Raw genomic sequence first — 53560 nt, forward strand, 5'->3', positions numbered from 1 at the left:
TACTTCCATACCAAAGGAAAGGTGAATCAAAGTTTAGGGGGAGGGGTGGGGGGTGTTAAAACGTGTTATTTTTCATGAAATTTGCATATTTTACCCCCCGCTGTCATGTTAATTAGTGAAGTATTGGGTTTTTTGCTTTGAAACCTATTTAATTGAATTCCTAGACCCCTAAAATGTACACTTTGACACCAATATTATTATTATAGCTCTAACAGAAGCAAAGATATGGCGTCTGGTGTAATACTGGTTTATTGTTGGCGGCCATTTTTAAAATGGCTATAAAAAGAAAATGAAGGGTGATCTAACTTGTCTCTTTGGATAAATTCTTTCCAATGGCCCTAAAAGGGGACCTTTGCATCATGACTTGAAGTAAAATGTGTCTTAGAGCCTCCACTAAAATCCCACCAGACTATAGGGAGTCTTACTGGTGTGTAATAGGTGTAATTGCGACCATTAGGTCGCAGGTTACTTACACTTATACTATCCAAACCTCCACCGGTGTCAGTCCGTCAGTCCGTCCGTCACGTCACATGTCACACTTTTCCCCTACTCATATCTCTGCCACCGTTGCCCCGATTCATGCCAAACTTTGCGCACACACTCCTTGGCTGCCAAAGCACAACCCCTAATTTCTCACGTCTCCCACACTAGCGCCACCATGAGGCCGTTTCTTGCAAGACACATTTTTGGACACTGCTCCAACAGATTTTGCCCTAAAATCACGCAAACCGGTACACAGTAGCTCTACCGTCATGTCATCAAAATGCATCTGTCCCATCTAGCGCCACCATCTGGACGATTTTTGAAAAAAACATTTTTGGACACTGCTCCTACAGATTTTGCCCTAATATCACGCAAACCGGTACACAGTATCTCTACAGTCATGTCATGAAAATGCATCTGTCTCAACTAGCGCCACCATCTGGCCGATTTTTGAAAAACACATTTTTGGACAGTGCTCTTACAGAATTTGCCCTAAAATCACGCAAACCGGTACACAGTATCTCTACAGTCATGTCATGAAAATGCATCTGTCTCATCTAGCGCCACCATCTGGATGATTTTTGAAAAACAATTTTTTGGCCTATTTGTGTATTCAAATAGAAACCGATTAGGGAGTCTTACTGGTGTGTAATAGTGTAATTGCGACTGTCAGGTCTTAGTTACTATCAATATCTCAGTCTGTCACACGTCACACTTTTGCCCTTCTCATATCTCCGCAACCGTTGCCCTGATCCATGTCAACATTTGCGCACACATTCCTTGCCTTCCAAACCACTACCCCCACCCCCGATTTCTCACATGGCCCTCTTCTAGCGCCACCATGAGGCTGATTCTTGCAAAACACATTTTTGGACACTGCTCTTCAGTCCCTTCAATCACGCAAATCGGTACACAGTATGTCTACACTCATGTCATCAACATGGATCTGTCCCATATAGCGCTACCATCAGGCAGATTTTTTCAAACACATTTTTGGACACTGCTCCTACACATTTTGCCCTAAAATCACGCTGCGACCTGACGGTCGCTTATCTCCCGATTAGGGAGTCTTACTGGCATAGGCGATTCTAGCCTCTTCCAGCAGGGGGTGCACGTCCTCTATTACCTCATGCACGCGCGCGCAGCGCGCGTGCATCCGCGAAAAAAATCGCGGATATTAGCGGTTTTGTAATGTTGTTTTAGCGGATTTCTGCAGTTAATTTTGTACCCAACACAATATAAACAAAAAAAAGTGTAAAACAGGTGCTATCTATATATATGTCTATCTATAGGATTTATTTACTTACTGGCTGATATGGACCCAAAGCCAAAAACTGCTTGGCTTTATCCGGGCCATGGCAAGGGTCTCTTTCATGAACAAAGTTGGCTTCATTTGGCTCCTCTGGGTCTGGGCCTGGGGTAACAACAGTTGAGTCTGGAGTGGGGCTTGCTTGCTGTGGAGGAACCGGGGCCTCGGTCTCCGGCAACGGCGAGCCTTCCACAGTGATGTCGGTGGCTGGATCACTGCTGCTGCAAGCTCCGTCCACCTCCTCTGGTTCACGTTCATTAGCATTACTGTCAGTGTCGAGTGAACCCGTGTTCACATTTCCTGATGATGAATTATCGGTTGTGGCACTGGGTTTGCTCTTTTTTATAAAGAATTGGTCAATTGTCTTTGTATTTATAGTTCGTTTCGCCATTATTGCTGCTCTGCTGCTGTATCCATATTGTTTTAGGCGGGCGGAAACAGATAAGGAAATCACGGAATTGTGGGTCATCATATCAGAGAGTCACACAGCCGGCCAGCACAGGTGTCAATCTCACAGCCCACCCACAGTGCCTGCCAAGTCTGCCAACAGCGCCGTCGCCAAGCAAGCTGAAATACTTGCCCCTCCACCTCTCTTTTTGCGCACATTTTACAAATCACGATCACTGTTTTATTTAATAATTATAAAATAAAGTTACATTACAAAAAAATAATAATAATCAAAATGGCCGCCTGGCGGCCAGGGGGTGCACGTGCACCCTAGGACACCCCTTAAAATCGCCTATGCTTACTGGTATCTCATTAAAAATGTAGTGTGATCCGGTTCGGGAGGCGAACCCGGGCTGCAATATAACAAGACGTTACCAGTCAACCAAAGAGCTGAGCTTAATAGCCGAGAGTAACATAGCACCCTGGGAGCCTACAATATGACTGGTTGAAAGGTTTACATTCAAACCAGCAACTCTGTGCCTGATTGGGTGTTTTTGTACTTTTCTTTCTTTCTTTCTTTCTTTCTTTGCTGGGTTTTTCAAATAGTGCTGTCTGTCTGTCTGTCTGTCTGTCTGTCTGTCTGTCTGTCTGTCTGTCTCTCTCTCTCTCTATCTCTCTCTCTCTCTCTCTCTCTCTCTCTCTCTCTCTCTCTCTCTCTCTCTCTCTGTTCATAGCTCCCACATACAAGTTATTCCATATATGTTATTCCCCTCACACACACACACAGACAAACACGCCCACAGTCAAGAAGACGATCACAAGCATTATTTAATTCAGTCAGTCAAAGCCAGCAGGAAGTGATACAGCTCAACAGCAGGGAGACATCCAACATTAATTAAACATCCAACATTAACTAAACATCCAACAGGTAGGAATCCACTGTGAGCCTCTCATCCAACCTTCACCCTGTAATATAGTGTGTGTGTGTGTGTGTGTGTGTGTGTGTGTGTGTGTGTGTGTGTGTGTGTGTGTGTGTGTGTGTGTGTGTGTGTGTGTGTGTGTGTGTGTGTGTGTGAGAGAGAGAGAGAGAGAGAGAGAGAGAGAGAGAGAGAAAGTCCTTATTAAAGTCCATATTATACATTATAGTACCAGGAAGTTATGCGGGAACACCTAATGAGTGGCAGAAAAACTACTTTCTGGCCTTGACAGCTCAAACATCCAAACAGAAAAGTCCTATCTATCTGATTGCATTAAACAACGGTAAACAACCTGGGCCACTCACTTTGCCACTCACTTTGCCACTCACTTTATGCATGCGCATACCTTCTATACAGATTGTTGTCTTTGCAGAGGATGGTGTTATTTGAGGTAGGGTTTTTCGATTAATCGATTTTTAATCGAAATCCGGGTTTTTTCCTTTGGACGATTTAAAATAAATAAATCGTAAAATCGATTTTCACTTTAATTAGGGTAATTCTTACTCATTGGAGCCTTGCACGGGGCACAAAGTACACAGCCCGGTCCTCCTAAAGCAGGACGACAAGGTCTGACACCAAATTAATACCTACTTTCTCTCTGATGTGTCATTTCTTTGATGCGCGTGCAGCGCAAGTCAAACTGGGCAGAGCTCACCACAGCACTGCATGCGCTCACTCGCGCTGGTACATGCAGGCAGCAAACAGAACAAAAAGCTGCTGAGCTGGTACACTTAGGTCTACTTGTTGTTGTAGTTTGAAAGAAGCTTATTAATTCTGTGTTACCCATCCACTGTAGTCTACTCCTACTGTCCCTGTCACTGTGTTAATTTTGTGTCGGGAAGCAAAGCGCTTCGCCTCCGTGCATGAGCAGTGCAGGGGCGGGCCTTAGCTATTTTTTCACCCGTTTCACCAGCCTCCAAGAGCTGGCTTGTTTTGGCTGTTTTGTCACTCACTATTGATAATGAAACACTAAGGAGCTTTGAGAATCAATGTTGGGAAATGTACATTTGGGACAGGAGCACACTGGCGAGCTTGTACATCGTCTATTTTCAAATATCCAACATTTAAATATTTACAGGGATACAAGTCATTGGTCATGGAATTGGTCTTCCAAAAGATGGAGATTAAAAAAATAATTGTAGAAATCGCTTCATAATGACTGAGCTATGATCAGATCAAACTGCGGTGTCTTTCTTGATAGCCGCACATCACGCCACACAGCATCGATTTCTTTTTTCTTCTTTTTTGGGTGGGCACAAAAACTAAATGGGGGGCATAGGCCTACCCAGGCCCACCTGTGGCTATGCCACTGGCTCAAGTACTGCCTTTATTTATATGAGTTAAAGAGAAGGTTGTCAACCGAAATATGCCTTGCCTTACCTGAGTTTCTTTTTAGTTGACCTTGTATCAGTGAACTATACTGTCATGAAACTGTACCTTTTCTTATGCAAAACCTCTAATAAATATTTCAATCAATTAAAAAAAGAGCTTCCACCAATCGAAGAAAATAGAAGGAATTCGATAGTGGAGGGTATGTTCCAGTCAGGTGTCTTGCCCTCAAATAACCTGCCTTTCACTCTATGCTATGGTGGAGACTGTGTCAACACTATTAGGTTAGACGTGAACGTGTTGCTCCACAATAAGCTGGTAGAAACCAAACTCTCAGTTCCACTTCTACTTTCATTAGTTCCCCATGATGCAACACTATTAGGTTAGACATTAAAGATGACAATGATGAAGACGAATAGATCCTGCATGTCTGAAATTACTGTATTGTAGTGAATCTCTTAGGGCATATTGACCATGGGCTCTTTAAGAGGACAGGTGAGGTTCTGGGGAGACAATAACAAAGAGGTGTGTGTTGCGTTGTCAGTGTGAGTGCAGTGCAATAAATGGACACGTTAGTCTGCACACCCAAAGTGAGAAGTTGCAATACCTTCATTATTGCAATCTCTGCAGTAACAGCTGTCAACCATAACTGTCTAACACAAAAATGTTATAAATAATACTGAGAATACTAATAACCATCAAAGTACAATACTTTAGTAAAAAAGAAATAGAGATATGGCGGGCACCCCTGTAGTAACTCTGAGTACCCCTGGTATTTGCTACTATACATTTTTATTTTCAGAGCCCAGCTACAACAACTTATATGCTTCAATTATGATCTAATTTAACATTGTTCTGGAGCAGGAGCAGAGCGATTACTGAGATAGGCTCAGGGGTCTGTCTGGGGGGTCCCAGGTGAGGAAAGACCCCAACCAAAAGTCAGAAAGGTTATTCTGGCTGCTTTAAAAGTGTAATAAATGAACAATGTTAAATCATTTATTAAAAGTGTAATAGATGAATGAATGATGTTTTAAAACCTACAAAACAACTCTAACATTATGAAAATCGGACATTAACTGGCTGGCATACTGTTCTGGGAGGTCCCGAAATAGATAACCCCCAGAAAGGGGGTGGGGGACCGGAATATTTTACACCCATCATTTACTCATTACTTTGCCACTCGCCCTTACTGATTCCTTGACCCAGAAAACATAGGATTGGCATGTTTAATTACGTTTCTAGGTTGTCTAGAAGCCAAGATAGCACAAATTATGTATTTTATGTTGGCCATTTTGAACGGACAAAATGGTGACTTTGCAGGTGTCTGAGCAAATGGCAACAAAGATTTTTGGATTCCCCATGCTCTGAAGATTCCAAAAATGTATAGTTTTACAAATCCCCCAAAAAATCCAACAAAAATACATAGTAAACCTGACTATTAGTTCAAGGCCTATAAACCAGGGGTTTTCAAAGTGGGTGACGGGGCACCCTGGGGTGCCACGACGGAAATCCAGGGGTGCCACGAGATAATTTGATAATATTTGGAATTTATTTATTTGGACACTTATTACACACAAAGTTATTTTCAGTCAGTTCTAACCAAAATGGTTCTCGCAACATACTCGCTAAGATATGTCATGAACATAAGGTGCTGGGAGTGACAATTATGAATATAATGTAAAGGGTGCCTCGGATGAAAACAAATATTTATAGGGGTGCCCTGACCCAAAAAGGTTTGGGAACCACTGCTATAAACGTTCTAGTTTTTCAGGTCATAATTTGTGTCAAACCAGAAACAGGATGGTGCCAAAGGTTGTGTCCAACCAAGACACCCCTGAACTTGTTGTGGAAGTTACCACAATCCTGGAACAATCCTGGAAGGTGGAAGATGCCGTGAGGCAGACAGGGGCGTCACACCAAATTCTGGGCCCTGGGTACAAGGATTCGCTGAGGGCCCCCCATGAATGTTAACTATTGAAAAATAGCAGATCTACAAGCTCACAGCGCGGCACCGAGTGCCGCGCTGCGAGCTTGTAGATCTGCTATTTTTTTTAAATCGTGAAAATGTGTGCCAAGAAACCTATGTTTCCATGTCAGTGATGCTCAAACTTTTTCATGTGAAGAACCCCCCATCTCAAAATATTTAGTTCCAGGGACCCCCCAGAAGCAAAATTTGTGTTACAAATGTTGACTTAAAAAATAAATATATTCAAAGATTTGCGCACATTTTCACGACTTTTCAAAAATAGCTAAAGTTACTAGGGCCCCTCCACCTTGGGCCCTAGTAACTCAGTCCCACTTTCCTACCCCTTGTGACGCCCCTGGAGGCAGAGTCCTGCACGGGTCCAATTTTGACAACCCACCCTGCCCCCAAAATGTTACACATCACTTAAAGGGATATTTCACTTTCAAAAATACTTTTTGTCATTTTATCGTCTAATCAGGCTTTTGGGAACACCCAGGACAGTTTTTGAATTTCTTCATTCAGTATTTAGTTATTTGATATTCATTTCCCCCCATTTTCCCCCTTCCAGGACATTCCTATACAAACCCATTATAACTTCAAGCTCCATTTTAACCATGATAGATTCAATTAAAACGCCTGTCCTTTTTTCTGGTGACTCCTAACACCCTCCGAATACGTGAGCAGGCCGTGATGTTTTTGACAACTTTTTTTCATTCATGTTTTATAATCTTTTATAGTATTTAATAATTTTCATTTCCCCAAAAAATTAATAGAAATCAATGAAAAATGTTATCGTTAAAACACGGCCTGCTCACATATTCAGAGGGTGTCAGGAGTTACCAGAAAAAAGGACAGGTGTTTTCATTTAATCTATCATGGTTAAAATGGAGTTATAATGAAGTTATAATGGGTTTGTATAGGAAGGTCCTGGAAGGGGGGAAATTAATATCAAATATCTAAATACTGAATGAAGAAATTCAAAAACTGTCCTGGGTGTTCCCAAAAGCCTGATTAAACTATAAAATGACAAAAAAGTTTTTTTGAAAGTGAAATATCCCTTTAAGTAATACATCTGACACTTGTTTGCAGTGCGCAGGGGTTCGTACTTGGTCCCCTCCTTTTTCCCTTCTACACTAGATCTCTTTGCCCGAAAATAGCATTCAAGCGCACGTTTCGCAGGTTTGTTTGATTGATTGATTGAGTATTTTATTTGACAAAAATGGAGAACAGTATATAGTCAATACAATAAAAAAACATTTAGTACAGTACAAGTACAGTTAAACACCCTGCCTAAAAGGAGCATCCCAAATAAGTCCTTTTACAGTCTTTTTTAAGACCCAGACCACACTCACTCTTTGAGAACAGAAGACACAGCGTTTGTGGGGATTCATGGGGGATTTCATGGGGATTTTTGCCTTGTATAACTCATACACAGAATGAGTTACAGCCATACTGACACATGGGTCTAGTCACCCTAGTGCATGCGTCTTCAACAGGGGGTCCGGGACCCCTAGGGGGTCCTCAGAGTTACTACAGGGGGTCCTCCAAATCTTTGGGTGATAGAACGTTTTTTTTCTCCTTTTTTTATATAAACCACTTGAACCTATAGCGTCCATATTCTGAGAACTTTAGCCAAAAATAGTCAAAAGTCTAGTATCTGTCCAGGCAGAATTCCCCAAATGATCATGCCGAAACAAAGAAAGAAGGAATTGAAACCGCTGTATGTATGTGTGTACCTCACATAACAAGGAACTTGAAAATAGACCCAGACAACCCACAAATCATCTGACGCGAAAGTTTCCAGAAAAAAAGTGAACTGAGAAAAGTTGGGAAAAAAAGAACTGTGCAACATACGGTATGTGAAACTTGATCAAGTGTTGTCATCAGCATTTGACAAGTTCTGTGAATCATTGTTGCATAATCGTTTGCTGTAAAACACTGTTTTCTTAATATATCTTGCCTTTATTATTGACATTAACAATAATAAAGGCTTGACACTTTTTGTTAGTTTTCTTTTAACTAAATTATCAACCTAATCTATGTTTGCATTGTTTGAATTAGCAGTATTAAACTGTTAAAGTTTAGAATATCATGTGGGTCAACTTACCCCTTGACTTAATGGATCAACTAAACCCTAGTCTCTCAAAAACAGCCAAACTGAGTTCGAGTTATAACTGAACTCAAGTGAAAAGAGCGACTGAACTTTTCCTTGACAATGGCTGGCCAGATTGACTTACCCCTAAAGGGCTGTTTATAGTTACGTATGCTTGATTTTGTGTACGCTTTTGGGTGAGAGAGTACGTACGGTAGATCCGTCGACATGCTTAGTTCCTCTCTAAGTAATTTACGAGCAGACCCACTCTCTGCTCCAATTCTGCTCCCGTTGGGGCCGCGCGCCACATGGAGGTGGTTCTGCACAGCACACATGTGTAAACCGAAGCATTTTAGCCAAAATATGTAGAACCACAGAATGTCTTGACCCGACGACCGACGCAATGTTTGGTAACAGTCTGGACTGGTTCTGCAGCTCCTGTCTGTTGGCAACGTTATCGCGGGAAATGCAACTCCGTGAGGGTACAGATTTAACCACCCGGACTGAGTAATAATAACAAAACACAGTGCACTGCACCCGTCTCACTGTTGGAGGAGAGGCGGTGTGAGTGTGTGTGCGCGCGCGTGTTTGTGTGTATGTTTTCTCATGCCAATAAAGCCGTTTGAGCCTGTGAGGAGTCGGCAATGACGTTCCTTTTTCCCGTTTCTTGCTAAAATATATTTCTTGTTGGGACACATATAGTTTCAGAACTGCTGTCTTATAAGTAATTTTCCTCACTACTGCCACGGTTGACATTGTCCTTCTAATGAATGCCTACAAGTGCTGTGTGTGTGTGTGTGTGTGTGTGTGTGTGTGTGTGTGTGTGTGTGTGTGTGTGTGTGTGTGTGTGTGTGTGTGTGTGTGTGTGTGTGTGTGTGTGTGTGTGTGTGTCACCGTGGAGCATGAACACCTGCAATCAAATTAATATCAAATATCTAAATATTGAATCCTGCACACAAGTTAGAGTGGACATGAAAATTAGTGGTTTAAGTGAAAGCTTAAAGTTGTACTATGTAACTTTTTTTATAAAACAAATCTTAAAATTCTCCTAACTATTAAAACACAAAAGTTTTAGAAGATCCGCGCCGTGAATTTCAGCCTGTAAAGCCTTCTCTATATGTAAACTGAGATCCTTGCCGGGGACCGGATCTCGCGCCAAAATTGCGTCATCACACTACCGGCCAATCACAGCGAGGGTTATACAACTGCCGGCCAATCACATCGCATCTTGAAGTGGGGTCGCCATTTTGTTGTCGCCGGTTTGTACCATCCAGTCTCTAGGTAATTTCGCCTACCAGGCAGGGTGAAGGAGTGTATCTCTGGAATTACTGAACGCACAGGAACAAGGGACCCCTCCAAAGATAGATCTCAGCGAGGTGGAGGCAGACGCGGGGGTCTGAAGGTACGAAAAACGGCCGAAAGACGCGGACGCGACCGCGGTTCGCTATAGGGCTAATGACCACTAGGTGAGCAACTTACACAGTATGGCTTTAAGTCTACTGAGCACCATATTTTGGGGGGACTTTGTCTCCTATAACCCGGCCCAGGAACCACTCACCATCTTGCTTCTCACATCCCCGAGTTCAATAGCACCAGACGCAGGTGTCAGCAGGCCTACCAGTTCTCTGGCTGTAACTCATTCCAGTTCAGTTATCCAATTCAGTTATACAAGGCAGAAATTCCCAAAGTCTATGTATCGAATGTCAATCCATTTACTTCAATATATGTTTGGTCATCAGGAACCAAATTGTGTACTTTTCCCACGATGACCCTAACCCATTTAAGTGGGATCATCTAAATCTGTATTTTAGGTATTTATGGACCACTTTGAGTAGCATACTACACATTTTATGTAACGGTGGCCTCTAATTTGAATATTTGAGAGTAACCTTACCACTAATTGCATTAGAAATCCCTACTGTAACACACATTGTCGATAGGCCTATATATGTAACGGAGGTGATCCGAACCTCCCCACCCGGCTTCGAACCCGAGTCTCCCGCATGAAAGTCCAATATCTTAACCACTAGACCAAAGAGGCATCTTTTTGGTCTGGGGGAGATACTAGACTTTTGAGGCTTCAAGGCTGGGGCTGCGACTCTCTCCGTCACATATACACTTTATTTGTCAGTTTAGATTGCTTTGCAATACAGTTATTGAAGAAATAGTGCAAAATCTGCAGCCATTTTGTTATGCAAATTAGAAGGTTAAAACAAAAAGAAATAGCTTGGGTACCATGTTTTTCAGATTCAGCACCCTTGAATTATGTAAAATGGCCTGGTACCCCACTTTTACCCCCAAATGCCTCTAACCTCCTTATAGAAGACCTTTTTTCTGAAATCCCACCAGACTATAGGGAGTCTTACTGGTGTGTAATAGGTGTAATTGCGACCGTTAGGTCGCAGGTTACTTACACTTATACTATCCAAACCTCCACCGGTGTCAGTCCGTCAGTCCGTCCGTCACGTCACATGTCACACTTTTCCCCTACTCATATCTCTGCCACCGTTGCCCCGATTCATGCCAAACTTTGCGCACACACTCCTTGGCTGCCAAAGCACAACCCCTAATTGCTCACGTCTCCCACACTAGCGCCACCATGAGGCCGTTTCTAGCAAGACACATTTTTGGACACTGCTCCAACAGATTTTGCCCTAAAATCACGCAAACTGGTACACAGTAGCTCTACCGTCATGTCATCAAAATGCATCTGTCCCATCTAGCGCCACCATCTGGACGATTTTTGAAAAAAACATTTTTGGACACTGCTCCTACAGATTTTGCCCTAAAATCACGCAAACCGGTACACAGTACCTCTACAGTCATGTCATGAAAATGCATCTGTCTCATCTAGCGCCACCATCTGGCCGATTTTTGAAAAACACATTTTTGGACAGTGCTCTTACAGAATTTGCCCTAAAATCACGCAAACCGGTACACAGTATCTCTACAGTCATGTCATGAAAATGCATCTGTCTCATCTAGCGCCACCATCTGGACGATTTTTGAAAAACAATTTTTTGGCCTATTTGTGTATTCAAATAGAAACCGATTAGGGAGTCTTACTGGTGTGTAATAGTGTAATTGCGACTGTCAGGTCTTAGTTACTATCAATGTCTGTCACACGTCACACTTTTGCCCTTCTCATATCTCCGCAACCGTTGCCCTGATCCATGTCAACATTTGCGCACACATTCCTTGCCTTCCAAACCACTACCTCCACCCCCGATTTCTCACATGGCCCTCTTCTAGTGCCACCATGAGGCTGATTCTTGCAAAACACATTTTTGGACACTGCTCTTCAGTCCCTTCAATCACGCAAATCGGTACACAGTATGTCTACACTCATGTCATCAACATGGATCTGTCCCATATAGCGCTACCATCAGGCAGATTTTTTCAAACACATTTTTGGACACTGCTCCTACACATTTTGCCCTAAAATCACGCTGCGACCTGTCGGTCGCTTATCTTCCGATTAGGGAGTCTTACTGGTATCTCATTAAAATTGTATCGTGATCCGGTTCGGGAGGCGAACCCGGGCTGCAATATAACAAGACGTTACCAGTCAACCAAAGAGCTGAGCTTAATAGCCGAGAGTAACATAGCACCCTGGGAGCCTACAATATGACTGGTTGAAAGGTTTACATTCAAACCAGCAACTCTGTGCCTGATTGGGTGTTTTTGTACTTTTCTTTCTTTCTTTCTTTCTTTCTTTGCTGGGTTTTTCAAATAGTGCTGTCTGTCTGTCTGTCTGTCTGTCTGTCTGTCTGTCTGTCTGTCTGTCTGTCTCTCTCTCTCTCTATCTCTCTCTCTCTCTCTCTCTCTCTCTCTCTCTCTCTCTCTCTCTCTCTCTCTCTGTTCATAGCTCCCACATACAAGTTATTCCATATATGTTATTCCCCTCACACACACACACAGACAAACACGCCCACAGTCAAGAAGACGATCACAAGCATTATTTAATTCAGTCAGTCAAAGCCAGCAGGAAGTGATACAGCTCAACAGCAGGGAGACATCCAACATTAATTAAACATCCAACATTAACTAAACATCCTACAGGTAGGAATCCACTGTGAGCCTCTCATCCAACCTTCACCCTGTAATATAGTGTGTGTGTGTGTGTGTGTGTGTGTGTGTGTGTGTGTGTGTGTGTGTGTGTGTGTGTGTGTGTGTGTGTGTGTGAGAGAGAGAGAGAGAGAGAGAGAGAGAGAGAGAGAGAAATAGTCCATATTATACATTATAGTACCAGGAAGTTATGCGGGAACACCTAATGAGTGGCAGAAAAACTACTTTCTGGCCTTGACAGCTCAAACATCCAAACAGAAAAGTCCTATCTATCTGATTGCATTAAACAACGTTAAACAACCTGGGCCACTCACTTTGCCACTCACTTTGCCACTCACTTTATGCATGCGCATACCTTCTATACAGATTGTTGTCTTTGCAGAGGATGGTGTTATTTGAGGTAGGGTTTTTCGATTAATCGATTTTTAATCGAAATCCGTGTTTTTTCCTTTGGTCGTAAAATCGATTTTCACTTTAATTAGGGTAATTCTTACTCATTGGAGCCTTGCACGGGGCACAAAGTACACAGCCCGGTCCTCCTAAAGCAGGATGACAAGGTCTGACACCAAATTAATACCTATACTTTCTCTCTGATGTGTCATTTCTTTGATGCGCGTGCGTGCAGCGCAAGTCAAACTGGGCAGAGCTCACCACAGCACTGCATGCGCTCACTCGCGCTGGTACATGCAGGCAGCAAACAGAACAAAAAGCTGCTGAGCTGGTACACTTAGGTCTACTTGTTGTTGTCGTTTGAAAGAAGCTTATTAATTCTGTGTTACCCATCCACTGTAGTCTACTCCTACTGTCCCTGTCACTGTGTTAATTTTGTGTCGGGAAGCGAAGCGCTTCGCCTCCGTGCATGAGCAGTGCAGGGGCGGCCTTAGCTATTTTTTCACCCGTTTCACCAGCCTCCAAGAGCTGGCTTGTTTTGGCTGTTTTGTCACTCACTATTGATAATGAAACACTAAGGACGCTAAGTTAACTTCTGTATGTGATTGTTGCGCAACTAAAGTTATTATTATTATTATTACCCTTATTGTTTTATTACATTTTGCTATTTGGCTATATAATAAATAAAACAATAATAAAAAAAAATATCCTTGCATTTTTTAAATGAAAACAAAATAGTTGAAACAATGTATTATTCTTTTAACAAAAAAAACGAAATCAGAATCGAAAATCGACTTTTCTGATAAATAAATCGAGATTTTATTTTTAGGCCACATCGAACAACCCCAATTTGAGGTCAGGAGGAGATCAAGTTGTAGGCCTACCAACTAAACTAGTTTTGTTTGGCAAGGTGTCAACAGCAGTTTGCAGTCAGTCGGTTTCCATTGCTGGGATTTCTATGAGATTTGAGAATGTCAAAGGTAATTATGTTATTAGATAATGATGGGCACAGCAGCATTTAAAGGAATGCAGTGAGTGACACTAATTTTGTATCTGGAGGGGCAGTGGCTCAGGGGTAGAGTTGCTGTCTTAGAACACAGAGGGTTCCCAAAGGATTCCCAGTTCGATCCAGGGCCCCCCCAGAGTTAGTGTTGAAGAACCTCTAGTTGAACCCCTAGTTGCTCCCAGCAGGTCTGTTTCAGCCAGCAGTTAATAGAAACCTTTGGAGATTAGAACTCTTTATACTGTATGCAGTCAATTTACCCTACCAGAACTAATGTGGTTTTGGTTGTTACCCTACCAGAAATAGTGTAGTTTTGGTCGAACACCACAAAAAGCAAAACATCAATAAAATACCAATGTGCTGTCATGTGCTGTGATAACCTCGCATAGCCAGGCTTAGGGTCGATCCATACCGTTATAAGGAGCCTAACAAAGTTCGGTTCGGCAGTAGGCGAACCCAAATATGGTTCGCATCTCCCGGTTCGGGGGGGCGTCAACCGACTAAATTCGGCTCTACGGTGCTGACGAAATGTTGTGACCTCCCGACTTAATTTCGGTACTCAGCGGTGTATTCAAATTCATTCAGCCCGGCTTCAAGTGCATATTCTCGGCTGTAAATCCAAGGAAACAGCGGTCGTTTGGGAGGGAGACACGCCGACTATACATACAGCTGCCAGCTCTGGAGACGAGTGGTGGACTGGGAGGCGCGCGCACGAAACAAACACACACACACACACACACACACACACACACACACACACACACACACACACACACACACACACGCACACACACACACACACACACACACAGCTTTGGTGCATGTCTTGCTAGTGCTACTCGCCGACCGTTTTAAAGAGAAAAGAAAAGCATAGACACAACTTTGCTAATGTTCCGTGTTGTCCACGACGAGTTGTGACTGCGTGATGATATGCATGCAGCAAGAGAGGCGGCCGCGGCGCCGGCACGTCTATAATGTGAGCTTGTAGATTAAATGTTTTCGACGTTTGTGAGAGTGAGTGAGAGGGAGAAAGAGACCTATGGAAGAGACCCCGTGTCCCCGTCACTGGTGCTGCTGCCTGCTACTCACTGGACTTCAAGTCATTCAACGTGCAGCAGCGCCAGGGCAAGTCAAATATGTATCGGCCCTGCAATGCTCATTCATCGGTCACAAACGTTGTCATGCCACTGACCTCCAATATTTACAAGCGACTTCGGCACTAGCCGTTAAGAAAGTATGGATGAACTCCCCCCGAACCTAAATAATTTCGGGTCGGGGAGCACTCCCGAACCGAAATTAGTTAGGCTCCTTATAACGGTATGAAACGACCCTTACTCATATATGAAAAGAAAAGCCTGCTCACAACATGAGGCAGAGACTGCATAGGAAGGTGGGACTTCCGCAGAGTGAATTTACCCATGTGAAGTTACGGGAGAGTATTTTTTGCAGGTCTAGACAAAAAATAGACAAAAAATGGAGAACAGCACAAGTATATTCAATACAATAGAAATGCAGTACAGTACAAGTACAGTTAAAACACCCTACCTAGAAGGAACATCCCAAATATGTCCTTTTACGGTCTTTTTTACGTTGGGTCCTTATTCCTTAGTCCTACACCGCATGACGTAACTTCCTAAATTGCAGCACTTCCACTGTAATCAGCTGTCGGTGAGATCCTTTCCTATTCCTCATTCACAGATCTGCTGATCATTACGTCACACTTGTCAGGGAAATCTTGCTTTTTCGAACGCACATCATTTCGACAACGGAGCGTCGGCAGGTATCTCTACTCACCCAACGGAGGTTAGGGTTAGGGTTAGGGTTAGGTTTGGTAGTTGAAAAGATGACTTGTCACTCTCATTAAGGGAGGCTCCGGTTGCATTCACTATAGCTCACTGTACTGTTCAGAAGCACACGACAGAGATCCCACAGAACATGCAGGGAGGGTGTCACTGACAGAGGAGGAGTCCATATACCTAATATAAAATGTTGAACAATATGATATATTGAACTTCACATTCCCGGGTCGCACACCTTTTCTGCTAAACGCTCACACAGTGCTTCATGTGGCTTCTGTAGAAGGCACATGATGATGATGAAGATAAACTTTATTTCAGACACATGGTCCATAAAAAACATATATACAAAGAACAAACATATCATATATCATTCACATGATGATGTGAATGATGTGAAATAATACATTCATAAACAAACATAGTATACTTAAATGAGTATGCAGCAGTGATATGATAATGTATGTTATGCCCAGCGGCGCACATTGGCGCCTCTTGAGTTTTCCCCCTCTCCTGAAGTTGAATTTGACTGTGAGATTGACTGAACCCAGGCCCCTCAGCTGTATGTTATTCTCCGCTAATGACTTTGAGTATTTATTGAACCCTGTTGGTGTGTTTCCCTGCTGGTTCATTGTTTGTTTTGAACATCTACGTTAAGCTGCCCTTTGCCTCCTCCACGCGCACCTTGGGGGTTTTGTTTCTTTTTGTAAGTGATTCCACTGACTGTTTCCTGCGTTCTCGTATTTTGCCCTGTGCGGTGTACCTCTGTTTAGACCTACTAGTTTTTAAGTAAAGTTTGGTTTGTTCCTCGATACCTGTGTTCTATCTCTGCATTCTGATTCCACCTTTACTGTGGAGTGGCCAGTGGCCTAACAATGTATATACTGTAGAGCATCGCAGCGGAAGTGGTTTACTGGTCCCACTGAAAAATCTCCCATTCATTTTCCCCATAGACTTTTACAAAAAATATTTATAACAATTATGTTAAGCCTAGAACCAAGCCATCCGGGATTGCAGTGAATCATGACCATAACACCTTTGATCCTATGTGAAAACATATTTTAATAATACATTATTTGATATACAGTGCTACATTAATAAACACCCTTTGTTTAGTGATTTTCAAAATGTTCTTTTCATAGAAACAAAGGTTTTATGGTCATGATTCACTGCAATCCTGGATGGCTTGGTTCTAGGCTTAACATAATTGTTATAAATGCTTTTGTGAAAGTCTGAGGAAAATGAACAGGAGATGTTTTAGTGGGACCAGTAAACCACGCCCACTGCGATATTCCTGACCCCGCCCCCGGCTTCCTGTTCATATCCTGAAAGAAAATAAAAAGCATCATTTGGTTTCCTGTGTCCTTGCATTAAAGTGTCAGTAGAGGGCAGGCGCTCTGGGCTCTGAACGAACCGGTGTTGCCGTGTCTGCTTATAATAAGCTATTTGTGTAGTAGTTTATAGGGCTTACTTTCTAATATTTTTTAAACCAGTGGTTCCCAAATCTTTTCATATCAAGGACCCCAGATTAACATATTTGTCCACAGTCGCAGACCCCCATCTGAAAATATGTGGTGCCAGGGACCTCCACACAGATTTGTGTTGTTAAAATGTTTCAAAAATATTCAATTTTTTTTTTTTTTTTACTTCAATATTTTTAAATAGCAAATATACAAGCTCACAATGTGTCTCAATGTGACACATTGTGGGCAATTGTGAGCTATTTTCAAATGTAAATATAAAGTAGTAAAACTGAACCTAGTTAATTCTATTGGGCTTATTTTTCATAGACCTTGCCGCTTGTTTCTTTGGCAATATCTGGCAACAGACAATTCCCTGTCACTTCCTTACTTGGGATCTCTTGTTCTTAGATTTGGGAGGAAGTGAAAAGATGTTTTTGAAGCAGCACACAGAGAAAAACTCTCTAACGCTGATACATAAATGAATAATAAAGTTAAATAAGTATGGAATATGGATAAAATCCATAACCAAAATAAGACAGAGACGAGCCAAAGGACAGTCCATAAATTGCTGTATTTGAAGAGAGTCAGACAAGGAAGACAGACAGTGAGCATACCATAGTGGTAGCTTTCTAAATCTCTCTCTTCCAAAATGGAAGTTAACATTCAGTATATAAAGAGTACAGATTATGACAGTAAGAATCGTGGGACTCATTCATTCGTTCCCAGGTCATAACAAGGAAGACAGTGACACGTAGTGTTGGTAACTTTCCACTAGTGACATACAGTATAAACCAAAACATGATTTCATAGTCAGGGCAACCAAAGTTACTATGACCTGTAATCTATTAGCCTGAGCTTACAGTATCCGACCAAAATGTGGTCTCCTATACTGTAAGTTCAGTTCATAATATATACTTATATGGTCATATGAGCCTCGTACACAAATCATAGAATTATGTATCATAATTCATATCTAACAAACGCCCTCTGTAAAAGAAAATGGCAGCCTCCATAGAGAGGGCCAGGAATATGGTGAATACTACCCCAGCTTCCTGGAGGGTCGCTGCTAAACATCCTGGATGGAGGTTCCCCTACATCCATCTTCAACCGCTTATCCGGAATCGGGTCGCGGGGTAACAGTTCCAACTGAGATTTCCAGATTTCCTTATCCAGAGCAACTTCCTTGGAGATATAATCCTTCCACCTGCTCTTTGGTCTGCCACGGGGTCTCCTCCCAGTGGGACGTACGTGCATCGAGGACCTTCCTAGGAAGGCACTCGGAGGGCATCCGTACTAGATGCCCGAACCACATAAGCTGACTCTGCTTAGGTATATCAGCTTAGGTAAAATTATTCAACGCTCTGCAAATCTGGTTTATGGCTACAAACTGTCAACTGAATGAAATAAATAAATAAATTATACAAGAACAATGTAAATAGCCTGACAAATTCAATGCTAAATGACACTTTCAATGTCACTTTCACTTTAAATTATTCAACTCTTAATTAGACCTGAAAACATCTGTAGTCAACAGCAAAAGGGCTTAAATAGTTGCATCAGATGTGCAAACCTGGCCTGACTTGTTGACTGTGATTAGAGCATGCAGTTAGAAACATGTCTAAGGAATGGTCAGACAAGTTCAGAGATTATTGCTTTGTACACAAAAAGGAAATGGATATAAAACAATTGCAAAGACACTGAATGCTCCAAAAATAACGGTTTTGAACATAGTTCACAAGTTCTAAGTCAAAAGCACAGTGGCGACACTAATAAACCTAATTTTCAGAGGGGGTTGAATGATGTCGAGCACAACGGTCACTCCCAGGATGCTGACATACCTCTGGGGGAAGGGGCTCTTATGTTTCTCTCTGGGTTTAGGGTCCCATGAGACAAACATACTGATCAGACTGTCTGGTTGGAGGGAGCCTGGCAGGACAAGACATGTTTAAATAGCTTCTAATGTCATTCACTCTGTAGGCTGGTGGAGTCAGAGCTACAAGCTGTCTCCACAATGAGTTGTCAGGTAGGTCACAGATAAAGCTATCCTAGCCTACATATGTTCTGACGTTATTATAGCTTCTCACTTAACTATAGGCTTGGATCGAGATATCTTTTTATCTACCCTGACCTTTGCTTTCGTAGCATAGACAGGCAGAGGTGGAAAAAGTACACAGATCTTGTACTTAAGTGAAAGTTCCATTTGTACACTCTCAGAGTTAGACCTGTAAGGGTCCATTTGATTTGAACACTCTAAAATAGACACTAGCCACCTACACTAGGACTAAGTGAGTTAATATGTACTGTATCTCAATAAATATGAGTGCTGAATGAATGTACAATAATGCATCACTAGTGAATATGCATGAACAATAATCTATCACCTATGAATGTCTGTCAACAGTGAATATGAGACTGATATTATGAGATAATACATACGGTACGGTGATTCAACAGTGAACATAAATAATATAGCAGATCTAGGAGCATTGTGAGCTTGCGGATCAGCTGCTACAGAGTGATGAGTGATGACACTTTGACTTGCTGCCTTAGTGCCTTTACAATGTCTCCATTATTCTGTTGTCTTGACTTGTAGTCCAGCTTTGAACTGAAAGAAGTGGCTGGAGAAAATGGGTCAGACCAGTCAACACTTCCTCCTGTGGTAAGAAAAGAAAAAGAAAAGAAAAATCTCTCCATGCTGCTGACTCAGCTTGAAAGCAATGCAAAGAATGCCCTGTTCTGTCACATTGAGTGATTGATTAGTGTGGGGCAGAGCCTTGTAAAGATAGTTCTGCCAATGCGAGGTCAGAAACAGCGCCGGTCACGTGGTTCATGTATACGGTAACTCTAAATGTCACTTTTCCCTCAGACTCCAATGCATTCTTTAAACTTCCGGTCCGCACTTTGTCATTATTTGCCAATAGATGTGTATGTGGAAGACCTGGCCCCATGAAGTAAACGGATGTGGTGCAACTCTCTCTGAATACAAGGCTCTGGTGTGGGGTCGTACAGTGGTGGGGGAAAAAAATACTTGCATTTCTTACTTAAACGTAAAAGTAGCGGTACTGCAACATAGAAATAGTCTGTTAGAAATGTAGAATAGAACGTAGTCTGAGTCTGTTGCAAGTAGAAGTCTGGAATTCAGAATGTACTTGAGTAAAAGTATTGAAATCAAAATGTTCTTAAAGGACAACTTTAACTTCTTTCTATTGTTTTAGTGATTTTAACTATTTTGATTTGCATGCAAGTGGCTAAATACAGGGACGGACTGGGACTAAAATTCAGCCCTGGCATCTTAGCCCAGACCAGCCCCCAACCAGCGCGCGCACGCAGATACTCTACCGACTCATCCAGTCGAGGCACATACAAATACACAAGCTCTTAATACCACAACTTTTACAGAACAACATAAATGATAACTACACAACCCACTGGCAACTACACAATCCATAAATTGTATAAGTTAGCGTACAGTTCTCACCAGTTCTCAAAGGGAGTATGAACATGACTGCATGTCAAAATGTGCATGCAATAAGAAATTTGGCTTGTTAGCTAATGAATGGGAAATAAGTATATTGATCTGAGAAGTGGACACACTTGGGTTATATTATATTTTAGAAATGTGCATTTCATTGCTCAATATAACAGTAAGTGTAACGGCCAAATAATGCAGTGTTTTAATAATAATTGTATAACCTGTGATAATGCTGAAAGTGAAAGGCCAATAATCAATACACAGAGACAATACTGTATGTGTAGCCTAGAACTGTACATGCAGTATCTATTTTCTCTGCTGTCCTTTACACCCATATGGGATGTGGGAACTAAGAAAGGTGCATGATGGCACTTTAACCCTGGTATCCTGATAAAACAAGTGAAAACATATATCTACAAGTTCACAAGTAAATGGGTCTTAAAAGCAATTAAACATGAACCAGATAGAGATAGAGCTAAAGCAGCAAGCATTTCTAAACCTTTTTACTTTTTTGACCATTACCAACAGTGGTGTAAAGTAACTAAGTACATTTATTCAAGTACTGTATTTCAGTACACCTTTGAGTTATTTGTATTTTAATTTTCCAATACTTTTACTTCTACTCCACTACATCTTGGATCCATATTTGTACTTTTACTCCACTACAATTATTTGAAACTTTAGTTAGGCTACTAGTTGCTTGTGTAGATTTAGATAATTATAAAAAAAAAAAACATACATTACTTACTTCAGCCATAGGCTACACAGCCTACATTTTGGCCATTTGAAAATAGCAGATCTACAAGCTCACAATATGTTGTGATGCAACACTTTGCCAGCTTGTAGATCTACCATTTTCAAATGATTTGTGTAGGCTACAGTACATTTGAAAACTTGAAATGGGATTCTGCATGAGTACTTTTACTTTTGTACTTTAAGTACATTTTGATACCATGGCAATACTTGGATTACTTTTACTCAAGTACATTTTGAATTCCAGACTTCTACATGTAACAGTATTTCTGCATCACAGTGTTGATACTTTTACTTAAGTAAAACACTTGATTACTTTTTTCCACCACTGGTTGCAATAGATAGATCATCACATTCCACTGCCATGCTTGTGTTGTTGTTGTTGTGTTGCTTACCAAATCACTTCCTCCTCCACATGACATTGGCAAATAACAACTTAGCATTAGCAAGCTGGGATCTTTTGGCAATGTGTGCCCTGGCAGAAAAAAGGTTGAGAAAAGGTTGATACTAGTAACTAGTGTTGTTGCTGCTCTTATACCACCATTATTATAATTATTATGAGAAATGCACTCCTTAAAGTTGAAACAAAATAAGTTAAGAACGAATTAACCAGTCTGCTTGAAAATTATGCATCTGTAGCAGCTAGTTGACAGTGCAGAGAGACATAATTGCCTTCCTTTGATCCAAGGGGCCGTTACTATTGGCATCAGCTGCCAGCAGGACACAGAGTCTGACACAATCACCTCCCCTCTGCAGGGCTCTTTGTCTGTCTCATTTCTCCAAAAGCCCTTGAATATGATTGAAAATTATTAGGATTACTGTGATTATGGTAAGCTTACATTTTATATCGCACTCACCTTACCTGTAACTTTCACTACTCCCCGAAAATATTTTTTGGAAAAAACAAAAAGAAAACCCCCTTTTTTTTTTTTTTTTTTTTTTTTTCAGCCCCCCAACCCTCTGGCCTAGCGGCCCACCGGGCATATGCCCGGTATGCCAGATGCCCAGTCTGCCCCATATGTATTTTTTTTTTAATATGCAAGTACTGTATTTTGTATTTTGATAAATGTTTTGCCCCAGTATTTGTATTTTGTATCAAAATACTATGTATTTTTGCCCATCTCTGCATGTGGAAGCGTCTTGGGCAAGACTCTGAACCCCTAGTTGCTCCCGGTGAGCAGGTTGGTGAGCAGGTTGGTGCCTTGCTTGGTTTCCACCGCTATCTGTGTATGAATGTGTGTGTGAATGGGTTAATGTAATGCACATTGTAAACCTTCAATGGATAAAGGCGCTATATAAATGCACCATTTACCATTTATGTTGTGAAACAGGAAAAGCATGACTACATCCTGGTGGCCAAGCTCAGTGATCCTCAGGGAGCTGACCACCTGAAGAAGCAGAAAGCGAAGCAGAAAGCCTTCATCCAGGAACTGGAAGCAAAGGGCCTGACAGTCACAGTAAGTCCACAATGTCAGTGTCACTCTGCTCTCGAGTGAGGATAGGATATGGTCCGAAAGGCACTCGATTCAAACTTCAAAAATAGCAAAAGTAGAAAAGGCAGAGTCTTTTGTAGCAAAAGCACAAGTGTTTTATTCACCTTTGAAAGTGTCCACCGAAAATAAAACACATCACAAACTATTTACAAAATGACTGGCCAGATCTGTCATTTATTGGGTGCGTTTATATGCTCATTCAGAATGGCATTCAGAATGAACTTATTCTGAATAGAGCTTCATACCCAAACGTTTACATAGGACCTGAATACAAGTATCCCTCATTCCACAGTCGTTTACATGACCAAAGTATTCATTCGGAATAGAACTGTGGGCATGTACTTCAGTATACTTCAGGTCGGAGAAGGGTGGGGGGGGGGGGGTACTCGGTGCAACATACTTAATTTATTCCAGACAGCAGTTCATTCAGAATGGAGCGTTTATATGACAAATGTATCCCGATTGAAACGGCATATACCACCCCTTCAGACCAGAATGAAAATTAATTCCGGTCAGACCGGAATGGCCATTCCTAAACGTTTATATGAGCATTTCTATTCTGAATGAGCAGTCATTCTGAATATAAGTGGAATACATCTGTGCATATAAACGCACCTGAGTCTGTTCAGCTCCACAGTCCTACTCTGACTACCTGAGCAGGTGGAAGTTCCCTCTCTAATGAAGGCTAAGCCCCTCCCACTAGACTTAAGTACCAATCTTGAATTGATTCCACAAGTCACATAAGAACCAGTAACCATGTCCAAGGACATTGACACATTAAGCATCATCACACATCTTACTCAAATAATGACTCACATATGATAAACTTTACACACAGGTAATGATCAGTAGGAGGGACCAAGCATACTCCCTACAATGGAGTCAGGCACATAAAAGGCAGCCTGATGCTTCTATCGGGTCCTTCCCCACTGCCCAGAACCAGAAAGCATGTGGTATGAAAACAAACAAACATTTTCAAATAACACTCTGCAAATTACAATAAACAATCATAAATATCCGTGAACAACTTTAAACCGTGTTGTGTGAAATAGTTTAGGTTAATATATAGGGGGAAATACAGGAAACATTGTAAATGTCACAAATGTAGCCTCAGTGGCAAGGTGAACTGCCACAGTCAGTCACACTACCAGTTATGGGAAGCTTTGCACCAAAGCAGCATTTCCCAAAGTGGGCCGTGACGTCAGTCCTGAGGTGCCTCAGAATAATTTGTTATTTTCTGTCAGTTCTGATTGAACGGATATTTCTCCGTCACATAGCCTATGTGGTGTGCATATTTACATTGCATAATATGATGTAAGATAAAAAATAACAATGTAATTCAGGGGTGCCGTGGATGAAAAATGTATTTGCAGGGTGGGTGACCTGAGCCAAAAGGGTTTGAAAACCCCTGCTCTAAAAAACAGTAGACATTATTTTATACCCGGGTGTAACACTTCAACTCAACTCAGATCAAATCAAATGTATATCGTCACATTATCATCTTCACACGGAGTGTAACGAAGTGGGTGAAATTCATTTTGCAGTTTCAAGAAAGGAGGAAAGAAATAGAGAAAGACAGAAACAGGAACAAAGGTCAGACAGGTCAATATTTATTCTCGAAAAGAGCATTGAGTTCCACCTTCATTCGCAATTCACTGGCAGGTGAGTCACTAGGATACAACAGTATGTCCTCCCGGTGGGGGCTCCTCACTGGCAGGTGAGTCACTAGGATACAACAGTACGTCCTCCCGGTGGGGGCTCCTCACTGGCAGGTGAGTCAGTAGGATACAACAGTACGTCCTCCCGGTGGGGGCTCCTCACTGGCAGGTGAGTCACTAGGATACAACAGTACGTCCTCCCGGTGGGGGCTCCTCACTGGCAGGTGAGTCAGTAGGATACAACAGTACGTCCTCCCGGTGGGGGCTCCTCACTGGCAGGTGAGTCAGTAGGATACAACAGTACGTCCTCCCGGTGGGGGCTCCTCACTGGCAGGTGAGTCACTAGGATACAACAGTACGTCCTCCCGGTGGGGGCTCCTCACTGGCAGGTGAGTCAGTAGGATACAACAGTACGTCCTCCCGGTGGGGGCTCCTCACTGGCAGGTGAGTCAGTAGGATACAACAGTACGTCCTCCCGGTGGGGGCTCCTCACTGGCAGGTGAGTCTCTAGGATACAACAGTACCTCCTCCCGGTGGGGGCTCCTCACTGGCAGGTGAGTCACTAGGATACAACAGTACGTCCTCCCGGTGGGGACTCCTCACTGGCAGGTGAGTCACTAGGATACAACAGTACAGTCCTCCCGGTGGGGGCTCCTCACTGGCAGGTGAGACAAGGAGGAATTCATTGGCATAATGACAACATTGGGGAGAAAAAAGGGGTAAAAAGAAAAGAAGAAAAATGTATTGTTCAGTTCTTAGACCATTTTTAAATCCATTCTAATAACCTCTGTCTCGTTCTCCCATAGGAAAGCAAAGACGCCAACAACGACATTGTTTTCTACGGGATTTGGTTACCCGATACGCTCTTTGAGAGGTACAAGCACCTTCTGAAGGTGTCTGACGCCTGTAACTCCAGCTGTGACCCCAAAATCGACCTCACCACCAGGTAAATACACAACATCATCAAAGCTCTTAATCCAGAGCGATTTACAATAAACAATAAGCATCAGTATGTCAACATCAATACATCAAATGGAAAGAAATGGTAGGCTAATATAAGAAAAATAGATAAGCAAAGCACTTATTCAGTAAAAAAATTCATAAACAAATTATAACAGACAATCTTTAAAAATGCTATCTAAATTACATATTTGGGGCATAGGCAAGTGCTATGGTAGGCTACATAACGACAAAATGTGACAAGCTCTGTTTACACAATGCTGTACCCCCTCCAACTGTATACAGTATATGTTCCCCATTTTCAACTATTTTTATTAAGTTCAGAAACATGTTTTGTCATGCCAATAAAGCTCCTTTGAATTGGATTGAATCGCTATGGGCTAACATGGAATTTGAAGAGGTGAGTCTTCAGACACGGGAGTGAGTCTGCCGTTCTAAGTGCAACAGGGAGTTTATTCCACAGTTTGGGGCCAGGATGTCTATAGGAAGAGTTGATCGTTGTCCTGGGTTTTTTAGCGAAGGTTCTGCCAGCATCCCTGTGTTAGCTGATCTGAGCGAACAGGTGGGGTTGTAGGGTTCAATCAGGCTTTGAAGTGTGGAGGTGCCATACCTTTGTCTGCTTTGAAGGCCAGCATCAGTGTTTTGAGCACCAGGTAACACAATGAATTGTTAGTAACATAATGGGCCCTATTTTCGTCCATGAACTTAACGGTATGGACAATTAAATAAAAATAAAAATATGTGATATATGACCCGCTGGTAGCAATATAACCAATGTGAGAAGGGTGGCATCTGTTCCTTGACCTAGTGGGAATGTGCGTGCAAGATTTCACACACATCTCAGGCTGTGTTCATGATTTGAGGCGTTTTTGGCCACTTTATCGCTGCTTGGAGCTATATTTATTATTATTATTATTATATTTATGACACCACCAGGAAGCAGATTTTTGCTAAACACCTCTGTACAGACAAGGTCAGGGAGAGAAGGATGAGGCTGGTAGGGCACTGCGTCACTGAGTCAGGCCCCCAGGAACTGGCTGCTAGCAAAAAAACACAGTGGGAGCCAACCCAGAACAAACTAACACAATGAGAGCCAACCCAGGACAAACTGACACAATGAGAGCCAACCCAGGACAAACTGACACAATGAGAGCCAACCCAGGACAAACTGACACAATGAGAGCCAACCCAGGACAATCTGACACAACGCGGCAATGTCAGACGTCATATCCATAACTGGGAAAACATTTTGTCCACATTTTGTCCAACTTAAACAACCAACCGCAACTCCAATCACACTTGCGAATGGATTCCCTCCTGTGCGAATTCCGTCCTGCGCAAGGTCGCCTTTTGCCCTTAGGCATCTTACTGGTGATAATAATGAGTTATTAGGCGTCTTACTGGTAATGATAATGAGTTATATCTGTTTTCAGGATACGGATCGTTCACTACATCGCACATCACACCTACATCTCTACGAACGATCAATCAGGAGGTCATGAACTGAACCTCCGGGAACTGATACAGAAGCAAGTGTTTGATGCAAAGTTCTGCCTACATGAGGTGAGTTCTACCGTGTGTGTGTGTGTGTGTGTGTGTGTGTGTGTGTGTGTGTGTGTGTGTGTGTGTGTGTGTGTGTGTGTGTGTGTGTGTGTGTGTGTGTGTGTGTGTGTGTGTGTGTGTGTGTGTGTGTGTGTGTGTGTGTGTGAGAGAGTGACGTTACTTGAGACAACAGATAAAAAGATTCCTGCTGAAACTTCCATATAGGGTATAGCTATCACCCCAAGAACCGCACAAGATCCTTTTTAGTGTGCTGTAATGTGCTGTACTGTGCTGTGCTGTGCTGAACTGCTGCTCTCTGTTTGTGTTTCAGAAAGAGAAGCAGGAAGAGTTGAAGGAAAAATGGGCCCAATGGACCGCCATCCATAAGAAACAACCGATCACTGAAATCAGGTTAATACACATGCACGCACGCACACACACATGCACGCACACACACAAACACACCCTGTCCATTAATGCTAACATTTCTCTTATATTGGTCTTACTCTTAGCCCGAATATCATTATTATTATTCTTATTATTCTTATTATTATTTTGACAGGGACAATACTAGCACAGCATCCTTAAGACTTTACTTCAGTTCACCTACAGGCCGTGACCCTGAAAATAATCATATTAAACTGTGGACCCTGACGAAGAGTTGAGGCATTACATCTTGTATAACACGGTTCTATCGTTGTGAGCATGCACAGTAGATTTTACAATTTGGCTAATGTTTAATTTGTCGTTTTAGAGGTATTAAAAAGTCCTTAAATTGTCACTTGTGTAGATACCCTCTATACACTTAAACGTTATGTTGGGTTGTTTACTGTTAGTGAGAAGTGAGAAAACAACATGGCACAAAAAAGAAATATATATATATATATATATATATATATATATATATATATGGGTAATAATAATAAATATAGCTGCAAACAGCGATAAAGTGGCCAAGGCAGAAAAGGCAGGAAAGCAAAACAGCATCAAGGGAAAGCAAAGAAGAAATCAAAGAAAAACTAGAAGCAGTGTTCTTCCGAACAGGTCTCCGGCAGGTCAAGTGTTTTTTTTTTTTGGCCTACTGGTGACTCTATAATAGGCCAAAGTGAAAAAAACACGTTCTTGGGCCTTTCACAGCAATCGGACGCTGCATGCGGGATTTGAGGCATTTTGCTCCAAAAATGTGTTTTGCAAAAGTTGACCCGCTGGTGGCGCTATAACAGGCCAATGTGAGAAGGGTGGCATCTGTTCCTTGGCCTAGTGGGAATGTGTGTGCAAAATCTCACACATACAGCAGGCTGCGTTCATGATTTGAGACATTTTGTTCAAAAAGGAGCAATCCTGCAAACCTTGGAATTCAATGTTAGCCAATTAGATAGAACATGATATCGGACAAATCCGTCATGATTACATCACTGTAGAGATACTGTGTACTGATTTGTGTGATTTTCGGATGTGTGATTTTTGGTATGACCCGACCAGGGTTTGAAACCCAATCCACCAGTTTCAGGGCAGACACTCAAACCACTAGGCCACTGAGCTGGTACATGATATCATTGTAATCCTTGGCCATCACAACATACATTAGGTGTAGACATCACATCGTTTGTATTATAATGCTTGGTTCAGGAGTTATGATGCAAAATAAATTTAGTAATGTCGGATATTAAAAAATATAAAAAAATATTTTGGGAAGGCTCCATATCAGACATTGTTCAAGGACCCAAACTGTCATGGTTTTATGCATATATCAACCACTGGCAGGATTTGATCCAACAACCTTCTGCATGAAAGGCATATGCCCTGACCACTACACTAGTCAGCCACAGGTTCTGTTAATCATGTTTGTTAAAAAAAAAGAGAGAAAAAAAAAGTTCTACAATATGTAGGCTGAGTGCCTTGATTTTGTTGATTTTGTTGATTTTTTCTTTTGTTCAAAAAGGAGCAACCCTGCAATTCAATGTTAGCCAATTAGATAGAATATGATATCTATCTTCATGTACAAGTACACCCCCTGGACATGACGCTAGTATGTCACAGTGACTTACCAACCCTCCAACCCTTGATGCTGAGTGCCAAGCAGGGAGGCACTGGGTCCCATTTTTTAGAGTCCCTGGTATGACCCAACTGGTGTTTGAACCCGGATCTCCCAGTCTCAGGGCAGGCACTCAAACCACTAGGCCACTGAGCTGGTACATGATATCATTGCAATCCTTGGCCATCACAACATAGCTGTAGACATCACAGTTTGTATTATAATGCTTGGTTCAGGAGTTATGATGCAAAATACATTATTTAGTAATGGCGGACATTAAAATACAAATCAAGGAGGGACATTTTTGGGAAGGCTCCATATCAGACATTGCTCAAGGACCCAAACTATACAAATCTACCAATATTGATGGTTCTATGCTTATATCAACACAGGCAGGATTCGATCCAACAACCTTCTGCATGAAAGGCATGTGCCCTAACCACTACACTAGAAAGCCACAGCTTCTGATAATCATGTTTGTAAAAAAAAAAGGGGGAAAAAAAGTTCTATGTAGGCTGAGTGCCTTGGTTTTATTGATTTTTTTTTTTTTTCATATTTTGGAGGCTTGGGTGAAATCAGTAAATGTAATCTGAGTATTTCTGACATTTTCGAGTGATCATATTTTCTTTCACTCAGAACAGAAAAATAACGGCCGGTAGAGAAGGGCTCGTTTTAAACATGAACATGATCTGGAGTTAGATCAGACGTGTCAACATTAAAGAGTTTGACACACCGTGGGCATCCAGAATGTTAACATCAACTCAATTTGATGTGGGGTTTGAACTCACAACCTTTCGTATATCAGGCAGAGGGACTACCCACTTCACTATGGCAGTCACACATAATTGTCGTTTAAAAAAAAGGTTTCATGTAATGTACGTGACCAATAGACCATTTGTCAGCCTTCTGATTGGTCCCTGAGACTCCCTGACTGGCCAACCAGAAAAAACATTCACTTTTTGCTATCGGGGGTGGAGTTTGTGCAGTGGAGAATGTTGCTTCAGCCTTTCAAAAACTGTCCGCAGTGCGGAGCACGACCTTCGTCCAGTACGGCCGCGGCAGTAGGGGGCGATCTCGCTCATCATAATGAATAAGCTTCAACAAACTAGTTCACATGGACCTTATCAATGGTCTAACTAGTTACGATTGGGTACATATATTTTAAATGGGCAGAATTACGAAAAGCCAGCCTATTATGTATTATAGTTCTCCTCTTCCTACCCAAGATGCAATGCGCTTTCTATTTCTAAGAACTATTCTCTCTCTGATCCAGAGGATTAAACTAATTAAAACATATATTTTCGGGGGGAAACTACTGTTTTGCTATTTAATTACTGTACCCTTTTCTTCCCTTTTTATTAATATCACGTAGATGTGTTTTTTGTGGTACTTTATATAGCTGTAATGAGGCTATGAACAAAAAAAAAATCCCATCCACTTCCACTATAAAAGAATCTGCAATAGTGATTCTGTCCCACTGTGATTAAACAAATTAAAACATATATTTTCGGGGAAACCCCCTGTTTTGCAATGTAACTACTGTACCTTTGTCTTCCCTTTTTATTAATATCACCTAGATGTTTTTCCTTTGGTACTTTATATAGCTGTAATGAGGCTATGAAAACATAAAAAATCCCATTCACTGCCACTATAAAAATAATCTGCCCAGGGAAAATGTCCCATCTATACTATAATTTAGCGAATGTCTGAGTGAGTGTCTGTCTGAGTGAGTGAGTGTCTGTCTGTCTCAGCGTTTCTCCTCGGTGGCTGGAGCAATTGATCTGAAATCGCATCACCATCAGCATATGAACACACCTGACATAACTGTGAAGCCCGTTTGTCACTTTCACGAATCGTATGCTGTATAATAGCATTTTTATGGTGTATCTATATCTATTTAGCCTACAGTACCTTTTGTGACCACACCATGTTAAGGGAGGGGCGCTGTTGTTCAGGCCATGCACAATCACACACAAACCCCCACACACACACACACACACACACACACACACACACACACACACACACACACACACACACACACGGGGGGGGGGGGGGGGGGGAGTGTGTGTGTGCAGGCGGGCAGGCGGGCGGGCGGGGGGGGGGGGGGGGGGGGTTCTGGCCCTGTTACAGATGTTGTCCAAAATCATGCAGATCGGTACACAGTATCTCTGTAGCCGTTAAATGGAACGGGTATTTACATTGATGCTCACATCCCATAATCCACACACTGCACATCATTTCGGAGCTCATATCTTTGAACGGGTAAGGGCTATCATAGTAACAGGGCAGAATGGGGCGGGATTTGCAAACTAGTCCATTGGGGTAAGATTGGTTTCAGTGATATTTGGACTAACCCTCTACAGTAGTTCATCATGAAAATTTGACTTTGCATGTATGTTTTAGAGGCAGAAGAATAATTTGCATAAAACTGCAATATTCATTGAATTGTAAAAAAAAAGAGTGTTTACATTTTTTTTAAATCGATCTGACAGATCTTTAGATATTGGTTCAAAGTTCATGTAAAAAAAGTTCTGTGCACGTGACACGAAGATTCTGGAATAAAAGCGGGTTTAAGCGTTTTACAAACTGCTCAAAATGGCAGAAAATCTGAGGGCGGAGCTTACTTAACAAAGACACAGATGTCTTCTGCTTGAGTCAAGGCACGCGTGTAAGCAAGTTGCATGTCTTCAAACGAAACGAGGCATGACTTATGCCCCTTTAAAGTTTGAGTTTTCAAACGCTTTGTATAGTGCCCCCCTTTGGCCAATTGGAGTAAGATTGCTTTCAGTGATATTTGGACTAACCCTCTACATATTTGCCAAATGCCATGAACGTGTCACTTTGCATGTATGATTTAGAGGCAGAAGAATAATTTGCATGAAACTGCAATATTCAGTGAATTATTAAAAAATAATGTTTCACTTAAAAAAATCCGCTGACACAGATCTGACCGTATTGGTCCAAAGTTCATGTAAAAACAGTTTCGCGCATGTGACCCAGGAGGAGATAGATTTTGACTGTTTTTCATATAATTAAAAATGGTGGGGGAAGTAAAGGTCAGAGGTCAAAAGTCAGAGTGTAAAAGTTGTTCGGCATGAGGAGACGCATAAGTGTATACAGGTTTTATGGCTGTACCTCAAACAGAGCATGAGCAATACCTGTTTAAAGTTTGCATTTTTTAAAGGCTTCCTACAGCGCCACCCTTTGGCCGATTGTTGCGAGCTTCACGTTTTAGCCGCTTGGCATAGTCCTCTGCCATACTGCCGAGTTTCGTAAAAAGTGACTGCACGGTCTAGCCACTAGAGAAAAAGTGGCGTAATAATAATAATAGTTATGATGAAGTCCAATATCAATGAGTGGCCTTTGGCACTTTGTGCCCTTGGCCACTAATAATAATAATTTGGGGACCCTGTATGTGGTGGTCCTGACCACGCACGCACGCACGTACGTACTGAGGTTGGTACATATCTTCTCATGCCCCCTGACGTGTGTGTGTGTGTGTGTGTGTGTGTGTGTGTGTGTGTGTGTGTGTGTGTGTGTGTGTGTGTGTGTGTGTGTGTGTGTGTGTGTGTGTGTGTGTGTGTGTGTGTGTGTGTGTGTGTGTGTGTGTGTGTGTGTGTGTGTGTGTGTGTGTGTGGTGTGTGTGTGCATCAGGAACTACTTTGGGGAGAAGGTGGCTCTGTATTACCTGTGGTTAGGATGGTACACCACCCTCCTGGTCCCTGCTGCTCTCATCGGGGTCATAGTGTTCCTGTACGGTGTGGCCTTCTTCAACACCTCCCCGCTCATGTGAGTTTATATAAAACCTTCTTCAACACCTCCCCGCTCATGTGAGTTCATATAAAACCTTCTTCAACACCTCCCCCCTCATGTGAGTTTATACCAGTAAGAGTCCCTAATCGGGAGATAAGCGACCATGGGGCAGACATCATAAACCGTACAATGGCAATAACCATATAAGGAGTGGTTGCTAGGATAACGTGTCATGCCACGTCACACGTAGAAACCTTGTGTATATAAACCCAGCGTGTCGGTTGGGCTTGCGAGATTCCAGAGACTCGCCTCCAGTTGACCACAGGAAGAATGACTAAGCAAAGCATAGCAATAACTAAGCTAAGCACAGCACTCTCGATAGACCTAGTAGAGCAATACCACCAGAGGGTTAGATCGGGCTAAGCATTGAAGAGTCCTAACAGACATCCATCAGAGGTTCTGCCGGTGAGAAACGAGCCTGCGTCAGAGCCAAGGCCGAGCTCTACTTCACCTACTATAGTCAGTGCATGCAGATAGATATCTTAAAAACTGTACATGGAGTTTGAACACTAACACGTTTAGTATGTACTGTATGCACATATCTAAAGTCACATATGTGTTGCTCTGACTTTAAGTCTCATTTATACTCAGTTGTACTATGAGTGAACTGTTATGATGGTTGTCTTGCAGAAAGGGGTTTAACACGTACAGTATACAATAAGTGAACTGTTATGATGGTTGGTTGTCTTGCAGAAAGGGGTTTAACACGTACAGTATACAATAAGTGAACTGTTATGATGGCTGTCTTGCAGAAAGCAGGTTTAACACTTATACAATAAGTGAACTGTTATGATGGCTGTCTTGCAGAAAGCAGGTTTAACACTTATACAATAAGTGAACTGTTATGATGGCTGTCTTGCAGAAAGCACGTTTAACACTTACAGTATACAATAAGTGAACTGTTATGATGGCTGTCTTGCAGAAAGGAGGTGTGTGAATCTAAGACGGTCATGTGTCCACTGTGCGACAAGAAATGCAAAGTATGGCCGCTGTCTGACACCTGTACATATGCTAAGGTATTAAATAATACATCTTTATTATTACAAATGTATGCTGCCTTATATGTGTAATTACCTTAGCATACAGTATGTATGCTAAGGTAATTACACATGTACATATGCTATAAGGTATAATACATCTTTATTATTACAACTGTATGCTGCATACTGTATGCTAAGGTAATGACACATGTACATATGCTAAGGTATAATACATCTTTATTATTAGAACTGTAGGCTGCATACTTTATGCTAAGGTACAACTTCACAAATTCACCTGTACCTGGCTTAGGGCAGATTAATTTATTTTGGTTCGGGGAGTCACAAAATCCATGCAGCACCGAACAGATTGATTGATTGATTGATTGATTGATTGATTGATTGATTGATTGATGTGTACAGGTGAACCTCCTTTTTGACAACGAGGGGACAGTGTTATTTGCCCTGTTCATGGCAGTATGGGGTGAGTCTTATTCATGGTATGCATAGGTATGAATATGTATGAATACTAAGTACATTTTGATTAACATGCATTAATTGATAATATGTGCATTTTGTTTGTATATATGTATGAAGTATCTAATATATTGGCAAATCATTTTGATATTGCTGGACTGTTTATATGTTTTATGTTGTGTCATTAGTGACTGCAAAATAGTCAAAATCACTGAATAACATATGCAAAACATATGTAAACACCATGTGTGGCGCTCGTGCACACATGCACACATGTCATAAAGTATTTTGTGTGTTAGCTCTGGTCCATAGCGTTAGTGGAGGTCTCCCTAACATTAAGTTTCTCTACCTCCGCTCCGGCTTGGTAAAACCGGAAAGCTGTATCGTCTGGTCCGAAAATAACAAACTGTTTCTCCCCTCACCAAACCAAAGCTATCAGTGGGGAGTTGAAAGCTTACTCTACTTAGTGGACGCAGTCTGAGCCCCCCACCACACGCTTAAAATACATTTCTAGGGTGAAATGAAAAAGATTCCACCTGACGGAGACACTCTTCCTGGTTGAAGACTGTTCTATCGAAACACCGCTTCCAACGTTGCAGAGCTGAATAACACCCAAGGAGACTAATGATCTGTTAATGCGGTGCGTTTTGGTCCTCTGACCTGTGCGGCAGTAGTGAGTTGGCACAATGAAAACTAGAACATGGATCTGTCCCATTTAGCGCCACCTTCAGGCCGATTTTCAAAACACATTTTTGGACACTACTCCTACAGATTTTGCCCTAAAATCATGCAAATCGCTACACAGTATGTCTACACTCATGTCATCAACATGGATCTGTCTCATATAGCGCCACCATCAGACCGATTTTTTAAACACATTTTTGGACACTGCTCCTACACATTTTGCCCTAAAATCACGCTGCGACCTAACGGTCGCTTATCTCCAGATTAGGGAGTCTTACTGGTATATATTCTGTATATAATAAATGTTGTATTTGTCTCCTCACAGCCACTGTGTTCCTAAAGTCCTGGAAGAGACGCAGAGCTACATACCTGTCTGAATGGAAGGTGTCCGACTGGTCTGAGGAGGAGGTACAGTAAACTACAGTACAGTACAATATGCTACTCATACACTTCTGTTAGGGGTGATCTAGTCTCGTGTGGCCAGACTGTTGACTCCCGTCATACAGTCTGGGGTAACGTAAGAAAGACTTATTATGGTGAGAATCAGAAGCGGAAGTGAAGCCTCCTTCCCACTTCCGTTTCGCTTCACATTTATCCTAGCCTGGATCCTGAGGCTACATTTATTGATATAAATAAAAATCTGCATATTTAGCTTGCTGCTTAGCAGAAATGGCATTTTAAAATATATTTTCATGAACAGAAATGCCAGCTTCCATTACTCGCTGTTCAGGAGCTGTAGTTCCAGCGTGCCTTGCATGACTGTGCTCCTCTGTGTGTTTCTCTACTGGTTTTAGACACCTCATTATAGCGCAGACTCAGAGGCTCACCGCACCTTCCTTTTTTGATGTCGGTAGATGTGTATAGGAATGGCGGGACAGCGATGAAGAATGCTGTCAAAAATGTTGATCTGCTTGAATCCCTTTTCTATTTGGTCACCTGATCACATTACTGTGTGGAGGCGAGCTTCACAGGGAATGAATATAGAGACAGAGCCCTGACGCCAGACTATGCTTCACATACAGTATATCTTAGCCTTGTGTTCCAGACCGCAACACCACCCCCTGTTGGTGGTGGTGTGATTGCAAAACAAAGTGTGTGAAAGAGGCTGGCAGCGCCAGGCTACATATATCTATGCTCAGTTATGCTCAAATAAAAATATATTCTAAGTCAATGCAAGAGTTGTGTGTTTTATTTTGTGTTTTATTTAACCTAAGGTTTATATAAAGTATAACATTGTGTTTTATTTAACCTATGGTTTATATAAAGTATAACATTGTGTTTTATTTAACCTTTATATAAAGTATAACAGTGTGTTTTATTTAACCTATGGTTTATGTAAGGGATAACATCTCGCTCAGCTGTGATTATCGAGTGATAGGAGCCTGACAGGTTGATATATCAACCTGAAGAGAGCAATGAGCAACGTTTATTGATTTTTTTTACACAAACAAATAAACCATGGCAACCATCATCTCTTCACATTAATCATCATTGTACTGTTCATACACAGGATTTACTTTTTTGTCTTCTTTTTTTTTCTGTTTTCCTTTTCACATGTCCATCTTCATTATCAATAGAACATTTCCACCATCTAGTGTCCGTCGTTATACCTTTTGTCCTTATACTGGAGAGTTATTCACATTTACATTCAGTGACATTATACACATCTTATTAACCATCCTTTGTTCAAATAATTCCCATAATATTAACCATCAATTATTAACTTAACTCCCCTCATCTGTTCTACCTGTCTATGTCCAATATAATGTTAACATCCAATTGTCATGCCATACACGCACTCACAAATAAACTACTACACTAATCACACACATACACACACACACAGGACTTCCACCTAGGGGCGACTACCCCCTACCCTCTCTAACTAAACTGAGGGGCTTGTCCCCATCATGGATAGGGCCCCCTCTCTAGACCTGAAAATATTCCCTACTCTTGGGTCCTTCCAGCATCTAGCCAACTATACAGAAGAGTAAAAAAGCATAACAAAAACTACACAATCCCCCTAAACTAAACATCCCTTCGTCAGTCCCGTCTATCATTCAAATATAATTCGATTACAACTCTAGATTCCCCTTGTCCCTTCTTTCCCATATCGTGCGGTGCCCGCACTCACTTTTTTATCTGTTCTTGTCTCTTTCTTTCACTTTTTTCACCGTTCCATTCTTCTCTCCCGTCTTCTTCCTCAATACTCGCTGCCATCTCTCTATCTCCTCCTTCCTCCGTCTCTCCCTCTCGTCCATCGCCGCCTCGCCTGTCGTCTCCGCTCCCGTCTCCGGCGACACCTCCACGTCCCCCGCCGCCGGGTCTGCATCCTGTGTCTGTGTTGGTGGTGGTGGCGGTGTCCTCTGCTTGTAGCCTCTCGCGCGGATGTCTCGTTCTGCTTCTGCCGCGGTTTCATACATCTTCACCCCGTCATCCCAGTGAACCCTCAGCTTCGTGTACGGCGACTGGAACGAGATCTTTTCTTGTTTCAGGATTTTCTTCAATGGGACATATTCTTTTCTTATCTTCACAACTTCTGGTGGGTATTCATTATCAAAGCCAAGTCGTTTGCCCGCCACCTTTATTTCCTTTGCCCACAGCTTTCTAAGCACCATCTCCTTGGTGTCAAACTTATGAAAGTTTATCACAATAGAACGGGGGGGCGCCGAGGTATCCTGTGGCTTTCGAGTCGGTGCACGGTATGCTCTTTCAATCTGGAGCTCCGTCTTCTCCGGTAGTTCGAGCTCAGTTCTTAGCAGTTGTCCCATGTAGTCCACCATATTCGTCCCCTCTTCTGCTGTTTCTGGGCAGTTAAAAACTCGGATATTATTGCGCATTTGTCTCGATTGAAGGTCCAGTAGCCTTTCCTGCAGCTTTCTCGCCCGTTCCTCCAAATTCACCACCACTTCTCCCTTCTCGACTCGCCATTCCTCCGTCTCTGTCACTCGGCGTTGTACCTCCATTATCTCCACTCTCTGCGCCTCCATTTCTCCACTTACTTTCTGTTTCTGTGTGTCCATTTCTTGACGCAGAGCACTTATTTCATCCTGAATTTCTTTCCTGATCTCGTTCTTCAAAGTCGCCATTTCTTGTCTGACTTCTTGTTTGAAGTCTTCCATGTTCTTCTTTATGTCGGCGAGGCTTTTAATTACCTCCTTTAGCTGATCCTCCATCGCCATTTTTGTTTCTTCTCGTCGAACACTTTAGAGTCTTTTATACTTATTAATAGCACCGCTATGTGTCTCTTAATGAATCTAGAGTTGTCCTTGTATCTCCCTCACACTTTCTCTTCAACTTTTTTTGTCCTAAATGCACTTTAGTGAGGTTTATATTCCCGACTTTCAGGGAGCTCGTTTTCAACCTACTACCTCCTCCGCCATCTTCCCGGAAGCCCGCAACGAGCAACGTTTAGCTGTAAATGACACTGTGTGTTTGACATGTTAGTGACGGCATTAAATTCATGCAGCGCAGCCTGAGTGCAGCAGGAGCTCTGAGCCTTTGATTAGGCAGCGGTGCATTATAGAGCGGAGCGGTCGTTATTCACCTATAATTCACTGAGGATTTCAGCGCTTAACCAATCAGAATCAAGCATTCAAACAAGCCGTGCAATAAATAAAGTATAACGTTGTGTTTTATGTTCATGTCACCCTACAGGAGGAGCTGATCCTGGACATTGTCAACGATGAGCACTGTAAACCCATCAAGTACAAATACAGCTACCTACACAGCATGGTGGTCCTCGTCGGTGTCACTGTGATGGTGATGTCATCATTAATAATAATAATAACTTATTATGATAGATAATACTGGTCCTCGTCTGTGTCACTGTGATGGTGATGTCATTAATATAATTGCGACTGTAGGTCGCAAGTTTAGGCCTACTATGAAAACGGTCACAGCTTGTCTGTGTGTATATCTGTCTGTCACGCTTGACACTGTGGTTCTATGGGTTTGTCTGTGGTTCTATGGGTTTGTCTGTGGTTCTATGGGTTTGTCGCTCTGACATCATGCTCTGATGTCACTGTGATACCACTCTTAACAGAATGGGTTTGCCGCTCTGACATCACGCTCTGGCTTGATGTCCCTTTTATGCCCATGTATGGAGATCGCTGATGTCATCACGAGTCACACTTGCAAATGAATTACGTCCTTGTCCGTTTTATGCACATATTGGAGATCCCTGTCCCGATATCATCAATATTAATCGCATATCTGGGAATGCCCATATTTGGTAATGCCCATATGGGCATGTTCTGACATCACATTGTTGACTATCATGCAGGGGTCTGGTGCAACTGGTCCGATTATTACGATAAACTATAACGATTATCGTCCCATCCCTAGTCACTATGATGGTAACGTTATTATCAATAATACTGGTCGCAGTATACCATGAGAAATGTTGTAGCTTGTCCTTCCCTAACGGAAGTGATGTCATCAAACCCTGGATATCCATACTGTCACTGTGACATCACTTCCTGTTCCACTTTCTGATGTCATCAATCGCAGGCCCTAACTGGCCCAAAAGCCTGCTTTCATCTGATTTACACCCTACTTTCCGTTAATATTAAGTCCATATATGTATATGGATATATATTAATGAAGGACCCCTTATGCCCATATACGGAGATCCCAGGTATCAAACCCAGGCCCTAACTTGCCAAGGCTTTACTAATTAACACACATGTTATACCCATATATGGAGATTCCTATATTATCAATATTAAGGACATTATTAAGGATATTATGTTATCAATAGTAAGGACATATCTGGGAATGCCCATATTTGGTAATGCCCACATATGGGCATGTTTTGACATAACATTGTTGACTCTCATGCAGGGGTCTCCATATATGAGTAACTGGTCCCATATACATCACTGGCCAGATGGCCAAGAATTGGTTGCATGGCACTCTGAGGTGTCTTAATAGAGATACATACACACCACTCAGCGCCCCATATTGAATATACATGATGCATTATACATGTATGATTAACTTATTATGTACTGTATATCCAAATCAATGAGATGCACTTTCGTCTATTAAAGGCGTGTGTGTGTGCGTGTGTGCGTGCGTGCGTGCGTGCGTGTGCGTGCGTGCGTGTACCAGATCCTGGTGATCATAGGGTTAACAAGCGCGCTGGTGGTCTTCAGAGTGATTGCAGCCGTCCTATTTGCCGAGGGCTCCTGGCAGTTCCTGAGTGACAACTCCAACACCGGAGCCATGATGCTGGGAGCCTTCCTGCATTACATCATCATCACTGTGATGACATGGGTATGATGTCATCATTAATATCATTACATCATCATCACTGTGATGCCATGGGTATGATGTCATCATTAATATCATTACATCATCATCACTGTGATGACATGGGTATGATGTCATTATTAATATCATTACATCATCATCATCACTGTGATGACACAGGTATGATGTCATCATTAACACATGGGCTGCTCAGGTTTATAACATTTCTAGCTGTTGCTGCTGCCGCCGTTCACTCACGCTTTATTTTGAAGAGCCTCGGAAGCTTCGTGCGTGTGCACGTGGGTGTCCACTGACGATTGAGGAAGATAATCCCTTTGTTTACAAAAGCTCGCGAAACTAAAATCCAAACGGGAGCCGACCATCGCGTTATAGTGTCGCCGTGAAAACAATCAGATCTCTGCTTCCCTGGCGCTCTTTTCACCTCATTCAGAGATAAAGCCCTTTTTATGTTTCAGAGTAGAATGGAAAACAATGCAACCAGCGCGTGCCTTTTTTCCTCTCTCCCTCTCTGCTACGGGGTCATTCAGAGGGCAGGCAGCTGCACGTACAGTTAACCCTTCGTTGTCTCGTCCAGGGACGAGACAACTCCTTTTGGCATGGTGACACCTAGTGGCCTTAACTCGTTACTGAACGAGTTTGGCTCCTTGGGAGTTAATATCATTACATCATCATCATCACTGTGATGACATGGGTATGATGTCATCATTAATATGTGGATCACAGACTTCTTATGGATAAATTGAAAAATATTCGTCTCGATATTAATGCCCATCGTTGGTTTAGTGATTACTTAACAGAGAGGCGCCAATGTGTCAGAGGAGTGGATTCCCAATCTGAATTTTTGCAAGTCACTAAAGGTGTGCCCCAAGGTTCAGTTTTGGGTCCAGTCCTTTTCACTATTTACATAAATATCATAGTATCCAAATTAAAAGATAGTAAATCCCATCAATAATTATGCAGATGATACTGTTATTTACTGTATAGCCAATTCTGTTGAAGTAGCAATGGAAAAATTACAAAATGCTTTTAACACCCTGCAAGCTCTCATCTCACTTAAGCTAGTTCTAAACTCAAGCAAGACAAAATGTATGCTATTTTCAAGAGCCAAAACTATAAATACCGACTGTCTTCATATTGATACTCTAAGTAGATCCTCCATTGACAGAGTTACGGAATATAAATATCTGGGTATTTGGCTGGACGATAAACTTACATTTAATCATCACATTTCAGAACTTACAACTAAACTAAGACAGTTGATGCTCCCGTTTCATGGAACAATCTACAATGCATGCTAAAAAATAATGCACCAATATCCTATGGTCAATTTAATAACATGCTTTTAAATCTCCCTACCTCAGTATGCAATTGTTTTTAACCTACTATTTCCCTATGATGTTTCATTTTATTTCTCGTGGCTTTCTCTTCATCTTAAGGTAGTTGTACGCCCAGGGTCACATTGGCCAAGCTTTGCGGGACTTTTAATTAAATTAACTTCAGATGAACTCTGCACCTGTGACCTTTTTGACCTTGTGTTCATTGTTTCCAGGTCAACAGGAAGGTGGCCATGAAGCTGTCTGAATTAGGTGAGAACACACAAATATTCTGCTATTCTCATATGACAGTATGACAGAGAGCTCTTCAACAAGGCTCTATTGAAGCAATAAGCCACAAGAGGCGAGTGGTTACCTGGTATTTTACACCGGCTGAGAGGCGTAGGGAGACACGAGCGCAGCCGAGTGTCTCTAATAGAGGGTAGCACGGGTCCAAAAAATGGGATCCGAGCCGAAATGGAACCGAGGAAATTTGGACCGAGCCGAACCGGCCCCGAGAAAACTACAGATTTTCTATCCCCGGCCCGAAATGGATCCGATAGTGGTTGGATCCGGTCCGAACCGAAGCTAAATTAAATTGGACCCAGAGCCGAATTAAATTGGCCCCGACCCTAAAATGGACCCGGGGAAAATGGACCCGATCTTGCAGTGTCTTTGTCCGATGCTATATTATGCTTATTTTTCAATATTAGGCTACTTTAAGAGTAGCAGACGCTTGACAGAGCGCAGCAGCGCAGTAAGCGGCGCTGAGCGCACCTCGCCCGCCTCTCAGAATAGGCGAGCCATCAGCGGAGAGTTGCGACGCATGCCGTGCGTGCAAAGCCGTGCATTATGCAGAAAATCTTGAACTCTGTCCCTAGCTCAACAATCACTGTGACATGACATCACACAACAAACACAAACCTGTCCAGGCTGTGAGTATGTTACAGTCCATAGTGTCCATGCACGACACCACAGCTCGCATCACAAAACTTTCCTCCTCCTGCGCTCTCGGCTGCCCGTCAGAATGATCACAGATAGGGACGTGCAGAGAATGTTAGAGAGGCAGGGGCAGACATTTCTAAAAGGGCCTTTTAGAAATGTAACTGAAGGCTTCAGTTATGATATGGAAAGGGCCCGGGGACATTTGAATTTATTTTACCAATGTAAAAAAAATCATTCATGGTCTGAAGAGGGCACTTTTTACAGACGGATAAAAGGGCAGGGGCTCAAGCCCCCTTTTATGTCTGTATGTGCACGTGGCTGATCACAGAGACGAGACTCAGCTGGCTTGCGTCGGTGCGTTTGTGTTGCAGATAGACAGATTTTCGTCGACTTTATGTCGCCCGTCCCCGCAGATGATGTCCAGAAACATGTTCCATATAGGCTAAATGACGTTCCAACCTGCATCTTCCAGCCAGGTGGCCTTTGTTTGTATTTCACCTCGCAAAAAAAAGCCCTCCGTGATTTTCACTGCAGCAGCAGCGCAACGCTTGAGATTGGATGCGCTGAACGGGACTCACTCAATAAGCCAGAACAGACGATAATATGGATTTGGGAGCGTATTACAATGCATGTCTCATTAAAAACAATATATATTTTAAAGTTGAAGGATATATATGTTTAAATCTCGGGTCCTCTCGGATCCTTTTCGGATCCTGCATTTTGGACAGCCCCGAACGGACCCGAGGCAATTAGACCCTACCCTACCCTAACCCGAGGGACAAGTGAATATTTTAGACCCGAAACGGCTCGGGTCTCGGTTCGGGTCTCGGGTTATTGGGTCCTGGAAGACCTGTGCTATGCTCTAGTCTCTAACCCTCTCAGCCGGTGTAAAATACAGGTAACCACAAGCCTTGCGTGGCTTATTGCTTTTCTAAAGCGGTTACAATATGGCAACATGAAAAATCATAGACATGTACCATTTAAAACTGTTCTGTTTCACTAATAATACACAATAAGGTTTGCTCTGCAAGAAAGTAGTCCCCAGCTACAAGAAAGTAGTTCCCGGCCAGGCTGAAGAAACAACACAGGTACAGATAATTGGTGCACTGTGGAACACTGTGGAAAGAAATAACGCACCTGGGTTTCATATAAACTGATTCAAGGTGTGGGTTATAGTCTCATATACCTTTACTGCCTTGCATGGTTTCCTCAGCCATCGGTGTAGTATGTGTGTGAATGTATGAATGTAATGCACAATCTATGTAATGATTGGATGAAGGCGCTATAACCATTTACGTTATTGTCTCTCAGAGGAGAACAGGACGTTTGCCTGCCTGCAGAAGAGTTTTGCCCTCAAGATGTTCATCTTCCAGTTCTTCACCTCCTTCTCCTCTCTCATCTACGTGGCTTTCTTCCTGGGCAGGTGGGTAAAAACAACATTCTATGGAGATACTGTCTGAAAATAGCAGATCTAGCTCACAACGAGTCTGTGACGTATTGTAAGCTTATAGAAGGGCTATTTTCATTGGGTTTATTTTTATATATATTAGAGTATTTGAAGTGGTCAAACTATAGCAATAGAAATTCTATTCCTGAACATGTATTCTATTATAGAATACATGTTCAGGAGTATCTTCCATAAAACCCTAATTATCTGGGATATTTCAAACATGTCCTTTCACGCAGATTAGGATTGATAAAATGTTGTCATGAGATTTTGTTTTGCTTTAATCCATGCAAATGTATTTCTTTGGCTCAACAAAGACATTTTGTGTACAGTACACATTATGGTACATCTCTTAATGGTATGTGTGTAACAATAATGTTTATAGATAGATAGATAGATAGATAGATAGATAGATAGATAGATAGATAGATACCTTTATTATCCCACGGGGGAAATTCAGTTGCCCAGAGGCAGCACAGCAGTTTAAGGTTACAAGTTACAAAGAAGTAAGAAAAAGAGTACTGTAGTACTGTAGTACAGTCCAAAAAGCAAGCACAAAAAAAGAAAATATAAACAAGTGTCCATTGTCAAGCTATTGCAAAAAAAAAGAAAAAAAAAGAAGGATATATACATAAAGTGACCACAAAACATTCAACGCTCATAAGTGACACGTCACACACACACAAAAAGCTATACTCAAAGCATAACTTAACAAACAGTGCCAAACTAAAAAAAAGTCAATGCAGTCATGCAACACGTATCACACCGCCATATCAACACAGCAATAGTACACAGTACAACCAACACAACCCAATAGTGCAGGGCCAGAAAATAAGTGACCAAAGTCAGTGCAGTGACCGGCACAAAGGACTTTGCAAGTCTTTCGCACCTCCTTCCTGGGTAGCGGAAGCGGTTGTTTCCTCTCATACTCCAGTAACCAAAGATCTCAGGGTAGAGGGGATGGGAGGAGTTCTCCAAGATGGCGACCAGCTTCCTAGCTGTACGCACCCTGGCTATTCCCTCCACCCCCTGTAAGGAGGACCCGACAGAGCCCGCCTTCCTCACCAGTCTGTTGAGGTTGGCAGTGTCACCCGCTCTGTTGTTGCCCCCCCCCCCCCCCCCCCCCCCCATAACTGACTGGTAGAACATCTGAAGCATCTTGTTGCACACGCCAAACAATCTCAGTCTTCTCAGGAGGAACAGCCTGCTCTTCCCCTTGCTGAGGATCGCCTCAGCGTTGTCAGACCAGTCCAAAGAGCTGTTCAGGTGCATCCCAAGGAATTTGTAGTTGTACACAAACTCCACCACCTCTCCGTTTATGGTGCTAGGCACCGGGGGTACACGATTAGTCTTACGAAAGTCCACAACCATCTCCTTGGTCTTGCTAGCATTAAGCTGGAGATGGTTGGCCTCGCTCCACTGCACAAAGTCCTTCACCACACCATCATGCTCAGTCGTGTTTTCACCAGAGATCTGGCTGACCACCACGGTATCATCTGAGAACTTCTGTAGATGACAGGTCTTGGAGTTGAAGCGGAAATCAGAAGTGTAGAGAGTGAACAGGAAAGGAGAGAGTACAGTACCCTGCGGGGCACCTGTATTGCTCACCAGCACATCAGATCTACAGTTCTGCAGCCTCACGTACTGCGGTCTGCCCGGGAGGTAGTCCGTAATCCATGCAACCAGGCCCCTTTCCACCCCCATCAGCGCGAGCTTCTCCGCAAGCAGAAGAGGCTGGATAGTGTTGAAGGCGCTGGAGAAGTAAAAAAACATGATTCTGACTGTGCAGCCCCGATCCTCGAGGTGGGTGAGGGCCTTGTTGAGCATGTAGGTGATGGCGCCATCGACCCCGATGTCGGCCTGATAAGCAAACTGAAGGGGGTCCAGATGTTCACTAACTTTTGGTCTCAGGTGGTTCAGTACCAGCCGCTCAAAGACCTTCATGACCTGTGAGGTCAAAGCAACTGGTCTGTAGTCATTTAAGACAGAGGGACGGGTCTTCTTAGGCACCCGGACAATGCAGGAGGACTTCCACAGCTGCGGCACCCTCCCCGTCCTCAGGGAGAGATTGAAGAGATGTGTGAAGGGGACTGCAAGCTGCTCTGCACAGGTCTTAAGCACCCGAGAGTTGATCTTGTCGGGTCCCGCAGCTTTCCTGATGTTGGTCTGGGCGAGTAGGCGCTGCACCTGTTCAATGGTGAGGGTCAGAGGAGAGGGAGGAGGAGAGGGGGGAACAGGGTGGCTACTGAGGTCACCATTTCTCCAGCCAGCGGTTGACCCAGCAGCAGCAGCATCAAACCGGTTGAAAAAAAGGTTCATCTCGTTTGCCAGCTGAGTTAGCAGAGCCGTACCCAGTGATCTTTCTGAAACCCCCCCACACCTGTCTAGTGTTGTTCTCCTGCAGACAGTTCTCCAGCTTAGCTTTGTAGCACACCTTAGCCTGAGCTGTGACTACTTTCAGCTCGCCCACCACCTCCCTCACCCCCTCTAGATCCCCAGCCAGGAACAAATCCCTTTTCCTCTTAAGGAGGTCAATGATTTCCTTTGTCATCCACGGTTTATTGTCAGAGAAACAGCGGACCTTCTTAATAGGAACACATGCATTCTCACAAAAAACAATGTAATCTGTGATGACCTGACAAAGGCTATCAACATCCTCACCATGTTCACTGAAAAATGATTCCCAATCTGTCATCTCAAATTCAAATCTGAGTCTCTCCTCCACCTCCTCCGACCAGCACTGCACATTCCTAGTTCTAGCTGGAACCCGTCTCACCACTGGTAGATAGGATGGGACCAGTTTCACCATGGAATGATCAGAGCCATCAACAGGCGGGAGGGGGACACAGCTGTATGCATTCCTGACATTAGCATACAGTAGATCAAGTGTGTTTTCACCTCTAGTTTTGCAAGTGGCATATTTGGAGAAATCAGGCAGAACACCGGAGACTTTCACCTGGTTAAAATCACCGTTCACCAGAATGAGAGCACTGGGATAATGTGTCTGGAAGTTAGCCACAGTGGAAACAATAGTGTCTCGTGCAGACGCTGTACTGCCGCTGGGCGGACAGTACACAGTCAGTAGGACAACAGATGTGAATTCCCGTGGGAGATAGAAAGGCCTCAGTACAAGCGCCAGGAGTTCAATATCTGAGTTACAAATCTGTTTTTTCACTGTAGCATTCCCTTCCGTGCACCAATTCTTGTTGATATAAAGAGCAATGCCCCCCCCCCCCCCCCTTTAAATTTCCCATTGGCTTTTTCAATCACCCAATCTGATCTGATCAGCGTAAAACCATCGGCAGAGATTGGCCCGTCTGGGCAATAACTATTTAACCAAGATTCAGTTAAACAAATCTGACTAGCACTCGAGTACTCACTTTGTGACAAAATCAGGGTAGCCAATTCGTCTGCTCTGCGGTCATTTTGAATGGATCTAACGTTTCCCAGAACAATAGCGGGAATAAATAGCCTTTTAACACATCGACTGCGAGGCCCTGTTGCGTCAATACATGCGTGATGACGTCACTTGGTCACATGAGCGCAGACAGGATGTTATTGTGTAACTTACTGTATGGGCTAGTGTTGATCATAGCTGTTCACTGCCGATCAAAATTTGGACATTTTGCCGCACGCGGCCACAGTTTTAGCCATAAAACAAACATCGGAGATAAAGGGCTTTAAAGATGGGGAAATGCATTGGAGTATACGGAGAAAAACGGCCGCGCGATGCTCTCAGCGTCGACTGGAAGCGACTAGCGGCTAATGGGCTACATCCAGGCGTAGCCCCGACCTAACGGTGAGATATAAAGTTATACTGTAATTACAGTAAACGCGTCCAACGTGTCGTGGGCCTCCAGCGACATCAAAGAAATTGTTGCGTTGACACCTCGTGGGCACCCGCTGTGTTTTTCTCCCTTGTGAAGCCCACTACTTCTCCCCCGACTTCTAGTCCGGCAGTTGGGAAAAACAATGTCTTTTGGGGGCACGGAGGGCTGGTCCTTGAGTGATAAAAGAAACTCTCTGCTGTATTGTATTCGCGCTATGCGCTGATACGTTCCGCGTCACGTCCACGGCCAGATCGACCGTGATCACACGGACGGAAAGTCCTTCTTTATCGCCACAGCTCATGTCCATAAATCAGAGGTTTACCACTAGTCCTGCTGCTGCGACCGCATCGATGCGCGTAGGCAAAAGGCACGAGAAAAAAAGAGAAGGTTTCAGCTGCTGCGCGCCGTGCGTAAAAGTGTCCATTAACCGTTCCGCTGCTCAGCGCCACGTCCTCGGCCGTGAGACGATAAAAAAACAAGTCCTTAATTATCTCCACAGCACATGTCCATGATCCACGTATCAGTTCACGTCTCCAAAGAAAGGCGAGCGCCTGGGCCTGAAAAAAAGGAAGGCCCGTCTATTGTTCTACTGTATTCCACTGTACCGCCAGCCGGACGGACAGTGGGGGAAAAAAACAAACAAACAAACAAAACACGGATAAAAGATATAAAAAAAAAACTGAAAAAAAAAAACGAGAACCCTAAAAAGGTGCCAAGACTGGCAATAATAAGAGTCAAAAAAATGGAAGAAAGGACGGGGGAAAAAGATAGAAAAAACTAAAAAACTAAAGAAACTGCTGAGCTGAAACTAGGCTGCGACTGCCCACGGGGAGCGCACTTTACATACATGATACATGATTATGGATGGTACATTTATACAAATGTTTGATGTTTTAACGTGACAGGATAAACGGTCATCCAGGGGGTTATGTGAGGATCGCAGGGAAGTGGAGGCTGGAAGAGGTGAGTAAAAATATCTACCTTATTATATTTATTTAGAGTAAAAATATGTAACTTATATTATATTATATATTATTATACCACCAGCCCCCAAGGTTCTGTCTGAGGGCTTGCACCCCCCCCCCATAGCGGAAAGCAACCATGACAACTACATCAATCAAAACAGCACCTATGAGCAACACTCACAGTATTAAAATATCAATAGTTAGATTGGTGAACTGCTTATAGGAAACATTAGCCCATGAGCTCTAGCCTACAACAACTATGCAATTTCGTATATCTTATTGGCCTATTTGAAGGGGACTCCAGAAGCCTTTCTGCTCTGCAACATTATCCACGTTCCCTTTCTATTGACAGCATGGCCAGTCCAGTAGGTCTCTCTTGTCCCATTGTGCTTCTCAAGTAGTTTTTAATCCTTTTCAATTTTGAGAATTACTGCTGGGCAGTTTATATGCATTTCCACTCATGATTAAGCCATGTGTAAACAACGTACTGCTGAAGGCTAGCTGGCTTGTGTTGACAAGTGATTGATGATGACATAGTGTTACTGTGTACCGATGGGCAGCTGTTGATGATGATAAAGTTTTAAATGGGCCCCGCCTGCCCCACCTAGAGGCGGAGCATGCAAAGTGCGTCCATGTCCTAATAAACTAAAGATCCATGTGATCTGACCATTAGCTGACGGCCGGGCAACCCAGCTTATATGAACGCTACACCCATGAGTTGCAGTCTAGTTATATGATATCGTCACTGTCTGGCCAAAACCTCTTAACTCCATGTTTGAGATTTTTGAGGTTGTTGGCATAAATCAGGGCTATTGAACACTCTTTACATCTGAGAGTTGGTTAAAATAATATTGAACCAATGGAAAGTAGTAAAAAGTGCTTGGGACAAAACCTCCTAACTCCACACTTTCTGCCAAACCAGCTAACTCCACCCGATTGGCCTTCTCTTTTTTTCAATAAATATGTGCTATAGAGCATCGCAGTGAGGTGTCGGAAGTCCATTTTCCATTCATTTTCACCATAGGGTTTTTCATTATCAGCCACAAAGTCGTAGCAATTCAATGTACACTTACCACTAGGCTGGTGGTTGTAAAATGGTTCTATATGCTCCTGTAGAACCCCCGAGTATGTATGCAATCACTCTAGTTTTAGTAAAAACACGTTTTAATCAAGATCGCACGGAGAAGAACTGCAATTCCCATACTGCTAAACATGTACAGCCGGTGAAATCGACGTCTGTGATTGGTCTAGCTTCTTCTTCTTTCACATATCTTGCGGTTACCCGCGGAAGTAGCTACTGCCCCCTGTCTTCCCGGCGGATTATTGCACATCAGCAGAACTCCGTGAGCGATCGTCTTTCTTTTACAAATATGATGCACTATGTTAAGGATGACGATAAGAGCGACCACAGAGATGACAATCACTACTGAAACACTTCAGGCCATATGCTGGCCTGGATAACTAAACTGAGCGTGATTTAAGGGCTCTATTTCAGGAAACAACAACATTCGCAGTGCATTCTGGGAGTGTAGTTTCCGCAATTTTAAAAATAATGATGTACACAGTCTTGTACCCTGCCCTTTTTTTCCAGCTTCCTAATTAATCTTTGCATTCAAAAAAATTTGAATATTGACATGATCCCTCTCCAGCCGAGGTGGCTTTGTCCAAGGCTTAAAAACGTTTAATAAATACTTTATGAAACGTCTATGGAAGAAATGAATGCGGAAAACGCTTCCGACACCAGAGTGAGGACGGGGTGGGGCTTCAACTGCGATGCTCTATAGAGGGTATGCACATGACATCATCATCATACCCGGAAGTTATGCGGGAACGCCTACTGAGTGGCAAAACACTACTTTCTGGCCTCGACAGCCCATATATCCGAACAGAAAAGTCCTATCTGATTGCATTAAAGGACGTTAAACGACGTTAAACTCACTTTGCCACTCACTTTGCCACTCAATTTGCCACTCGATTTGCCATTCTCTTTATGCATGCGCATACTCTCTATTGAACACCCTTTACGTCTGTGTGTTGGTTAAAATAATATTGAACGAATGAAGTAGTAAAAAGCCCTTCGGTCAAAACCTCCTAACTCCACTTGAGCTCATTTTCCCGAAAATGAACATTTTGGAGTTAGGAGTTTTCGGCCCGACAGCAGAGATATGATATTTATATATTATTTCCTATACAGTGCCATCCCAGTGGCTGTCTCACAGACCTGTTCATACAGATGGCCATGATCATGGTGCTGAAACAAACCATCAACAGCATCTTTGAGTTTGGTTTCCCGTAAGTAAACTCATTGATTGGTTTTAAGTTGAACACATTTGAGTAGAGTAGCAGACGTAAGCCATTTACCATGAGAGGGAGTGGGTTGTTGGCTGATTTACCACTGTTTCAGGGTTGTGGCACGAGACGAAGCCGAGTGCCAAACAACCCTGAAACAGTAGTAAATCAGCCAACAACCCACGACCCTTGAATGGTAAATTGCTTTTCTACCACTTCTACCATATAAATGAAAGAAAACACAGTTGTAACTTGCAAGGTTATTTAGTTACAATCAACTGCAACACAACAGTGGGCGGGGTCCATGAGCCAACTCAAGGTTGTTGACAGATTTACCACTGTTTTAAGCCAATCAGAATCCAGTATCTGAACATGTGACCACAAAAAGTGGTAGAAAATTAGTTTTACACTTTTTTCCTCCCAATGTAGTCATTATGCCTCTAGTGTAACTGACCTTTTCCCCCAGAATGCTTAGTTTTTATTATTGCGACCATAGGTCGCAAGTTTACTATGAAAACCGGCACATCTTGTCCGCGTATCTTTGGCTGTATGTAGGTCACGCCTGACACTGTGGTTCCCCTGACACATCACTGTGACATCACAGGTGATATCACAGATGTAAAAGTCCATATATGGGTATTCCCCAGAATCCCTTTTATACCCATATATGAAGATCCCTGATGTCATCGATATATCACTGCATGGCCAGATGGCTGGTTCAGATAGGGATCTCCAAGTATGGGCATAAAAGGGATTGTATGTTGTTATGTCAGAATCCCTTCTATGCCCATTATGGAGATCCCTGATGTCATCAATATTAAGCCCATATCTAACAGGACTTCATATGGGAATGCCCATATATGGAGGAAGACAGCCCATATCTGTGTGGCTGGTTCAGACAGGGATCTTCATGTATGGGCATAAAAGGGATGTACCATATACAGTACATGGATCTCCATACAGTATATGGGTACCAGGGGTCTTCATATATGGGTAACTGGTCCGATATACATCACTGGCCAGATGGCCAAGAATTGGCGTGAGTAGCATGTCGCCCTGAGGCGTCTTACTATATTTTTTAAAGTAACTAGTAACTAGTTCTAGTAACTAGTAACGCACCGGGAGGACGTAGCAACTCCATCCAAATTCATATTTCTAGGTGTTTGACATTAAAGGGGAAGACCACCCATTTTCAATATTGAACTATGTCATTAATATACCTTAGAGGAGTTGTGTGGAAATAAAAGAAAAGTTCCCCCTCTTCTGTGTTGCCTAGAACTGGAGGATTGATTTTGGGATTTGTATTGCAAATTACAACTTGATGACATCACACATTGTACTTTACAATACAAACCCCAAAATCAATCCTCCAGTACTAGGCAACACAGAAGGGGGGGAACTTTTTTTTCATTTCCACACAACTCCTCTAAGGTATATTAATGACATAGTTCAATATTGAAAATGGGTGGTCTTCCCCTTTAAGAAGTCTGAGCATCACTCATCATAGAAACATGGGTCTTCAACAGGGGGTCCGGGACCCCTAGGGGGTCCTCAGAGTTACTAGAGGGGGTCCTTCTAATCTTTGTGTGATAGAAACCTTTTTTCTCTTTTATACTAGTAAGACACCTCAGGGTGACTTAAGGGCGAGGTCGCGCCAATTCTTGGCCATCTGGCCAGTGATGTATATGGGACCAGTTACTCATACATGGAGACCCCTTCATGGTTATGTTGTGTCAAAACATGCCCATATATGGACATTACCAAATATGGGCATTCCCATATATGTCCTTAATATTGATAACATAATTTCCTTAATAATGTCCTTAATATTGACAATATAGGAATCTCCATATATGGGCATAAAACGTATGTTAATTAGTAATGCCAAGCAGGGCCTTGGTGAGTTAGGGCCTTGGTTTGATGCCTGTGGATCTCCATATATGGGCACAATGGGGTACCCTAACATTCTCATTTTCGGCCATCTCCATGTATGGGCATAAAAGGCTTTTTCTTTTTCTGGGAATGACCATACATGGACTTTTATATCCTGAGAGATCTCGTAGCTTGTCTGACTATCAGTACAGGAAGTGATGTCACGCATAAAAGTTTTTTTTTTCGTTTTCTGGGAATGACCATATATGGACTTTTACACCCTGAGAAATTTCGTAGCTTGTCTGACTGTCAGTACAGGAAGTGACATCCTTTTTATGCCCATATATGAGTCATTCTGTACCACATCACTGTGACTCACTGACATCACACTGACATCACTTCCTGTACAGCCAGACAGACAGACAGACAGACAGACAGACAGACAGACAGACAAGCTACGAGGTTTTTCAGGGTATAATGCGACCTTCGGTC

The 53560-nt window shown here is 42.7% G+C and overlaps 1 protein-coding gene across 1 annotated transcript; it reads left to right on the forward strand.

Annotated features, from left to right (window-relative positions):
• Nucleotides 1-19274: 19274 nt before the first annotated feature.
• On the forward strand, nucleotides 19275-51199 carry LOC308280884 (anoctamin-9-like; the record flags this gene model as incomplete). Its single annotated transcript, XM_080755194.1, has 16 exons — nucleotides 19275-19286; nucleotides 19857-19922; nucleotides 22820-22945; nucleotides 25446-25585; nucleotides 27033-27162; nucleotides 27473-27552; nucleotides 32834-32968; nucleotides 33915-34008; nucleotides 34393-34453; nucleotides 35456-35538; nucleotides 38788-38892; nucleotides 40246-40410; nucleotides 41957-41993; nucleotides 43977-44088; nucleotides 48848-48905; nucleotides 51102-51199. Coding segments are annotated over 16 exons (1502 nt in total), but the record flags the coding sequence as incomplete, so codon positions are not given.
• Nucleotides 51200-53560: the final 2361 nt, after the last annotated feature.

The sequence above is a fragment of the Nannobrachium achirus genome (genome assembly GCF_963921795.1).
Source record: "Nannobrachium achirus genome assembly, contig: SCAFFOLD_422, whole genome shotgun sequence".
NCBI lineage: Eukaryota > Metazoa > Chordata > Actinopteri > Myctophiformes > Myctophidae > Nannobrachium > Nannobrachium achirus.